Raw genomic sequence first — 72,089 nt, 5'->3', positions numbered from 1 at the left:
TAGGTGGGGTGAGACATGGCCAGGTGGGTTGAGACATGGCTAGGTGGGTTGAGACATGGCCAGGTGGGTTGAGACATGGCTAGGTGGGTTGGGACATAGCCAGGTGGGTTGGGACATGACCAGGTGGGTTGAGACATGGCCAGGTGGGTTGGGACATGGCCAGGTTGGTTGAAACATGGCTGGGTGGGTTGGGACATGCCCAGGTGGGTTGAGACATGGCTAGGTGGGTTGAGACATGGCCAGGTGGGTTGAGACATGGCTAGGTGGGTTGAGACATGGCCAGGTGGGTTGAGACATGGCTAGGTGGGTTGAAACATGGCTAGGTGGGTTGGGACATGGTAAGATGGGTAGGGACATGGCTAGGATATTCATATGTATTAGACTCTGGGTTGGGACATGGCTAGGAGATTCATATGTATTAGACTCTGGGTTGGGACATGGCTAGGAGATTCATATGTATTAAACTCTGGGTTGGGACATGGCTAGGTGATTCATATGTATTAGACTCAGGGTTGGGACATGGCTATGTGATTCATATGTATTAGACTCTGGTTTGGGACATGGCTAGGTGATTCATATATATTAGACTCAGGGTTGGGACATGGCTAGGAGATTCATATGTATTAGACTCTGGGTTGGGACATGGATAGGATATTCATATGTATTAGATTCTGGTTTGGGACATGGCTAGGAGATTCATATATATATATTGGACTCTGGGTTGGAACATGGCTAGGAGATTCATAAGTATTAAACTCTGGGTTGGGACATGGCTAGGTGATTCATATATAATAGACTCAGGGTTGGGACATGGCTAGGTGATTCATATGCAATAGACTCAGGGTTGGGACATGGCTAGGTGAATCATATGTAATAGACTCAGGGTTGGGACATGGCTAGGTGATTCATATGTAATAGACTCAGGGTTGGGACATGGCTAGGTGAATCATATGGATCTGGCTTCAGATTCAATGTCTTGGTAGATCCTTTGAGATCCCCCAAGGACAAAACATTCCTCCGCTCGAATAAAACACTCTTGTTGTTTGGACCAGTACATCACTGGGGCCGAGCTCCCTGTCACTCAGGACCTTTATACCAAGCGGTGTCAGGGGAAAGCCCAAAATATTGTCAAAGACTCCAGCCACCCAAGCCATACACCATTCTCTCTGCTACCGCATGGCAAGCAGTACCAGTACACCAAGTCTGGATCCAAGAGTACCCTGAACAGCTTCCACTCCCTAGCCACAAGACTGCTAAACAAGAGCGCTGAATAGCTGATCAAATGGCTACCCAGACAATCTGCATTGAGCCTTTTTTGGCACCAATTATCTTCCACTGACTCTATGCGTACACACTGGACTCTACCCACACGCTGGACTCTACCCACCCACACGCTGGACTCTACCCACACACCTGCTGGACTCTACCCACCCACACGCTGGACTCTACCCACCCACACGCTGGACTCTACCCACACACCTGCTGGACTCTACCCACCCACATGCTGGACTCTACCCACCCACACGCTGGACTCTACCCACCCACATGCTGGACTCTACCCACACACCTGCTGGACTCTACCCACCCACACACTGGACTCTACCCACACACCTGCTGGACTCTACCCACCCACACGCTGGACTCTACCCACCCACACGCTGGACTCCACCCACACACCTGCTGGACTCTACCCACCCACATGCTGGACTCTACCCACCCACACGCTGGACTCTACCCACACACCTGCTGGACTCTACCCACACACCTGCTGGACTCTACCCACACACCTGCTGGACTCTCCCCTCCCACACGCTGGACTCTCCCCTCCCACACGCTGGACTCTACCCACACACTGGACTCTACCCACCCACACGCTGGACTCTACCCACCCACACGCTGGACTCTACCCACACACCTGCTGGACTCTACCCACCCACATGCTGGACTCTACCCACCCACATGCTGGACTCTACCCACACACCTGCTGGACTCTACCCACCCACACACTGGACTCTACCCACCCACACGCTGGACTCTACCCACACACCTGCTGGACTCTACCCACACACCTGCTGGACTCTCCCCTCCCACACGCTGGACTCTCCCCTCCCACACGCTGGACTCTACCCACACACTGGACTCTACCCACCCACCTGCTGGACTCTACCCACACACTGGACTCTACCCACCTGCTGGACTCTACCCACACACTGGACTCTACCCACACACCTGCTGGACTCTACCCACACACTGGACTCTACCCATCTGCTGGACTCTACCCACACACTGGACTCTACCCACACACCTGCTGGACTCTACCCACCCACAGGCTGGACTCTACCCACCCACACACTGGACTCTACCCACACACCTACTGGACTCTACCCACCCACCTGCTGGACTCTACCCACCCACAGGCTGGACTCTACCCACCCAGACACTGGACTCTACCCACAGACTGGACTCTACCCACCCACACACCTGCTGGACTCTATCCACACACCTGCTGGACTCTACCCACCCACCTGCTGGACTCTACCCACCCACACGCTGGACTCTACCCACCCACACGCTGGACTCTACCCACATGCTGGACCCACACACTGACCCCCAAACACACACACACACACACACGCACACACACACACACACACACACACACAACACACACATACACACTCAGTCACACATACTGTCTATTATCTATCCTGTTGCTTAGTTACTTAGTTACCCCCCCCCCCACCCCCTCATTCACGGCTATTTGCATGCCCATGCAGCTGATAATGGCCCATCAAAACTAATAGTTCAAACACAATAGCTGTATCCAGAAGAGGCCATTACATTGACAATAGTCTGATGGGTGACAATATTATCAATTGTCAAGACTGATAAACAGCGTGAAATTGACACAACGGCAGAGTAACTGAGCATTTCATTTTGACTGATTTCCTTATATGAACTGTGGCTCAGGAAAATCTTTGAAATTGTTGCATTTTGTGTTAAATATTTTTTGTTTAGTTTAAACATACAAATAACATTTCTACAATAATTGCAATAGTTACATTTTCAATAATTCATATAGTCTTTCTAACAATGTACATTTACTCATTTCACAGGAGACAGTTGCCAACCTCTGCACCCTTGATTGCTGACCCACATCAGGTACCCAACAACATCAGCAGAGGAACACTGATGCCTTGTGCCAAATCCGCAGACTTGTCGAGAGAACATTTGGGCTTCTGAAGTTGAGGTTCAGATGTCTGGACCACTCAGGAGGTGCCCTACAGTACTCGTCCACTCAGGAGGTGCCCTACAGTACTCGTCCACTCAGGAGGTGCCCTACAGTACTCGTCCACTCAGGAGGTGCCCTACAGTACTCGTCCACTCAGGAGGTGCCCTACAGTACTCGTCCACTCATGAGGTGCCCTACAGTACTCGTCCACTCAGGAGGTGCCCTACAGTACTCGCCTGACCAGTGTTCATGCATCATCCAAGCATGTGGTGTTCTTAGTAACATTGCCATTAACCATGGTGTTGTGCTGCCATCAGTACTGGGCTATTTTCCTCAAGCCCTGGGCAGGATAGGGATCGACAGAGTGGGGACTAGGGAACAGGCAATGAGGGAGGTGATAGCGACCAGCCACCTGAGTGGCGCAGTAGTCTAAGGCACTGTATCTCGTTGCTTCACCGCAGTCCCTGGTTCGAATCCAGGCTGTGTCACATCTGGTTGTGATTGGGAGTCCCATAGGGCTGCACGCAATTGGCCCAGCGTTGTCCTGTTTGGCTGGGGTAGGCCATCATTGTAAAATAAAAATAAGAATTGTTCTTAACTGACTTGCCTAGTTAAATAAAGGTTAAAAAATGTATTAATAAAACCTGACTGGGGATAACAGACAAGATGTCAGAAGGAACTGTCAAAAGCAGAAAAACATTTGACCTGAGGGGTATTGTTTGAGATTGATGAAATTATGTGGATTTTACAGGTGATTTGACTCTAATACAATCAGAAGTTCCAAAAATAGTATAGAATTGCTGTGTTACCTTCTCATGATCCTCACATTTTGGAGATTTAACAAACTGCAACTAAACCGTGAGGAGTGCATCTGTTACTTGAGTGTGACAGCTGTGTTCACGGTTGCTTGGCTCACTTCAACAATGTCGCCCACTGTAGTTTGAAAGAAGACGCTTTGCATAAAACGCTAAGGCTACACATACCTTCGTCTCTACAGATGGGTAATGAATGTGTGAATACAATGTGTTGGGCAAATTCTTTCAGAAGGTCACAAGCATTGTAAACTGTTAAAATATCACATCGCTAACGTGACGCCAAGAGATTATCAGGAAGATGCAAATAACGTAAATATAGCCAGGGGACTCTTGTTGGCTATATTTTTTGTTTAGTGCTTTTAGATTGGGCAGGACGATTTGAAAAGAGAATTACGCTCTTACGACCTGGCTCAAGGTTCCAGCATGAAGTATTACTGAAGGCCCGCACAGACTGGACGATTTTAACAGTCTTATGGCACGATTTTGAAGTCCCAGACAATATTTCCACATCGTAAACAATTGTCGGACATCTTGGCTTGTTCAGTGTGAAAGGGCCTACTGACCAAGTACCCATAGATTCCCACAAAGTTCTGCCAGTGTCAGAAATGTTGAGCCTTTATCGTGCACTGTGGCCGGTGTTACGAGCCGATCCCGGTGACTGACCAATTATCATGGTCAAGTTATATTGATATATTGACCAAGTTGTTCTAAAGATTGGTAGGGGTACGTCTGGTTCTAAAAATATGTTATGCATTTGACACAAAGCAACTGTACTAGTTGTTCAGGCTCTGGTCTTCTCTCATCTTAATTACTATCTGGTGATATGGTCAAGTGCAGCAAAGAAAGACCTAGCAAAGCTGCAGCTGGCTAAAAACAGAGCAATATGCTTTGCCTTTAACTGCACTTACAGAACTAACATCAACAATATGCATGCCAGTCTTTCCTGGTTGAGGGTTGACAGGAGATTAAATGTTTCTCTTCAGTTTTTATGATAAATATTACTGTGATGAAAATTCCAGATTGTCTGCATAATCAAATAATATTCAGCTCAGACATTCATACATACACCACAAGACCTGTCACCAGGGGTCTCTTCAGACATTCATACATACCCCACAAGACCTGTCACCAGGGGTCTCTTCACATTCCCCAAGTCCTAAACAAATTCACGGCAACGCAAAGTATTATACAGAGCCATGATCGCATGGAACTCCCTTCCTTATCCAATTACTCAAGCAAACAGCAAAATTACCTTAAAAAAATAAATTAACATTAAACAACTTCTCACGGAACGGTGGAGACTTGTGAGGGGGCACACAAACACACGCACACCGACAAACTATTTTGTTGTTGTATTGTTTGTAAATTGTTGTATTTTATATTTGTGCCACTGTCCTGTGTATCACTGAGTACAGTTACATACACACAATAATGTGATTATTGTGGACAGTCAGATTAATGTAATAGTTTGATTAAAATGTTTACATGCTTTGCACGAAGATTTCCCTAACACGCTACCCAAAATAGATTTACACATACATGTTATTCAATCATTGCACCCACACTGCTCGCACGCGCCAACGAGCGTCTGCGTTGCCATGCTCTAAAATAGAAGTTGTTTCTATTTGTGACCCCCGAATGCGATGCAAGTCCTGCCTCTCCCATCTACTCATTGGCTTTTAGAAGCATATACTCACGTGCCATCTCCTCATTGGTCATACCCACGTGGGTGTTTGAAAGAGGTAGGTCGGTCGGTTGTGGTAATACCTCTTATTATGAAAGTTAGATGCCAATCGCCATATAAAGTCCAAAGAAGAAAAAGCCTTGAAGGAAAAGAGATAACTAGAAACGATTCGGTTGATCGTTTTATGTGTATTAACTGTTGGAGTAGAGGACCTTGTGTATTTCAGGTAAAATAGCAACTCAACGTTTATATCACAGGACAAATGAGCTAGCAACATCAAGCAGCTAGGTAGTTAAATTGCCATACATGTTTAATGCTTTTCGACCTGTCCCCAAAGGAATATAATTGGTTCAGATTATATTTCAACCTGCGTGTCGTGATCGCGTTTGGTGTGGGGGGACAAAATCAATTTGTGAACGATGGCACACATGGACGCACACTTGCGTTTGGTTTGGGTGTAATAATCCTGTTTACATGGACACATGTAAAAGATACCTATTGGAACAGAAAATCTCCAATCAAAATAAACATTCTACCACAGGAAACAATGTTATTTTTTTGAGAAGCATGAAGTTTGCATGTGAAAACTACTTCTAGACCCATGCTTACAGTTGTTCAGAACTCACTTCACTCTCACTAAAGAGGGAGGCTCGCTCGGCTGCTGCTATCACCTACACAGATTCGCTAGGCTGGTGCTAGCACCTACACAGATTCGCTAGGCTGGTGTATTAGATCTGTGTATGTGCTAGCACCAGCCGAGCGAATCTGTGTATGTGCTAGCACCAGCCTAGCGAATCTGTATATTAAGTGCTAGCACATACACAGATTCACTCAGCTGGTGCTATCACTTAATATACAGATTCGCTAGGCTGGCGCTAGCACTTAATATACAGATTCGCTAGGCTGGTGCTAGCACTTAATATACAGATTCGCTAGGCTGGCGCTAGTACTTAATATACAGATTCGCTAGGCTGGCGCTAGCACTTGATATACAGATTCGCTAGGCTGGCGCTATCACATACACAGATCTAATACACCACTGGAACACTGAATAAGGTGTTTACATGTCCTAATCATTTGAAAGATTGCTCAGAAAACCAGGTGTTTTAATCAGCGTATGTTTACTTAGATTTACGCTGATTTAGATAAGCAGAGTAAGGTGTTAACATAACTATTGCATAATCTGCCAACTGCCATGATCAGTTTAATATTGAATTATTAGTGTGCATGTAATCATACTCATTGTTTTGTTACTTGTTTTTTTGTGGACCCCAGGAAGTGTAGCTGCTGCTTCTGCAAAAGCTAATGGGGATCCTAATAAACAAATGAATAATGAACAACCAGGTCTCTAACACCAGGATGACCACATGGCACTTCTCTCATAACGACTTGATCATCACCGTGATGGACGACCAGGTCACATCTCTCAGAATGACATGATAATCACCGTGATGGACGACCAGGTCGCATCTCTCAGAATGACTTGATAATCACCATGATGGACGATCAGGTCCCTTCTCTTAGAACGACTTGATAATCACCGTGATGGACGACCAGGTCACATCTCTCAGAACGACATGATAATCACCGTGATGGACGATCAGGTCCCTTCTCTCAGAATGACTTGATAATCACCATGATGGACGATCAGGTCCCTTCTCTTAGAACGACTTGATAATCACCGTGATGGACGACCAGGTCACATCTCTCAGAATGACTTGATAATCACCATGATGGACGATCAGGTCCCTTCTCTTAGAACGACTTGATAATCACCGTGATGGACGACCAGGTCACATCTCTCAGAACGACATGATAATCACCGTGATGGACGACCAGGTCACATCTCTCAGAACGACATGATAATCACCGTGATGGACGATCAGGTCCCTTCTCTCAGAACGACTTGATCATCACCGTGATCTCTCAGAATGACATGATAATCACCGTGATGGACGACCAGGTCACATCTCTCAGAACGACATGATAATCACCGTGATGGACGATCAGGTCCCTTCTCTTAGAACGACTTGATAATCACCGTGATGGACGACCAGGTCACATCTCTCAGAACGACATGATAATCACCGTGATGGACGACCAGCTCACATCTCTCAGAACGACATGATAATCACTGTAATGGACGACCAGGTCACATCTCTCTGAACGACTTGATCATCACCGTGATGGACGACCAGGTCTACAAAACCAGGCTGACCAAACGGCACTTCTTTCAGAACGACTTGAGATTCACCATGATGGACGAACAGGTCTTCAACACCAGGCTGACCATACGGCACTTCTTTCAGAACGACTTGAGATTCACCATGATGGACGACCAGGTCTTCAACACCAGGCTGACCAAATGACACTTCTTTCAGAACGACTTGATAATCACCATGATGGACGACCAGGTCTCCAACACCAGGCTGACCAAACGACACTTCTTTCAGAATGACTTGAGATTCACCATGATGGACGACCAGGTCACATCTTTCAGAACGACTTGATAATCACCATGATGGACGACCAGGTCTTCAACACCAGGCTGACCAAACGGCACTTCTTTCAGAAAGACTTGAGATTCACCATGATGGACGACCAGGTCTTCAACACCAGGCTGACCAAACGGCACTTCTCTCAGAACGACTTGATTATCACCAGAGCCTCGGACAGCTAAATTGGAGGTGATCCTGGCTAATGTTTACTTTCGACACTCGCTGGTGCTTGAGGTGGAACATCAAAATGATGCAGGTATTCTTATTGTACTGAATTGTATCAGATGTCAAATTGAATTGTTCTAATTATTCAGTTTGTGTTATCAGTGGGATTTTTTACTGCCAGTAATAATACTTTTAAGATTTCATTGTCATTTCTATCGTTAATAGAGCATAACCTTCCTAGCCAACGTGGATAATAGGAATGGGAGTGGTTTGTGACTATGTTCAAAAGAGCAGCCGCTCACCTATTTGTCAGCTCATACCGTAGTTACGCCTCCAACACCACCTAAACAAGAGTTTTGCGCTTGTCGGCTAACGCCGGTTACCGCTGATCTGATTGAATACTAAAATGAACCGAACCACACCAAGTAATATGGAACAAACACCTACTACCCCGGCGAGGGCTCTATAACGATGAGATTTTGGGGACTCTACATTCAACAGTGTCAATCTGTTTCTGGCACAAACCAGGCGTCTTATTGTAGGTGTGACAGTCTTTGTCTTGGGGCAGAGGTTCGTTTGATTTATTACACTGTGCCACAGTCATATAATCTTAGTGTTTTCTTCACTCGGTTTGATCCCAGTTCCACTGTCTCGGCCCCTCATCCATATTTCGGGCCCATCTCTCATCTTGCGCCCAGTAACCCAGAGAAGATCCATCATCATTACATCTGCGACAGGTCTATTACCTCCAATGACTAAGAGAGAAAGAGGAGGGGGGGGGAGAAATACACTTTTTCAAAGGAGGCAAAAACAGGTAAGGTCCATGGTTTTATTTAACCTTTATTTAACCTTTATTTAACTAGGCAAGTCAGTTTAAGAACAAATTATTATTTATAATGATGGCCTACCAAAAGACAAAATGCCTCCTGTGGGGACGGGGACTGGGATTAAAAATGTAAAATAAATATAGGGCAAAACACACATCACGACAAGAGAGACAACACAACACTGCATAAAGAGAGACCTAAGACAACAACACAGCAAGGCAGCAACACATGACAACACAGCATGGTAGCAACACAACATGACAACAACATGGTAGCAACACAACATGGTAGCAGCACAAAACACTGTGCAAACATGATTGTGCACAGACAACAGCACAAAGGGCAAGAAGGTAGAAGCAACAATTCATCATGCAAAGCAGCCATAACTGTCAGAAAGAGTGTCCCTGATTGAGTCTTTGAATGAAGCGATTAAACTGTTCAGTTTGAGTGTTTTTTTTGCAGCTCGTTCCAGTCGTTAGCTGCAGCGAACTGAAAAGAGGAGCGACCCAGGGATGTGTGTGCTTTCAGGACATTTAACAGAAAGTGTCTGGCAGAACAGGTGTTGTATGTGAAGGATGAGGGCTGCAGTAGATATCTCAGATAAGGGGGAATGAGGCCACATTACCATTTGGAAGACTGTTTATGTTTGGGTTGACTTAAATGGACCGATTCCTTAAGCCCAAATCAGAGTCCGCAGCCACGATAGTCAGGCCCATTATTACATATTTACTAACCGCCGAGACTTGACATATACAAGAAGCAGCCAACGATGTACTGTGGTCAAGCTGTGAAACAGCTTGCAAGAAATGCCACTATTTACTGTCACCTGTGCTTACTTGTGAACTCTGTCCAGATTCTGATTAATTTTTATTTTTAAAGGCAGAGCCGAGTGTACAAGCAGCTGTTTACGGGGGAGTTATTGCATTGAGAGTTCATTGTCGTGAAATTCTGCTGCAACTAGTGTGGAATGTGGGTGGAGTTTTTTTGATAAATTAATTTGGAAGACGTTACCATGACTACACGACTGATGAACCCCGAAGCTCAGCCAGGTGCATCTAGATCTGAATCCACCTCAGCAGGTCAGTTGGCTGAATGTTAGTTAGTTATAGTATGTTCTTATCTGCAACTGTGGAGTTCGTCTAACAATCATGAGCCTAAGCCAACTTCACCCTCATGCCTCTTCATCCAGTCCCACTAATATTATGTAATCCCACACATTCATTTTCTCTCTAAATCCCTCGTTCTTTTTCTCAGACACTGCAGGTGATGAACGAATGTAAAAGCTAGCCCTCTGGCAAGAGCAGAAGGCGCTTCGGAAAAGAGAAGAAAAAGAGGGCGATTGAGTCAAGGTTGGGGGTGAACAGGCCCTAGCTGAGAATCCTCAACTAAATCACATCTCAAAAGGAGTTGAGTGGGGACGAGAGTGTGTGGACTGTATCTCCACCTACATCAAGTCAGTTGATAATATTTTTTAAAAAGTACATTACTAAAACCTTACTGGGTACCTACCTCTGTTGCTGTTACCGCTGTTTTCTTTGCTGAAATCCATATGTTTAAATGAAATGTTCATCAACTACAAGCACCGACTGTTTCCTCATTGTTCTTAGATGCCAATTGAATCTTCGGTTACATAGGCCTTCACCTCCAAATACTCATTGTCCAATCAAATCACATAATCTGAAGAGGGTGTGTCAACCAATCAAATTTAGCATATCATTACAGGTGTGAATAAACAATTAATTTTTACAAATTAAACATTTTATAGCGTAACATTATCTGATTAATAAGATGAACAAAATATATATCCAGTGCTTAGTTTTGTTTGAATCTCAACAACAGTAGCTGGATAGTTTGTAAAGCTTAACCTAGCATCTGGGTGTAGCTACACCTACACTACCCTAGCTTAGATTTGTTCTAAGCAAACAGCTGGAGGCAGGGCTTTCTCCTATAGAGCTCAATTTTTATGGAATGGTCTGCCTATCCATATGAGAGACGCAAACTCGGTCTCGACCTTTGAGTCTTTATTGAAGACACATCTCTTCAGTAGATCCTATGATTGAGTGTAGTCTGGCCCAGGTCTGTGTAGGTGAACGGAAAGGCACTGGAGCTACGAACCACCCTTGCTTTCTCTGCCTGGACGGTTCCCCTCTGATCAAATGTGAGAGGTACTCCAATGTTGAAATAGTGTTCAGAAAGCCTTATTTGGATAATTACAATGCAAACTTTAATTCCTTAGATTCTAAGACGTTGGGGGTAGGGGGGGGGGGGGAGTTGGTAAGGAGTTGGTTTCAAATGGTCATACTATGGATCATTTAGCTATTTGATTTGGAGTTTTAAGACCCCTTAAGGTATCCCCCCAAAAATAAAACAATTATTTGATAAAATATTAATGTTGTCTTTTACTACTTAGGCACATAGAACTACATTGAATAACATATACAGTGGGGCAAAAAAGTATTTAGTCAGCCACCAATTGTGCAAGTTCTCCCACTTAAAAAGATGAGAGAGGCCTGTAATTTTCATCATAGGTGCACTTCAACTATGACAGACAAAATGATAAAAAAAATCCAGAAAATCACATTGTAGGATTTTTTCATGAATTTATTTGCAAATTATGGTGGAAAATAAGTATTTTAAGTATATGATAAGTATATATATGATAATAAGTATATGAGGTTAATTAGTTGACTGTATATAGATGTGATAGGTAAAGACGTTTAGAGTTTAATCCGGGAGATGGTAACTCTTTAAAGAACCGCTCTCGTGGTGCCCCAAATCCTAATGAGTTCATTATTACATGATTAATTTAATTGGGTAACAATTAAACATATTTAGGTAATTAGATAAATAACAGTCTTCAGATTTGATGTTAAAGTCAAGTCCCGACATATGTAACTTAGATTGACGCACCGGTGCGTAAATCAACTCTATTGCCTCTAACAATGTCGCAAGTGTAAATTTGAATTCCTCTGACTCTAGATCAACATTGGAGTCATGTCCCGTAAAAAGGCAGGTTCCTTGATAACACATGACCGTGGAACCTGTCTTGCACAGTGATTGAAATGCTTGAGAAGAGGGAATGACAAATTCTCAACTTCAACAAAGCCTACCAGGGGACTCTCTCTTCTGCAGTACCTTGATGGGACAGGGGTGGTCAGAATTCCAAGGACTGAGGAACCATTCACAATGTTGTCATACAAGGATGCAATCATTAAGCCGTACTAAAAAATGGTTAAGATGGTCACACCATGGATCGTTTAGCTATTTGATTTTGAATAGCAGGACCCCTTTAGGTATCAAACAAATATTTTGAATTTGATAACATTTTGAATTTGACCTAAACTACTATAGCCCATAGAAACATTGAATAACACATTCATAAATGGCAAAAAATACAACAGATTTTGCCTAAGCAATCTATATAGATATTAGAATCCTCAGGAAATATTTTCGTTTTTTTGGACACATACTGTATGTTGAGAGATGTGAGCTACGTCATTGCTCCCTCTCTCACTCTGTGTGCATCAAACTCATCTTACTAGCTGCAACTCAAATGGCTCTGAATTTCATTGGTTGAACTCGAATTGCTAGGGGGCTGAAAGGTTTGGTGAAAATGGTTCAACATATCTTCCAGAAAAAGAGTCCAGTTGAAACTAGGGATTTCGTGGCTAATTGAGTTAAAACAGTAATTCTACTCATAGATTATGCATGTATGAACTACACATTGACACATCCAGCCCAAAGTGGGTGGTTTAAAAAATATTTTAAGTATTTTAAGCATGTATTTAACCCTTTACACTCGTGGGATTTGGCCTATGGATAGGGCTACATTTTATGTTTCTTACAGAAGAAATATGGAATGCATAACCATTGTAGTAATTAAAAGAAACAGTTGAGATTATGGGAAAATTATTAGACTAAAAGGTGAGGACACAACAGTTCACCTGACACAAAACTGAATCCAAATGACAGGAACTGACTTGTTGGAAAGGTGGGTGAAAGTCACTGAGCTCTTCAGTATGGGCCATTCTACTGCCAATGTTTGTCTATGGATGTTTAATGTCTGTGTGCTCGATTCTATATACCTGTCAGCAACGGGTGTGGCTGAAATAGCCAAATCCACTAATTTGAAGGAGTAAATTTGAACTATGGGCTTTCAGCATAGTTTGTTTGTCGCTTTTTTTTGCCTGCAACTCTCCACCCTGCAAAAGAAGAAGAACACTTATTCATATTAAAATAACCCCAGGGTATCTCTTAAGAAGAACTAACCTATCTTTCAGTTAAATAAACACATGGAAGCAAAACTCCACTTCAGTTGGTTAATGAACTGTTTATTGTAACTTCCAGCTCAGTGGCTGGAAGCTACCACAACGTAGACAATGTTGCAACTTTTAGTAAAAGCTTCACATTTCAATGACACACATGCAGGTATCAATCGGACAACACGCCTGCCGTCAAAATCAATTAAGAGACGTTTAAAAAAGAAATGGAAAAGCCACGCTCTCGGGTGTATTTTTCACCAATGTTTCAACAGCGAAGCAGTCTTTATCAGGGTATAAACCAGCATTGGGACCAACATAGACACTAGACACTAAGACAACATTTAAATTGGGTCCTCTTCAAATAATCTGGTCCTCCATAACAACCTTGCTCATCCTCGCCATCTCAGTGTGCCATCATGTCCTTATCTCTGTGAACAGTGTGGTGGAGGCTAGCGTCCATATACCATCCTGATGTATTCTTACCTCTGCACAGCCAACATCAGATAAAATCCGCTATTGCAAAGGATTGCTTCTCTCTCCTCTATAATCAGATAGAGAAACAGGCTTTACATACCATTTCATTCTCTGATTAGTTTTGTACAAACTGTAAGGTTGACACTTTAGATAAATGCAACATTCGTTATTTCTCTGTTTTCCTGTACGTGTTGTGTATTTCAAGTATAGAAATAGACAACAGTGGTCCAAGGTTACAGGAACACAAGGTCCCCTATTTCGATAAGCCCAGTGGTTCAACAAGTTTGGAAATTGAGAAAATAAACTTTAAAATGGAGTGTCTGAGAAAACTGGTCTGGACTTTGCTTTCGTAGAAGTATCAGTTCTCAGATATTTGCCAGTGTTGAAATGCTACTGAGTTACTGTACCGCAGTATCAGCATAAGAAATGCTACTGAGTTACTGTACCGCGGTATCAGCATAAGAAATGTGACTTGTTTCAGGAAACGTATGTCATGCGTCACTACTTCACCGGAACGTACACATCAACATGCTTTTTTTGTTGTTGGCAGAAATGCCTTCTGGAACTTTCCTCAATAACAAACTTGTATGCCATCTGTAAATACAAATACAAATGTAAAATTACGAGCCTAGTTGGTTTAGCCACGAAAAAAAGACAGGAACTTATAATGATAATGGATGGGCTGGACATGCCGAGAGATGAGATCGGATTGGTCTTCCATGTAGCACGCTACTGTCTATAACATGAGCTGCTCAGTATGAGTAGGCAATCCTTTCTAATGCGGCTTTTGTAAAGATATCACAGAGAACTGCAAAAGTGTTGCTAAAGCTTTCCACTTTCTGGAGGACTGAGATTTGAAATCAGTGGAAGAACACAGAAGGCTGTTCTACAAAACACCTGTCTCTGGATAACATCTTCAAACTAAGGGCAACCATGGCATCCGTGACAGAAAGGGAGAAGTGTTCATCCATATATATGGGTAAGAGAGTCTAGCTAGCTACATATTCAGATATTATTTGTTTCAAACTTTGTCAGAAAGATATTTTAATTGCAAGTTAAAGCATACTGCTGGCTAGCTAGTGAGCCAACCAGCTAACGTTACCTGTATGATTGGTGTAGTGATATTATTTGTATCTCAGAGACATGTGCATTGCTAGTTATAGCGTAATGTTAGCTAGCTAGCTAAAGTTGAACCTATTTGGTTAGCTTTAACTACCTGTAGATTCATGCAGGGGAGTAACATTATGAGTTGGGATTACGGTTCATTGTTTAGCTAGCCAGCTAGCTATCTACATGTCCAAACAAAAGACTTCACTTTGCAAGTAACCGTTTTACTGTAAAGTTTACACCTTCTGTATCCTGTGCATCTGACAAATAAACTTTATTTGATTTAGTGGGTGTTTACCATTTTTTGAAGAACAACATGACCTGCACCAAAGTCAAATTAGGATTTAACATTAGGCCAATGAGACAGTGTCCAAGTTCTAAAATTATCCGGTAGAATGCCCTGCTTTAGCTCACCATTGACTTGTAAATAATGACATTGCTTTGAATTTATTTACCTGCAATAATGATTACAAATTAGCTTTAAGTTAAGACGTTGTAAGCTATAGTACCAGTCGAAGGTTTGGACACAGCTACTCATTCCAGGGTGTTTCTTTAATTGTACTATTTTCTACATTGTAGAATAAGAGTGTGGACATCACAACTATGAAATAAGACATATAGAATCATGAAGGTCAACAGCTGGTCAACAGCCCTGCACCCCGCACAGCAACTTTACCAAGCCTCCCCCATTTCTCCTCCACCTAAATCCAGATCGCTGATGTTCTGAAAGAGCTGCAAAATCTGGACCCCTACAAATCAGCCGGGCTAGACAATCTGGACCCTCTCTTTCTAAAATGATCCGCCGAAATTGTTGCAACCCCTATTACTAGACTGTTCAACCTCTCTGAGATCCCCATAGATTGGAAAGCTGCCGCAGTCATCCCCCTCTTCAAAGGGGGAGACACTCTAGACCCAAACTGCTCCAGACCTATATCTATCCTACCCTGCCTTTCTAAGGTCTTCGAAAGCCAAGTTAACAAATAGATCACCGACCATTTAGAATCCCACCACAACTTCTCCGCTATGCAATTTGGTTTCCGTGCTGGTCTTGGGTGCACCTCAGCCACGCTCAAGGTCCTAAACAATATCATAACTGACATCAATAAGAGACAATACTGTGCAGCTGTATTCATCGACCTGGCCAAGGCTTTCGACTCTGTCAATCACCACATTCTTATCAGCAGACTCAACAGCCTTGGTTTCTCAAATGACTGCCTCGCCTGGTTTACTAACTACTTCTCAGACACAGTGTTTCAAATCGAAGGACCTGTTGTCCGGACCTCGGGTAGTCTCTCTGGGGGTGCCACAGGGTTCAATCCTCGGGCCGACTCTTTTCTCTGTATACATCAATGATGTCGCTCTCGCTGCTGGTGATTCTCTGATCCACCTCTACGCAGACGACACCATTCTGTATACCTCTGGCCCTTCTTTGGACACTGTGTTAACTAACGTCCTGTCAAGCGTCAATGCCATATAACACTGCTTCCGTGGCATCCAACTGCTCTTAAATGCAAGTAAAACTAAATGCATGTTTTTCAACCAATCGCTGCCCACACCTGCCCACCCGTCCAGCATCACTACTCTGGACTGTTCTGACTTTGAATATGTGGACAACTACAAATACCTAGGTGTCTGGTTAGACTGTAAACTCTCCTTCCAGACTCACATTTAGCATCTCCAATCCAAAATTAAATCTAGAATCGGCTTCCTATTTCGCAACAAAGCATCCTTCACTCATGCTGCCAAATATACCCTTGTGAAACTGACTATCCTAACAATCCTTGACTTCGGCGATGTCATTTACAAAATAGCCCCAACACTCTACTCAGCAAATTGGATGCAGTCTACCACAGTGCCATCGGCTTTGTCACCAAAGCCTCATATACCACCCACCACTGCGACCTGTATGCTCTCTTTGGCTGGCCCTCGCTTCATATTCATTACCAAACCAACTGGCTCCAGGTGGCTCCAGGTCATCTATAAGTCTATAAGCCCCGCCCTACCTCAGCTCACTGGTCACCATAGCAGCACCCACCTGTAGCACGCGCTCTAGCAGGTATATTTCACTGGTCACCCCCAAAGCCAACTCCTACTTTGGCCGCCTTTCCCTCCAGTTCTCTGCAGCCAATGACTGGAAGGAACTGCAAAAATCACTGAAGCTGGAGACTCATATCTCCCTCACTAACTTTAAACACCAGCTGTCAGAGCAGCTCACAGATCACTGCACCTGTACATAGCCCATCTGTAAATAGCCCATCCAACTACCTCATCCCCATACTGTTATTTATTTGACTTATTTTAGTCCTTTACATACCTGTATCTCTACTTGCACATCATCATCTTCTGCACATCTATCACTCCAGTGTTTAATTGCTAATTTGTAATTACTTCGCCACCATGACCTATTTATTAGCTTACCTCACTTATCCTACCTAATTTGCACACACTGTATATAGACTTTTTTCTATTGTGTTATTGACTATATGTTTGTTTACTCCATGTGCAACTCTGTGTTGTTGTTTGCGTCACACTGCTTTGCTTGATCTTGGCAAGGTCGCAGTTGGTACTTATACCAGCCTTTCCCCCCTGCTCCTGTCTTTCTCTAGTTCCTGTTTTCTAGCTTTCCCGGTTTTTGACCATTCTACCTGCCCTGACCCTGACCCTGAGCCTGCCTCCATTTATTTATCTTATAACACCACGCTGGATTACTGACCTCTGCCTGTCCTGACCCTAAGCCTGCCTGTCGTTCTGTACCTTTCAGACTCTAGTCTGGACTACTGACCTCTGCCTGCCCTTGACCCGTCGTTTGCCTGCCCGACCGGTTTCTGTAATAAAATGTTGTTACTTCGAAATTGTCTGCATCTGGGTCTCTCCTGTGCCTTGATACGGCGGTTGGAACCAAAAATCTCAAATTTGGAGTCATTGGACTTCCACTGGTCTAATGTTGCTCCTGTTTCTTGGCCCAAGCAAGTAGTGGTTTCTTTGCAGCAATTAGACCATGAAGGCCTGATTCAAACAGTCTCCTCTTAACATTATTTTGGCTGCAAATTCTGAGGCTGGTAACTCTAATGAACTTATCCTCTGCAGCAAAGGTACATTCTGGGTTTTCCTTTCCTGTGGCGGTCCTCATGAGAGACAGTTTCATCATAGCGCTTGATGGTTTTTGCGACTGCACTTAAAGAAACTTTCAAAGTTTTCCAGATTGACGGACCTTCATGTCTTAAAGTAATAATGAACTGTTGTTTCTCTTTGTTTATTTAAGCTGTTCGTGCCATAAAATGGACTAGGTCTTTTGCCAAATAGGGCTATCTTATGTATACCAACCCTACCTTGTCATAACACAACTGATTGGCTCAAACGCGTTAAGGAAAGAAATTCCACTAATTCACTTTTAACAATTATATTGTTATACTTTTACCATGGCACAACTTTTAATTGGAATACATGCAAGACTGTTGGAAAAGCATTCCAGGTGAAGCTGGTTAAGAGAATGCAAGGGTGTGCAAAACTGTCATCAAGGTAAAGGGTGGCTATTTTGAAGAAAATTTTATTTGTTTAACACTTTTTTGGTTAATAGATAATTCCATATGTGTTATTTCATAGTTTTGATATCTTCATTATTATTATTTTTGTGTTAATACTTTTTTTTCATACTTTTTCATAACAACAACGACAAGTTTGATGTCGGACGACAATAGAATGCTCATGATATTCACTGTGACAACTGTCTACAGACATGTCGATAGATGTAGTATAAACCAGCTTTTAGTCTTGAAATCTTTGGTTGTTTAGTACACTACAGAACTCACTCTGTTTAGCACATGGCCTCACATGTGAATCCTTAAAGAGATGGGTGGGGCTAAGGCTTAAGAGGGTGTGAATGTGTGTAGACAAAGAGGAGCACTTCAGTAGGTACCAAAACATTCAAGGGCTATTCTCTCAAAAGTCGGGTTACACATTTATCAACTTTCAAAGCAGAATTACGTACCCATTGTTTCTCAACTGTAGTGTATGATACACCATTTTTTTCGAGATCTGAGTCTCTACTTTTATCCAATGTAAAAAACACAATTTCAAAATTTAGCTACATAGGACCGAATCGAGCCAGTTGTTCACAAACGCTACTGAGTTACTGTACCGTGGTATCAGCATAAGTCATAACAGAAGGGGTTTGCTATATTGCACTTCATTGAACAAACAAGATTCGGTGAGGCACCACTGGAATCGGATTGGACAGCATGTTTGGCCATGGGATGTAACACCTGTACGCTAAGATAGCCGTCAGCGTAAACCATCCGTGTATAGATCTTGAGCGAATGGGTGAATCTGTAATGTCCTATCCTCAGTAGGGCTATGGAGGTGTGACAAAAAACCAGTACAGGATGACAAAGGCTTTGAGGAGGGAGGGTGCTTGTGTGTTGCAGATAAGCTGAGGAGAGGAAGAGAGGAAGCAAACATTCATATGGTGCTGATGATTACACAGGTACCTCTTTCCTGCCGTCAGTGACCAACATCACCCTATTTGGCCTCATGGGTGAGCTGTTATTAATATTTTTCATAATTTATTAAAGATTCTAAAATAAAAGACAAATCTGCTGTTTCTTTGTCAAACAGTTGTGTTATATTTCAGTCTACTGTGACGTATATAAAGGGTAATATTGAGATCGAAACTCAAAAATGTAATACATTTCAACACTTTCTGACTGTAACCATGTGTGTGAGGTGTATACTTTTGTTACAAAGTGAGACTACCAAAAATCACTCTGTGTGTCCCTGATTTAGCCCACTGCAGCAAAAGGTTAAGACAGGATGACTGTGTCAGTTAAGACAGGATGACTGTGTCAGTTAAGACAGGATGACTGTGTCAGTTAAGACAGGATGACTGTGTCAGTTAAGACAGGATGACTGTGTCAGTTAAGACAAGATGACTGTGTCAGCTAAGACAGGATGACTGTGTCAGTTAAGACAGGATAGGTGTGTCAGTTAAGACAGGATGACTGTGTCAGTTAAGACAGGATAGGTGTGTCAGTTAAGACAGGATGACTGTGTCAGCTAAGACAGGATGACTGTGTCAGTTAAGACAGGATGACTGTGTCAGTTAAGACAGGATGACTGTGTCTGTTAAGACATGATGACTGTGTCAGTTAAGACAGGATGACTGTGTCAGTTAAGACAGGATGGCTGTGTCAGTTAAGACAGGATAGGTGTGTCAGTTAAGACAGGATAGGTGTGTCAGTTAAGACAGGATGACTGTGTCAGTTAAGACAGGATGACTGTGTCAGTTAAGACTTAACTCCTGAACATCTAATCAAATGGCTACCCAGACTATTTGCACTACCCCCCCCCCACACTCTTTTACACTGCTGCTACTCTCTGTTATTAGTCACTTTAACAACTTTAATAACTCTACCTACCTATGTACATATTACCTCAATTATCTCGACTAACCGGTGCCCCCTCCACATTGACTCTGTACCAGTGACCCCTGTATGTAGCCTCGCTGTTGTTATTTTTCTGCTTCTCTTGATTTATTTTTTACTTTTATTTTTATATTTTTTTAATGTTTTTTTCTTAAAACTGCATAGTTGGTTAAGGGCTTGTCAGTAAGCATTTCACTGTACGGTCTACACCTGTTGGATTCAGCATTTCACTGTACGGTCTACACCTGTTAGATTCAGCATTTCACTGTAAGGAATGCTGCAGTTGCATCTGTTTCTACTACTACTTTGTCCTTTTCCACATATGAACGGAGACATCCCTCAGTTATACGAGATGGTTGTCTTATGCTGTGGTTTGGTCAATCTGAATGATTCTGCTGTGCTATTTGAGTAGAGAGCACCTTCACCTTGTCGTCATGACTAAAGTATCCCCATAAACTGTACGAATAAATAAAATATAATCTGGAACTTGTAAAATACTATTGTTTATGATATTGTAAACATACCGTACTTTAATAATAAACTCAGCAAAAAAAAATAAACATCATTTTTTCAGGATCCTGTCTTTCAAAGATCATTTGTAAAAATCCAAATTACTTCACAGATCTTCATTGTAAAGGGTTTAAACACCGTTTCCCATGCTTGTTCAATGAACCATAAACAATTAATGAACATGCACCTGTGGAACGGTCGTTAAGACACTAACAGCTTACAAACAGTAGGGAATTAAGGTCACAGTTATGAAACCTTAGGACACTAAAGAGGCCTATCTACTGACTGAAAAACACCCAAAGAAAGATGCCCAGGGTCCCTGCTCATCTGCGTGAAAGTGCCTTAGGCATGCTGCAAGGAGGCATGAGGACTGCAGATGTGGCCAGGGCAATAAATAACAATGTCCGTACTGTGAGACGCCTAAGACAGCGCTACAGGGATACAGGACGGAAAGCTGATCATCCTCGCAGTGGCAGACCACGTGTGACAACACCTGCACAGGATCGGTACATCCGGACATCACACCAGCAGGACAGGTACAGGATGGCAACAACAACTTCCCCAGTTACACCAGGAAAGCACAATCCCTCCATCAGTGATCAGACTTTCCGCAATAGGCTGAGAGAGGCTGGACTGAGGGCTTGTAGGCCTGTTGTAAGGCAGGTCCTCACCAGACATTACCGGCAACAACGTTGCCTATGGGCACAAACCCACCGTCGCTGGACCAGACAGGACTGGCAAAAAGTGCTCTTCACTGACGAGTTACGGTTTCATCTCACCAGGGGTGATGGTCAGATTCACGTTTATTGTCGAAGGAATGCGCGTTACACCGAGGTCTGTACTCTGGAGCGGGATCAATTTGGAGGTGGAGGGTCCGTCATGGTCTGGGGCGGTGTGGCACAGCATCATCGGACTGAGCTTGTTGTCATTGCAGACAATCTCAACGCTGTGCGTTACAGGGAAGACATCCTCTTCCCTCATGTGGTACCCTTCCTGCAGGCTCATCCTGACATGACCCTCCAGCATGACAATGCCACCAGCCATACTGCTCGTTCTGTGTGTGATTTCCTGTAAAACAGGAATGTCAGTGTTCTGCCATGGCCAGTGAAGAGCATGGATCTCAATCCCATTGAGCACGTCTGAGACCTGTTGGATCGGAGGGTGAGGGCTAGGGACATTCCCCCCAGAGATGTCCGGGAACTTGCAGGTGCCTTGGTGGAAGAGTGGGGTAATATCTCACAGCAAGAACTGGCAAATCTGGTGCAGTCCATGAGGAGGAGATGCACTGCAGTACTTAATGCAGCTGGTGGCCAGATACTGACTGTTACTTTTGATTTTGACCCCCCCTTTGTTCAGGGACACATTATTCAATTTCTGTTCGCTACAGAGAAGACATCCTCCTCCTCCTAAATGTCTGTGGAACTTGTTCAGTTTTATGTCTCAGATGTTGAATCTTATGTTCATACAAATATTTACACACTGTAAGTTTGCTGAAAATTAACACAAGTTTATTTTTTGTTGTTGCTGAGTTGAGTTATTAGGTTGTATGGGTGAAATAAAAACTATTTTGTATTTCTCTGCTTTGCCTAGCACCACCACAATAAGTATTTCTTATAACCCAACTATTTTATTTCTTTACAATTTAAACACCTTTTGCATAGACAATGTAATTGTTGTGGTAGTCTTAGGCCAACCATCTTCATTATCACAGTGGCACCTCCATGTCCCAATCAGACCTTCTGGGAGACAAGTATCTGGCATTGAGCTTGGTGGTAGTAGTTATACTATTTGTGTGTTTTAAGCTAAGAATCTCATCATATCCTGCTTCCGGACATTTCAACACCTAGATTACAAAGTTCGGATTTGGACTAAACAATTTAATGTCAGAACAAGGCATGTATAAAATCCTGTCTATTTGATTATCCTCATATACATTGTCTACTGGTATGGTTTTTAAATTGAGAACTTATAACTGAACAATATCTAAACAATGTGTGAGTTAAGCCATCATACTGAAGGACAGTGGTTCCTATCTCAGGTCCTGGACTACCCCCAACAGTACAGTTTATTGTAGCCCCGGATAAACACACCTGATTCAACAAAAAAATGTGTGCTGTTGTGGATACTGAAGGACTGGAGTTGTGATCCACTGCTGTAGGCATTTGTCTGCATTGGCATTGCATGCCATTATCAGCTGCAAAATGGGTTCACATGGTTGATATCCTGAACCAAAAAATTTGACAATCAAATAAAACTAGTTGGAGAGTTTACAGCTGAACAACAAGGTCATGTTCATTTGAGAATACAACACAGAAACAGATAAATTAGAGACAGATTCCCTTCCCCTCTTCATTGCAGGATTGTGATCTGTGATTTATCAACATCGACACTAGATAATCTTGAATAATAGTTCATTTTAAAGTTTAAACACTGAACTTCATATAAATCAACACTATTTCATATCATTTTGTACAAGTAAGTTAACTCGTGTATATAAAAGGTTAGACGTCTTAGTAACAAGTAGGCTATTACTTGTTACTAAGAGATAATACCAGAGGTGGCCAACCTCACTCCCATTGATCCCTGATCTACTGGGGGGAGCAGACTTCTGTTCCAGTCCAGTAATAGCACATTTAATGATCAACTAATTAGGTTTGATACATTGAGTCAGGTGTCTTAGCGCTGGGTTGGAACAGAAGCCTGCACAACCAGCAAGGTTTAGACATTGTGCGCTACTTTTAAACTGTATTTTAGTTCACAAAAATATGCTAACATAGCTACACATACGGTATAATCCATGGTATACAAGGATATGCTCTTATTCTCTTGGGACATTATTTGGGATCTCTTCATCTGCGGACAGGGTTTCACAGCTCTCTGTACCTGAAAACAGAAAACTGGCATTATTATACTCAGATCTCTGAATGTTGTGTTGCTATATCTCTCTGTACCTGAAAACAGAAAACTGGCATTATTATACTCAGATCTCTGAATGTTGTGTTGCTATATCTCTCTGTACCTGAAAACAGAAAACTGGCTTTATTATACTCAGATCTCTGAATGTTGTGTTGCTATATCTCTCTGTACCTGAAAACAGAAAACTGGCATTATTATACTCAGATCTCTGAATGTTGTGTTGCTATATCTCTCTGTACCTGAAAACAGAAAACTGGCTTTATTATACTCAGATCTCTGAATGTTGTGTTGCTATATCTCTCTGTCCTCATAGTTTGTCTCTCTATTGACTGGAACTGAAGAATATAATCACAATGTCCTCCTAGAAAGGTGCCGATTCATACATAGGGGCGGCAGGTAGCCGAGTGTTTAGTGCGTCCGAAATACAAATAACCCTTGACCCTCACGTCCTGTACAGCACACTTACTGTGGAGAAAACAAACATAGCTATGTTTAATTGCATCCATGATTCCGCTGAACAAACTAGAAAATGATACCACTGATTATCACCTGTCCTATCCAGAGTAACCTAGTCTCCCTTTTCTGACACCTGGAACTACTAGCTAATCATTTCTCCCTCTTCCATGGCTGTTAATTAGGTACCTAGATACATACTATGCATTTAGAGTTACAATGACAAAATACATCAAGACCTACCTACCTAACTGGCTAATATGAAGCTAGCAAGCTGGTGATATTTAATTCACGTAGCTAATCAAAACAAATCAAATTTTATTGGTCACATACACATGGTTAGCAGATGTTAATGCGAATGTAGCGAAATGCTTGTGCTTCTAGTTCCCGACAGTGTAGCAATATCTAACAAGTAATCTAACAATTCTACAACAACGACCTAATACACACAATCTAAGTAAAGGAAGGGAACAAGAATATATACATATAAATATATGGATGAGCAATGACATAGCGGCACAGGCAAGATGCAATAGATGGTAAAAAATTCAGTATATAAACATGAGATGGGTAATGCAAGATATGTAAACATTATTGAATTGGCATTATTAAAGTGACTATTGTTTCATTTATTAAAGTGGCCAATGATTTCAAGTCTGTACGTAGGCAGCAGCATCTCTGTGTTAGTGATGGCGGTTTAAAATAGTCTGATGGCCTTGAGATTAGAAGCTGTTTTTCAGTCTCTCGGTCCCAGCTTTGATGCACCTGTACTGACCTCGCCTTCTGGATGGTAACGGGGTGAACAGGTAGTGGCTCGGGTAGTTGTTGTCCTTGATGACATTTTTGGCCTTCCTGTGCCATCGGGTGCTGTAGGTGTCCTGGAGGACAGGTGGTTTGCCCCTGGTGAAGCGTTGTGCAGACCCCACCCTCTGGAGAGCCTTGCGGATGTGGGCAGTGCAGTTGCCATACCAGGCAGTGATACAGCCCGACAGAATGCTCTCTAAGCTATCTTAACATACTGTATAGCTAGCTGACTAGTGAACATTATGTTAGCAGCTCATTTGAGTTAGTCTACACACTAAGTTTCTGTAGCAAGCTAGCTAGTTCTTTATAATTTTCCAAATATATTTACCTACTGTAATAGGTTCTCCTACTGCCTCTGTTTTCTGGGTCCTTATAAAAACCAAATAATGGGCAATCTTTCCAGTAGCTAAATGCAGCCAGCCATGTGGACAATTGGAGGATGACCAACAGACTGACTAGGTGATTTGTGACATAACTGCAAGTCCTCTATAGAGAAGTAATTTTTTATAAATATTAACAATTGTATAAAAGAACGCGAGAAGGAAAGTATCTAAGTTTACTGGAAGTTTTATAAGCTATTTGGGAGGTCTGGAAATCAAAGCAGCTTTTCTCTTCCCTTTACAGGGGAAGCTATTCCATCACACCTTGTGACACAGCGAAAATTCCCCAAACTTCTGAATTAATGGCGGACTGAAATCCCTGCTTGGGAAAAAGTTTTCCAGAGAAATGAGGATTAACTTTGTAAAATTTAAGTATTAGGTTTATCAGTTTGTTTGAATAATGTTAAAATGTTAAACAAATTACTTTCATATGAATTTCGAATTAAAATGTTGAGTCACTACTGTTTATCAGTGTAACGTGTGCTCCCTCTCTGGCCTCTAGGTCACCAGGCTGCTCGTTATGGCGCACACCTGTCACCATCGTTACTCGCACCTGCGTGTCATAAGACTCACCTGGACTCCATCATTTCCCTAATTACCTTCCCTATATATGTCACTCCTTTTGGTTCCTTCCCTATATATGTCCCTCCCATTGGTTTCTTCCCTATATATGTCCCTCCCATTGGTTCCTTCCCTATATATGTCCCTCCCATTGGTTCCTTCCCTATATATGTCACTCCTTTTGGTTCCTTCCCCACGCGTCATTGTTTCTGTTCCCATGTCATGTCTGTGTGTTGTTTGTGTTTCTTGTTTTGTATTTAGTTGTGTTTATTTATTAAAACACTCACTCCCTGAACTTGCTTCCTGACTTACAATCAGCCTGCTAGCCAAGCGAAGTTAGCTTGATCTCGTCCTGGTATTCAGCTGTTTAACAACTAAGCAAACTAATCGGAAAATAAGCCGTGTCAATTGTAAAGACTGTCAGTTTCTACATCCTGAATTGATGGACTTGCTAGCCAGATAATGACAAATATGTCAAATCATTTTTTTTCATTTTGTTTCATTTTGTTTTTAAGGGACAGATTTCACTCTATCACTGGCTTGTCAGGACAAAACAGTCGAGCCCAACTGGTTTAGAAGTAAGATATTTTAACATCTGATTAAAAACCTAGGCAATGCAGCTGTGTTCTCTCCAATCTAAGCTTGTTAGCCAGCCAAGTCATTTGTGCATTCTGACATCATCAGGTAATACATGCATACAGTGTCTGTTAACCTAATGTTAGCTAACTTTCTTCTTGTCAATTCCCCCCCCCCCCCCCCCCCCTCTTGTTTCACCATTGCATATCAAGACAATGTTGTAAATAAATCAATTATCAATTAAAAGTAAGAACTTGATCAAGGCTATGAATATGCAAAACTGTTGACAAAACCATTGCACTTTGACAAAGGTAGTTGTGGTTCTCAGCAACTGAAATTCTGAGCAGCGGTTAATTTCTCCACCCATGTCCTTATGTTTCCGCTCTGTTCTCCTCAGGTCCAAGCACATCCCAGCCCAACACCCAGGTCCAAGCACATCCCAGCCCAACACCCAGGTCCAAGCACATCCCAGCCCAACACTCAGGTCCAAGCCCATCCCAGCCCAACACTCAGGTCAAGCACATCCCAGCCCAACACTCAGGTCTAAGCAGATCCCAGCCCAACACCCAGGTCCAAGCACATCCCAGCCCAACACCCAGGTCCAAGCACATCCCAGCCCAACACCCAGGTCCAAGCACATCCCAGCCCAACACCCAGGTCCAAGCACATCCCAGCCCAACACTCAGGTCCAAGCACATCCCAGCCCAACACCCAGGTCCAAGCACATCCCAGCCCAACACCCAGGTCCAAGCACACCCCAGCCTTCCACTTAGACAGATAGAAAGAACTTGGGAACCTCCCGTCCAGCAGGAAAATCACCCTATCCCAGGAGTTTATTTAGGAGTTTAGTCAGCAGTGTGCAACATCACTATGTTAGAATTAGATCCACATGTTATTCTCTATCAGTATACTGGGGCAGAATTGTCAGCTCATTGTAACTTGTGAAGCTCATTCTAAAATACAGACATGGGTGATTTATGCCCCAGGGTACTGCTGTGTAAGTCTTTATTCCTGACCAGCACAAACTCAACTATTAATGGTCTACAATTTAGGCCACAAACACAGCTCGGTGTATTCAACATGTTTTCAACACCTCTCACACATACAAGTAGTGATCTCTCCTCCACTTTCAGCCAGGAGAGATTGACATGCATATTATTGTTAGCTCTCTGTACATCCAAGGGCCACCAATGTTGCCCTGTTATTAAAAATGTAAAGTTTCCTAAGTCCATCTTTGTGGCACCAGACCACCCAACTGAACAGTGGTACAGGTGCTACAAAATTAGAGCCTGTAGGACCTGCCTTGTTGATAGTGCTGTTAAGAAGGTAGAGCTGCACTTTATTATGGACAGACTTCTCCCCATCTTAGCTACTGCTGTATCAATATGTTTTGACCATGACAGTTTACAATCCAGGGATACTCCAAGCAATTTATTCTTCTCAACTTGCTCAACTTGCTCATTATTCATTTCAAGATGTATTTGAGGTTTAGGGTTTGGTGAATGATTTTTCCCAAATACAATGCTTTTAGTTTTTGAAATATTGAGTGTTAACTTATTCCTTATTCCACCTATTCTGAAACTAACTGGAGCTCTTTGTTAAGTGTTGCAGTCATTTCAGTCGCTGTGGTAGCTGACGTATATAGTGTTGAGTCATCCTCACACATAGACACACTGGCTTTACTCAAACCCAGTGGTATGTCGTTAGTAAAGATTGAAAAAAGTAAGGGGCCTAGACAGCTGCCCTGGGGAATTCCTGATTCTTCCTGGATTTTGTTGGATTTTCTTAAAGAACACCCTCTGTGTTCTGTTTGACAGGTAACTCTTTATCCACAATATAGCAGGGGGGTGTAAAGCCATAACAAGTTTTTCCAGCAACAGACTATGATCGATAATGTCAAAAGCCACACTGAAATATACCAAAACAATGCCTCCACAATCTTTTTATTATCAATCATAATTTTGCTAAAATGTTCATTCTATTCTACTTTATGTTTGTATTATCTTTTATTTCTTGTTGTTGCATTGTTGAGAAGGAACCTGCAATTAAGCATTTCGTTGGACCAAGTGTATCCTGTACATACGACAAATACAACTTCAAACTTGCCTTATTTTGTACAATGGTTCATGAAAAAGTGTTGAAGTCTCCCCATGGTTCTGGTTTTGAGGCTTGGGCATCTGGGGACTGTAGTTCATCTGTATAATTCCCTGCAAGGAGAGAGAAAGGCAATAACAACATTACAATGGTGTATTCATTTCATGTAATATATATGCATGAATATAATTAAATCGGACATGTTCTCCTTTACAATATGCCAGTGTTTGTTTTGTATCAAATGCACAGTGAAACACTACTCTGACTCTTTATCATTCTCAAACAGTAAGCAAATAGTTTATTTCGCTATCTTTTATTTTTTATTTTGCTTCAACCTTCGTACGTATGTCATACGTCCTCAACAATGTAAAAGCAGACCAGACCAATTTGGGAGAGGAGAACCCCACATAAAATTATTCTGGTCGGTGTCAGCTTAATTCACTAGCACAGCGTGTCTCAAACTCGATCCTGGGAACCCCAAAGGGTGCACGTTTTGGTTGTTGCAATTGCAGTATATAGCTGATTTAAAAAAAATCAATGATTGATGAGGATTTCATGATTTGAATCAGCTGGCAAAAAAAACGTGCACCCCTTTGGCATCCCCATGAACTGAGTTTGGGAATCGCTGCTCTAACAGGAAATGGGATTATGTTGCTTGTTTATGTAACAGGAAATAGCTGTTTTTGTCTGGAAGGTAACAAGCAGAGCTGTGTCTCTGTTACACATTTAACCTCATCACAGTACTTAGTAGTAGTGGCACCTTTCCTAATAGCATAGGGTGAAACGTTACAAATAACTCACTGTATGCAGCTCCTCAGATTATGTGGTTAATAGCATGCAGCATCCACCTGCAATACACCCCCCCCAATACCTAAGACAGGTTAGGCCCCCTACTCCTCGGCAGTAGTAATGAAAAGACAGTTCTGCTTTAAAATAATGAAAATACATTGACAGTTTTAGGAAATTCACAGAATAGCCTACTGTAATTTACCTCACGTGCGCGTGTAGCCTAAACTTGAAGACAACCAATAAAAACATAGCAATGCAACCTAGCAGTCTTACAGCATTTATATCTGATCTCCCAATAACAAATAAACAAACTAGCTTCATTATTAATAGTGTCCCTTCTTATCCTTGCACCAGTATGCAATGTCAAGCAACTGAAAAGTCCACAACTTTAGATGTCCTCTTCTGTCAGGACATAAACAGAACGTTCAATTACCTCTACGGGAATCTTTTATAATTAAATCACATCAACTGACTGCTCTCTTCTGGTGTTGGTAACAATTATTTAATGTCCATCACTCAGGTGGGTAGCTAAATCCATCGATGGAATTCGTGTTAATCCCGAAGGCGAAAATGTCATTCGGTGGCATGGAACGATCCTCTTCCAGAACTAGTACATCCTCTTCTCCGACGATAGTCCGACGACGTAAGTGTCTTTATGAATTCGGCTCCTCTCTACTTGTTATCGCATTCTCTCTCTCTCGCTCTTCTTCTTTTGCAACACACTTGTCTGCGCACTTCTTTGCGCCCCCTCTCCCCAGGACCTTTTTAGAGCCGGCCCGTGACGTCACCTGGCTCATAGTAGTCTTGGAAATTCACTGAATAGAACAGCGAAAGCCACATTTACATTTTAAATATTTCTTATATATTTCCATTCTGGGATAGTTGTTCACTGTATTGCTAGCATTAGTCCCTCATACTGCTACATTGGCTACAATGTAAACAGATGTAGCTAGCTAGCATAGAAGCTAGCTTTGTTGACGCCGGCTGCGTGATGCACTTTCCTGTTCACGTCGAAGTACATTTAAAATGTTATGGATTTTAAGCGCTCTGCATACTCCCATACGAGACAATATCTCTCTCAGGTGTTCATGGAAGATCACTCATCAAAGAACGGGAGAACTCAGAATGCAGCAATGCATTTCGGAACACAGCATCAGTCATCAGACTTGGTGCTGGGGCATCCATGCTGTACTAAGGCTTACTGCCATTCAGTGACCTGAATCTGGGGCAGTGGACCTAGATACTGAGAGAGAGCAGTGCCATATGCAAGTGGACGGGTCGTATAGGCCCAGCTCTCCTATCTCTGCTGCCCTGCCACGCTTTGCCACACACAGTCAACTCTTGCTCCTCTTCTAGAACTCAGAGTCCATGCACAACCAAGGCTGTGGCCCGAGGCGGGTGACCTGACAACCTAGGCTGTGGCCCGAGGCGGGTGACCTGACAACCAAGGCTGTGGCCCGAGCCGGGTGACCTGACAACCAAGGCTGTGGCCCGAGCCGGGTGACCTGACAACCAAGGCTGTAGCCCGAGCCGGGTGACCTGACAACCAAGGCTGTGGCCCGAGCTGGGTGACCTGACAACCAAGGCTGTGGCCCGAGCTGGGTGACCTGACAACCTAGGCTGTGGCCCGAGGCGGGTGACCTGACAACCAAGGCTGTGGGAATCATGGAGTCTTGGCCTGAGTTTCCCTGTGCTGTCCATGTCTACCTAACACCTGTCGTCGTGATCGTAACCTGGCAGCAACCCTCGTAGCTCATTAGGTCTACATGTTATTTAAGAAACAATGACCTTTTATGATAAAATCTCGCAATGAGCTCATCTGGCCTGTGTAGGAATCCTAATTAACTAGGCAGGGCATGAGTGGCTTAGAAGAAAGGGGATAGGAAAAAAACAAGCGCACTAGCAACATTTACCCACTACATTGGTCTCCTCTCCCACACATCCCAATTCCACATCAAATAAAACATAGCCTCTAAGGCAACAAGTACATTTAAAAAGCACCGGGGGAAAAAAATATGTAAATGTTTTCTAAGTACAGTATAGACTTCTACACACAATACTCAAACTGTTGCTCAATTCCAGTGGGAACTAAGCTAACAAGCAATTCAGGCGACAAGATTTGATCTAGAAAGATATGAGCTCCAATTAGCCAAAATCTGCTGTCGGCGAACGTGTCTGAAGTCCGGATGACGCCGGCGAAGTCTGACATGACACCGGATCAAAGGTGTGCTCCATGGCCACTAGCTGTATCGACACGCCCTAGGCGGTAGCAGGTATGCTGAGAATGTGTTTGTGTCCGCTAGAGCGTGACCTGCAGGGCTTTGTGATAGGATCACCACGTTCTGGTGAGGAATGAAGCTCTAGAATAGAGAAGGAGGGGAATGGAGAACATTAGAATAGAGAACAGAAACCGCAGTGAAGCTTGTAAAGATTCTAGTCCAGGAGAGGAATGAGCTACAGTAGGTGTTGTGTGTTGTGACTTGTGTGTTGTGTGTTTTGTGTTTTGCTAGCTACAGTATGTAAGTGTAATAGTCAGTGAGTGTGTGTGTGTTTGTGTGCGTAGCGTTTCAGTATTCATGTATAGATGTATTGGCCTTAATATCAATTTCAACTGTTCTGCATCTCAAAGGCAGACATGTGGGACTTGAATTGATGAGTTAGGATCGTGTAAACACACACACACACACACAGCATCCTGCTCCTGCCTGCAGCTAACCAGAATGGTGTAATTATTAATCAGGCAACAGCCAAAGCTTCAACCTCATGGCTCAGGAGCCTACCGCTACAGGAACACATCAGGCATTCACTCCAGCCTCACTTTCTCACCCACTCTCCCTGTCTCCCAGCAGTACCTGTTCCTGTTCTGTCTCTCTGGGCCAGGATCAGCATTCAGACCAGGCTGCTGTTCTCAAAGTCTGCTGTGAAAGCAAGAGAAAGGGGGGGGCGGGGGAGGAGGAAAAAAAGTGAGCTGTTTTACAGCTCTCCTCTGGGCTCGGTTAAAAGGGAATTTGCCTCCAATATAATCCCCATCTAATTTGGCCTGGGTGGCCGTATCACCTAAATAATGTTGCGTAGCTCCATTGCCCATATGACAGCTCATTGTTTTATTACAGATAAAGCAACCCCCCCTGCCCTCACTGGCCCTGGCTCTTGTATTGGCCCTGTCCTCTGTTTTCTTATTGGAGGCTCTCATTAATCCTCCTCCAATCAGAACAGGACTGAACTCTACTTCCTGCTACGGGAAAGAGAGGAAAAGATGGAGGATGCTTGTTGGTCATTTCTGGCTTCGATGTACAAAGAGGTGTGTATTCCAAGTGGTCATTCAGAACGGATTGACCGAAATTGTGAAACATGCCTAGATGTTTGGTTGAAATTGTGCGACGGAGGTCAGAGGAACCCCATTAATTTATTGATAATGTCTTAATAATGTCAAGCAATACACAAGGTCAAGATGTTATGGAACTCACCTACAGTATCATCACCTCGTAATACCTCAACTACAGTATCATCACCTGGTAATACCTCACCTACAGTATCATCACCTGGTAATACCTCACCTACAGTATCATCACCTCGTAATACCTCACCTACAGTATCATCACCTCGTAATACCTCACCTACAGTACATAATACCTCACCTACAGTATCATCACCTCGTAATACCTCACCTACAGTAGCATCACCTGGTAATACCTCACCTACAGTAGCATCACCTCGTATTACCTCACCTACAGTAGCATCACCTCGTAATACCTCACCTACAGTAGCATCACCTCGTAATACCTCACCTACAGTATCATCACCTCGTATTACCTCACCTACAGTAGCATCACCCGGTATTACCTCACCTACAGTAGCATCACCTGGTAATACCTCACCTACAGTAGAATCACCTGGTAATACCTCACCTACAGTAGCATCACCTGGTAATACCTCACCTACAGTAGCATCACCTCGTAATACCTCACCTACAGAAACATCACCTCAAACATCACCTCAAGGCCGATCCCACACCACCCAATCTCCTATTGGTTACTTTGTCATTAGGAGGTGTGGCCCTGCAGTCCCATTTTTCCCATTAATTTACCTTCCAGTGCTAAGGTTTGGGATTTATTTACACATCTCCACCAGACAGCCAGGGCTTATTCACTTCTCCTTGCTCTCGTCCTGGGACTCAGAAGACACCTCATCTTCGGGGTGACTGAGTGTCTGGGCTATCCGGCGGGAAAGCTAACCAAAATAAGGGGATGGAATGGTTTCAGCGTTACTGGGGGAGGACGAGGGTGACGGTTGCTGCAGCACTGGGGGAATCACGAGGGTGATGGACGATGGTTGTTAGATACAGTAATTGTGTTCAGGTAATTGACCCCCCCAACTTCTCCCTCGCTATAATACCCTCTCCCTGTCTCAGGAGAAAACACCAGCTAAGGAGTCTTGAAGGCTGAGCCCCATAGCCCTGGCATTTGTTCCGGATTATCAAGCTTCGACTTTAGTGGCCTGATGGTTGACACTCGTTTACGACTACGTACGTGAATGCAATGCTTGATTCTCAAGTCTACTAAACAAACCAAAAATGTGGATATGATTGTTTGTTATTTTTTATTTTTTGTACATTCAGTTATACACGTGTAGCAGTAATACTAATTACTGTAGTCAATTCATGACACAAAAAAAATGTCACTGTGTCTACATTGTAAATATATTCAACAAGAGGATGACATTATGAGTTTCTATTTTATAGGAAATAAATTTATAATATTATATTTTATAAACCCTTAGGAGATACGGGAGAAAGACGAAGAGAGAAAAGGATTTGCAAAGCCACAAAATGTAACCTTTATTTAACTAGGCCAGAATTCTTCTTTGCAAATGAAAGTCTACCACGGCCAAACACGGACGACGCTGGGCCAATTATGCGCAGCCCTATGGGACTCCCAATCACGACTGGATGTAATTCAGCCTGGATCCGAACCAGGGACTGTAGTGGCTCCTCTTGCATAGAGATGCAGTGCCTTAGACCACTGCGCCACAGCATTGCTGTGCTGCCCTTTCTCCTTTCCTGCATCGGCAAATTCATCTCTGGGCGCAGATTATCTTTTAATAAAGGGGGGAATATATCTCAATTTATGAGCCACTGATTCATGTCAAGTGCTGCAGTCAGATGACAAGGCTTTACCTGGATTTAGGATGTAAGTAGATCTCCAGCCCCGATCAGCGTGTTTATGTCCTGAAGTGATGTGCACGTCACTGTCAATATGAGAGCAAACACCCACAATGTAAAGCAAGACAAGTTCAAATGCTTCTCTCTGTAGTCTAGGGATTCCTCCCGCTCTCTCTGGTTCTTCTCACATGTTCACTAGTGTTGGTAATTCCATTACCTTAGAAGCTGAGCTATGAAAAGCAATGCATATGGTGCTTCAAATTCCTACATCTTCTACGTCTCTCTCTCCCTCTCCCTCTGGCTTTATTTCTCATGTTTTGACAGCAATTGTTGCTAATTACCATGTCTTAGACTGAATGAGCTGTGCACTTGAACACAATAGCATAGTCATTGTCAATCCTAAACTACTCCCTGAGACAACCATTTCTCATTCACAGGGGTATCGCATTGCATATAATTAAACCTTTTGCTTTGTTTGATAGTCAGTCTAGAACCAGTGAACTTTTTTAGCCCTAGTTTTATGTCCTTCGACCGACTTCAAGAGCGCTGTGATGTCATGCTGTTGACGGTAAACACTCGATCGTCAGCGTTTACGATCCATTTACGGTCTTTTACACTACCGCTCAAACTCACCTTTTAGGACTGCACTGTAAAGCCAATGTCACCCCCTTACCACGGACTATAAAACAACCTATTCCCAACTCGTCGTGCCAATGAAGGTTCTCTGCTTTTGGCTTCCAATGACATTGGAATGACCAATCAGATGTCTTAATACTGAGTGAGTCATGGTTGGTTGACCTATCAGAGGCAATGACACAGCAATTGGCTCTCTCCTTGAACCCAAGGGCATGTCTTGGGTGGCACTTTGAGGTATGAGCTTTTAAACAATAATTTTCCACTTGATGCCAGGAGTAGTGGTCAATTCCTCTTCAGTTCAATCCAGCGATCGGATTGTATGTGGAATTACAAAATGAAAATGGCCCATTTACAGAATTCCTGAATGCTCTGGACTCTAAATGGAATTGACCCCCCAGTCCTGGATTGGATTAGAGTTGGAATTAAGCCAGATTATCTAGTGCATTTCTCCACACGTCAGAATGGATTTAATAGATACTCAAATACTGATTATAAACTGGGTGGTTTGAGCCCTGAATGCTGATTGGCTGAAAGCCGAGGTATATCAGACCGTATACCACGGGTATGACAAAACGTTCAGTTTTACTGCTCTAATTACGTTGGTGACCAGTTTATAATAGCAATAAGGCTCCTCGGGGGTTTGTGATACATGGCCTAAGGGCTGTATCCAGGCACTCCGCCTTGCGTTATGCATAAGAATATCCCTTAGTCATGGTATACTGGCCATATACCACACCTCCTCGACCTAATTTCTTAATTATACACTGATTGTGTCCAAATGACCATACTTGCGTCCTAAACTCGAGGCCGTTTGATTGTGACAAAAATCTATTTTTATAGTATGTGACATTTTGATAATCAAGAAAACTTTAAATTCCCGGATGTCATACTCATTTTGGCTTTGACAACAGTGGATCATCAGGCATGGGGGTGTGCTACTGAAAATGAAACAATTATTGTGAAACCACACGATTGCGCATTCTAGAATGTTTTTATAGTATCTGAATATTCTAGTGTAATTTGATGCACACTTTTCCACAACTGTGCTGTGATAGGCCCTCTTCAAGTTGCCAAAACACAAACATTAGGAAAGATTACCAAAGAGAGAAACCTCTGCAGTTCAAATGTAGGCTATCTAGTTTTTTGTTCTCCTTAAAATGATCACACGTATTGCATCGTTGGCTATATCTTTGAAAACAGATTTTTTTAAATATTTTTTTTTTAACCAAAGTGGATTTCTGTTTTCTGATTGAAAATGGTTTCTTATTCTGATGGTCTTTGTCAGAGCCTTTAAACTAAATACTGAACCATCTTTAGATTTCTGAGTCGGGCACCAAGGATTCTGGGTGTGGCTGCGTTATTGATATCATGTTTAATCACACCTTTAGATTTGAACGTTTTGGTTCTGTAGAGTAGGCTACCTATTGAATTGATGGATCAGGCCTTAGCAGTCATTCTGATCTCGTTCCCAACGATCAGTGCTTTTGTTTATTATGTTCCAGCAGTTGTGAATTATTTTGATACAGCCGACTGTCCACGTTTATTTTCTGTGCAATTGCCTTTTGATTTGACCATTATCTTTGCGTTTTTGGTTTGTGTACTAGGCTGTTTGATTGAATGTATATATGTTACAGTACTTTGGTTTCACTGATAACTATTTGGAAATGGAACTAAATGATCTGGTTCTGCTTTCAGTCAATTTTTTAAATAGGATAGATGGATTACATAGGCACAGTGTGACAGTCATCCTATAACCAGTTTGGAGAAATGAATCAATCTGAACATTTGCTTTTATCAGACTGGTTAATGCGATGGTTGTCTGTTAAATTTGGAAAAATCCACCCTGTACTCGACCCCTGCCCCAGCTACTCAGCCAGTCAGGAGCCAATATTGTGTTGCGGGCGTGGCATCTTGGATATTTTTTACCAAACGTTACGTGCTAAATATTATGTGACGATGAGTACATAGTATGCAGTTTAAATATGTTATTTAAAAATATATATTTTATTTCACCTTTATTTAACCAGGTAGGCTAGTTGAGAACAAGTTCTCATTTACAAATGCGACCTGGCACGCTAGTATGGGTTTTTGGACACGGCCACTGTCCTAAACACTCAAGGTGAAAGTCCATATTCTCTGACCTCACGTAAGTCCTAAGTAAGTCCATTAGAGAAATGGTGTGGCACATGACTCCAACCATCCACATGTACGGTGTCTGTATTAGGACAATCCCAGTCTTAAGGACTTGGTAACTCTGAGACAGTCCTGTACATTATCTGTACAAAATTGCTTTGCTTTATCTTGGCCAGGTCACAGTTGTAAATGAGAACTTGTTCTCAACTAGTCAACCTGGTTAAATAAAGGTGAAATAAAATAAAAATACAAATCAAATCAAATCAAATCTCAACCCTTTCCTTATTATCCTCAAGACTTGATTCAAAACGGACTTTCTCTGACCTACCTGCCTTCACACATGAAACCTCACTGTAATCTCATATTCTCTCTCTCAAAAAAAAAAAGAGATAAAATCTGATTAAAACATCTAACAAGCTCTTTATTTAAGCTCTCGTCTAAGGATTCCTGCGTTCCCGCCAACACATCTAACAATATTACAGACGAAATAGAAATCAAATGTCCGGGTAGTGTGTGTAGCATGTTCATCTTTCTGCATGAATAACTCAATTTATCTAGGTGTCCGTTACCGTATCCTTTCCATTTGACATCAGTGTGACTCCATTAGGGTGAAGCCCAGGGGGAGTACATGATGGTAGTCAGTAGTGGGCGGCGCTCGGATTCACAGACGTCTATTGATTCAATCACAGTATAAAGGATTGCCTCTGGAACAGGCGCCCTGGGTGCATTTCTTAAAACCAAGATCCACTTTGTCTTTTAAACAGCAACACATCACGACTCCCTGAGTCATCGATTCTATCACACACAAACCCCAATCGGCTTGCAGGAGCGCTGGGGATCGTGCTTGATGAGGAGCAGGTACCTGGGAGGGGGTGGGGGTGGGGATAAGGCCTGATGAGGAGCAGGAGCGCTGGGAATCATGCTTGATGAGGAGCAGGTACCTGGGAGGGGTGGGGGGGTGGGGGGGGATCAGGCCTGATGAGGAGCAGGTACGTGGGAGGGGTGGGGGTGGGGATCAGGCCTGATGAGGAGCAGGAGCATTGGGGATCATGCTTGATGAGGAGCAGGTATGTGGGAGGGGGGGTGGGGGGAAATCAGGCCTGATGAGGAGCAGGAGCATTGGGGATCATGCTTGATGAGGAGCAGGTACGTGGGAGGGGTGGGGGGTGGGGGCGGGGGAATCAGGCCTGATGAGGAGCAGGTACGTGGGATGGGTGGGGGATCAGGCCTGATGAGGAGCAGGTACGTGGGAGGGGTGGGGGGGTGGGGGCGGGGGAATCAGGCCTGATGAGGAGCAGGTACGTGGGGGGGGGGGGGGGGGGGGGGGGAATCAGGCCTGATGAGGAGCAGGTACGTGGGATGGGTGGGGGGGGGGATCAGGCCTGATGAGGAGCAGGAGCATTGGGGAATCAGGCCTGATGAGGAGCAGGAGCATTGGGGATCATGCTTGATGAGGAGCAGGTACGTGGGGGAATCGGGCCAGCGCTTCTGAGCTTACGATCCATAACGGCAGAGAAGTTGAACACAAGCTACCAGTCTGACTCGACCTGCCTTTTCTTGAGAACACACAGTGAATTCACCAAGCTCTCTTATATTCTCCCTTACAGCCTTATCGGTGCGTTGTTTGGCGCACCATTTCTCCCTCTCTTCGGTCTTTGGCGTTCAACTCTACGATCACCTCATATCGCGTCTTTTTGATGCTCTGCCACCTGGAGTGAACAAGAAAGGAGGTCAATGAGGTCAATGTCAGCCAAATCACATACTGTAGTGATGGTGGCCATGTTCAAGCAACCCTACAGATATCTCAATGTTGATTTCTTTCTTTTGGTGACGCTGCTCCAACCTCACTAGACTCACTGATCGTTTCACCAAACGGAGATCCCCAAGCTTTATCTGACGCACTGGATCAGGTCCATGCGTACTCATTTCGCTACGGTGTTATCGATACAGATATGCACAAACAGCGATCTAAATGCGAAGGGGATTTTCTCTCGGACAACCATCTGTATATACAGTAAACGGTACCTTAAAAAGCGTCCTTTGACCTCTGAATCTACACCTCTCACGTGACCACAATATATATCGGCTGATACATTTTTCTTTTTACACTGAAATGCTCAGTGAGGGGTGACTCTCGCAAATGCGGTCACTGGAGGTGGCAGCTTTCCACTACAGTAATATGCTAATCCGCAGGTAATTTTTAATAACTTGTGAAATTCACTCAGAGAGATATCACTTAGCCAGTCAGCCAGTCAATGTGAAAATTATTGTTCTTGGGACTTTTGAAAAGGACATCCCATTGATGCTTATACCATCTAAAATATGATTTCCACCTACAGAAAATGGGCACAATAACGTATTGGTAAAAATGATGTGCAAATTATTTTAATCAGAATTGGACCATGCATATAGCCTGTGAATGGTGTATATTATCACCTGTATCCCAACTGATGCAGCGTTGTGACTATAAAACGGTACACTGAACAAAATAAAATATACAAGTGTTAGTAACCAGGTTCCATGAGCTGAAATAAAAGATCCCAGAAATGTTCCATATTTACAAAATGCTCGGTAACACTTTATTTGACACCCAGCATCATAACACCATTATGACACGTGTCATAACCATGTCATAATATGTCCCAACGGCTGACATAACGTGTCATAATATGTTCCAACGGCTGACATAACGGGTCATAAACTGTTATAATACGGTCATAACACTGTCTTGACCTATATATTTACACCGGTTGTGACATATATTGCGTGATTTTATGGCTGGATATGACACCTACATAAGAGTGTCAAAACACATATTTACTCAAATATGTTTTTTCTTCCGTGCCAAGAAGATTCCTTTTCCTTATGAAAGATTGTTTCTTAAGTGCTTAACTATTGTTGCATTGAATTCTTTACAGATCTGTTTTTTAAAATCATATTTTAACCCCTTGTAAGTCCAGAAAAATGCATTGAACAACACAAAAATATCTATCTACCGTGGTAGGTTTTGTGTGGTTTTGACACTCTTATGACGTAAAATATCTACTGTGGTAGGTTTTGTGTGGCTTTGACACTCTTATGACGTAAAATATCTACAGTGGTAGGTTTTGTGTGGTTTTGACACTCTTTGTCATAACCAGCCGTAAAATAACGTAGTATATGTCACAAGAGGTCTAAATCTGTGTCATGACAGTGTTATGACCAAGTTACGTCAGCTGTTATGACCACGTTACGTCAGCTGTTATGACCACGTTACGTCAGCTGTTATGACACATTACGACATGGTTATGAACACGTCATAACATGTTTTGATGTTGGGTGTCGTGTAAAGTGTTACCAGTGACTTATTTCTCTAAAATGTTGGGTTTGTCCATCTGCATTTACCTTATTGTACACCGCATTCTGATTGTTATTATTATTAATTATTATTTTATGAATATTAATGTATAAATAATAAATTATTATTATTATTAAAGTTGATTCACTACATTTTTGGGGGCTTCTATTACAAAGTATGTCATTGCCCTTCTAAGACTATATTTCCCCTTTAAGAGCTCTGTTCCACAGCTGCACCTAAACTGCGGTTGTAAAATTATGCCACCTGCACAATTGGAGGAGATAAGTACATGTGGTAGCAATGGAAAACTGAGATCCCCTTTTGTGTTAAGAAAGGCCAAATCTACTTTCAAAATACATTTGCCAAAAGTGTTTTCCTGTGATTGCATTTAGTATGGCTGTGCATTGACTCCTTTTCAGAATACACTTTTCCATCCTGTGGCTCTCACAACTTGAATGCACCTCGAGAATAATATCTATCTCGCGTAAAACACCCAACAACAAGCCAACTAGGTAAAACAGGTAAACTATTCACTAAGGGGATTGTCTGGTTTAGTTTAATAATACCATTACATGACTAGGTAAATAGATCAACTATTGTCTGGTTTACTATAATACCACCATTACATGACAGAAATAGGAGCACTGAAAGTTCCATCCTGAGTGATAAAGTTAGAGGCTTTGAATGACTTTCCCAGCAGCTACAGAAGGCTTTATATACAGCTGTCTGAGTTGGGCGCCGCAGTGGTGTGCATTACAGACTCTTTAATTCCCTTCATCTGAACATGGGAATGTCAGCAATAATCAGGCATGTCAGTTCAGTGCACACAGCGTCGCAGAGAAAATGTAACATTTTCAGATATATATTTATTTGGGAATGTATTTCGTTGAACAGACATGTATTAGGATCTACACCGATCTCAAAAACAACTTTTCCAGAATCCCCTCGTAGAAGACGGAGAACGTTGACCCCTTGAATACATGTAGTGGGTGATTTCAAGCGGTTTGGAACAGAGGCGTACATTATTGGCACATTTAGGGAAGTAATGATAGATGTTTGGAAAAAAGGTTTGTCCACTGTACAGGTCTGTTTGAAACGGTTGCTTACTTTGTCTTTTGTAACAGTGATGAAATACAGTTGAAATACAAAAACAACATGTCAGTAGGTGCTGATCCTCTGGCAAAGTGGCTGTGAAGAATGGCTTCTTGTCCTGCCCTGGTCCTTACTGGGGACACATGATGGAGGTATCCTGTAACCTCTACATGTCAGTAGTGCTGATCCTCTGGCAAAGTGGCTGTGAAGAATGGCTTCTTGTCCTGCCCTGGTCCTTACTGGGGACACATGATGGAGGTATCCTGTAACCTCTACATGTCAGTAGGTGCTGATCCTCTGGCAAAGTGGCTGTGAAGAATGGCTTCTTGTCCTGCCCTGGTCCTTACTGGGGACACATGATGGAGGTATCCTGTAACCTCTACATGTCAGTAGGTGCTGATCCTCTGGCAAAGTGGCTGTGAAGAATGGCTTCTTGTCCTGCCCTGGTCCTTACTGGGGACACATGATGGAGGTATCCTGTAACCTCTACATGTCAGTAGGTGCTGATCCTCTGGCAAAGTGGCTGTGAAGAATGGCTTCTTGTCTTGCCCTGGTCCTTACTGGGGACACATGATGGAGGTATCCTGTAACCTCTACATGTCAGTAGGTGCTGATCCTCTGGCAAAGTGGCTGTGAAGAATGGCTTCTTGTCCTGCCCTGGTCCTTACTGGGGACACATGATGGAGGTATCCTGTAACCTCTACATGTCAGTAGGTGCTGATCCTCTGGCAAAGTGGCTGTGAAGAATGGCTTCTTGTCTTGCCCTGGTCCTTACTGGGGACACATGATGGAGGTATCCTGTAACCTCTACATGTCAGTAGGTGCTGATCCTCTGGCAAAGTGGCTGTGAAGAATGGCTTCTTGTCTTGCCCTGGTCCTTACTGGGGACACATGATGGAGGTATCCTGTAACCTCTACATGTCAGTAGGTGCTGATCCTCTGGCAAAGTGGCTGTGAAGAATGGCTTCTTGTCCTGCCCTGGTCCTTACTGGGGACACATGATGGAGGTATCCTGTAACCTCTACATGTCAGTAGGTGCTGATCCTCTGGCAAAGTGGCTGTGAAGAATGGCTTCTTGTCTTGCCCTGGTCCTTACTGGGGACACATGATGGAGGTATCCTGTAACCTCTACATGTCAGTAGGTGCTGATCCTCTGGCAAAGTGGCTGTGAAGAATGGCTTCTTGTCCTGCCCTGGTCCTTACTGGGGACACATGATGGAGGTATCCTGTAACCTCTAGCGGGGTCTTTTTTTTTTTAGAAGGGGATGCCATCGGTTGATGTTGACAAGAACAAAAAAATGTTGAAGTTAAGCAGTGTTCAAAGTAAATGCATTGTGAACACGTGAATTCGTCTGTGTGGTTTCATTCTATTGCCAACAGTTAAATGTATTAGCTATAGAGAAAAGGATGAGTGAAATTATTTAAATCTGGGTAGCAGTTCACAAGAAGGTCCAAGTGTGCCTTTTCAATTGCTTGTCATAGCGCCACCATGTGGCCAGTTGGCATGGGCCGCACCCCACAAGAGAGGGTGTGGCCCATGGTCCTTTACCATCATACAAGTGTAACAGTTCAACTTTCGTCCGTCCCCTCGCCCCTAACCCGGGCTCAAACCAGGGACCCTCTGCACACCAACAACTGACACCCACAAAGCATCGTTACCCATCGCGCCACAAAAGCCGCGGCCCTTGCAGAGCAAAGGGGAACCACTACTTCAAGGTCTCAGAGCGAGTGACGTCACCGATTGAAACGCTATTAGCGGCGCACCACCGCTAACTAGCTAGCCATTTCACATCGGTTACACAAGGTTGCACCCTCCTAGGCCTAATCATCTCACACAAATGTACATTCTAATTTGGCCTTACAGAGTAATAGAAACAATAATAATAATAATAAACAATAACAATGACAACGATAATAATAATTATAATAAGAAGAATGAATGCCAATAAATACAATAGGGTTTCTCGCAGCATCGCAAAATAAATCCCTAAAAACATATTAGAAAAGTAACCTAAATCAATCAGGCCAATGTAATGAATGTACCCCCTTTTGCCATCAGAACAGCCTCAATTCGTCAGAGCACGGGACTCTGCAAGCTGTTGAAGCTTTTCAAAGGGATACTGGCCCATCTTGACTCCAATGCTTCCCACAAAATATTGTTGTCTATCAACAATAACAGAGCACCAGGGTCTGAAAACGTGGATAGAAAATGACTGAGAATAATAGCAGACAATATTGCCGTTCCTACGAGGCCATATCTTCAATTTAAGCCTACTAGGAAGTGTGTGCCCTTAGGCCTGGAGGGAAGCTTAACTCCTTCCGCTACCTAAGACAAGTAAAACCATATTTCCTGGTTTAAATAGCCGACCAATCAGCCTGCTACCAACTCTTAGTAAAGTTTTGGGAAATAATGGTGTTTGAACAGAAACAATGCAATTTTACAGTAAACAAATTGACAACAGACATTAAACAAGCACAAATCACTTACAGTGATAATTTTCAGAGAGAAACAGATGACCCCCTGCTATTTTGTGGATAAAGAGTTACCTGTCTAACAGAACACAGAGGGTGTTAATGGAAGCTCCTCCAACATAATCGAGGAATTCCTGTTTAGGCCCCTTACTTTTTTCAATCTTTACTAATGACATGCTACTGGCTTTGAGTAAAGCATGTGTCTATGTATGTGGATGACTCAAAACTATACACATCAGCTACTACAGCGACTAAAATGACTGCAACACTTAGTTTCAGAATGGGCGGCAAGGAATAAGTTAGGACTAAATATTTCCAAAACTAAAAGCATTGTATTTGGGACAAATCATTCACCAAAACTAAAATTGAGCAAGTTGAGGTGACTAAACTGCTTGGAGTTACCCAGGATTATAAACTGTCATGGTCAAAACATATTGATACAGTAGCTAACATGGGGAGAAGTCTGTCCATAATAAAGCACTGCTCTGCCTTCTTAACAGCACTATCAACAAGGCAGGTCCTACAGGCCCTAATTTGGTTGCACCTCTGTTTAGTCATCTTGACAGGTGCCACAAAGATGGACTTGCAATTGGTTCAGAACTGGGCAGCACGGCTGGCCCTTGGATGTACACAGAGAGCAAACATTAATAACATGCATGTCAATCTCTCTTGGCTCAAAGTGGAAGACAGATCGACTATATCATTACTTGTATTTGTAAGAGGTATATATGAATTAGCATTTCTACACTGTTGTTGAACCTTTAAGCTATGAGTCAGCGTTTCTACACTGCTGTTGAACCTTTAAGCTATGAGTTAGCATTTATACACTGTTGTTGTACCTTTAAGCTATGAATTAGCATTTCTACACTGCTGTTGTACCTTTAAGCTATGAGTCAGCGTTTCAATGATGTTCTACTTGTATGCTGTTGACATGTACAGTTGAAGTCAGAAGTTTACATACACCTTAGCCAAAAACATTTTAACTCAGTTTTCACAATTCCTGATATTTAATCAGAGTAAAAATTCCCTGTCGTAGGTCAGTTAGGATCACCACTTTATTTTAAGAATGTGAAATGTCAGAATTATAGTAGAGAGAATGATTTATTTATTTCATCACATTCCCAGTGGGTCAGAATTTTACATACACTCAATTAGAACTTGGTAGCATTGCCATTAAATTGTTTATTTTGGGTCAAACATTTCGGGAAGCCTTCCAGAAGCTTCCAACAATAAGTTGGATGAATTCTGGCCCGTTCCTCCTGACAGAGCTGGTGTAACTGAGTCAGGTTGCTTTGTAGGCCTCCTTGCTCGCACACACTTTTTCAGTTCTGCCCACAAATTTACTATGGGATTGAGTCGCTGGACCAGACAGGACTGGCAAAAAGTGCTCTTCTCTGACGAGTCGTGGTTTTGTCTCACCAGTGGGGATGGTCGTATTCCCGTTTATCGTTGAAGGAATGAGCGTTACACCGAGGCCTGTACTCTGGATCGATTTGGAGGTGGAGGATACGTCATGGTCTGGGTCGGTGTGTCACAGCATCATCGGACTGAGCTTGTTGTCATTGTAGACAATCTCAACGCTGTGCGTTACAGGGAAGACATCCTCCTCCCTCAGGTGGTACACTTCCTGCAGGCTCATCCTGACATGACCCTCCAGCATGACATTGTCACCAGCCATACTGCTAGTTCTGTGCCTGATTTCCTGCAAGACAGAAATGTCAGTGTCCTGCCATGGCCAGCGAAGAGCCCGGACTCAATCCTATTGAGCACGTCTGGGACCTGTTGGATCGGAGGGTGAGGGCTAAGGCCATTCAGCCCAGAAATGTCCGGGAATTTGCAGGTTCCTTGGCGTAAGAGTGGGGTAACATCTCACAGCAAGAACTGGCAAATCTGGTGCCAGTCCATGAGGAGGAGATGCACTGCAGTACTAAATGCAGCTGGTGGCCACACCAGATACTGACTGTTACTTTTGATTTTGACCCCTCCCGTTTGTTCAGGGACACATTATTTCATTTCTGTTGGTCACATGTCTGTGGAACTGGTTCAGTTTATGTCTCAGTTGTTGATTCTTCTTATGTTCCTACAAATATTTACACATGTTAAGTTAGCTGAAAATAAACAGTTGACAGTGGAGAGGACATTTCTTTTTTTGCTGAGTTTATACATACACATACACACAGTGTATAGCAGTCAAAGAAAGAGAGGAATAATAAAATGAAAATATAATGAAGATATTTGGGAGCTGGTGAAGACATGAATTGAGGTTCATGAGCTCATGAAAGAAGGAAGGAGTCTGATTTTGCTACATGGCAGTCGTTTAGAATGGCAGTTGCAGTTTCATTAAAATCATACTGTGTATGCTACTCATTATTTTGTATAGGAAGACCTGTAACGGACATACTTTTACACCATTAACGTCCGTTTGGTAATGTGCTGACCAGATTGTCTTATTGGACATAAACACGCAAAATAACAGGAGGCTACAACTAGTCAGCGGTGTATATGTTATGTTGTTGAATGCTGTGTATACTGTACGTGTGGCAACAATGCCTTTTGTGTGTGTGTGTGTGTGTGTGTGCGCGCGTGTGTGTGTGGGGCTTTATGGGTAGTCGCAGTTGATGAAGTGATGCCTTTTAGCCAGCTGTGGAGAGTCTTGCCTGGGTTCTAAAAAGCAGCTGGAGAGCCAGAGGAGGTCAATTGGAACAAATAAGCGCTTGGTGTGCTTAGTTTCTGATTAACAGGCCTTTTAACTGCCCATTAGCCACCGCTAAAGTGCTCCCATCGCCACGCAATTACTCTGATGTCAATCTGCAATTACTCCCCTCCCATAGCCCATGGGAACACTGCACTGTCCTGGTTTCGTCAGCTCGTCAACACACACACAAACACACACATACGCACACATATGCTTCCATATACACACTCATGCATGCATGCAGACACACACACACACAGACACACAAATTAAATTTATGGGCGCTGTGTGTTAGATCTTTCATGTGCCTTCGTCGTGGGGATAAGTTGCGGGACATGTTCCTAAATGGTTTCTGTGTTTTTAATGAGCAAATGAAAAGGCCATTGGCATCACAGCAGGTATCCATGGTCTGTTTGAAGCCAAATTGTGCCCATTTGGGAGGCAGACAGACATACTGTATGATAAAGCTGTTTAGCCCCATCTCAAAAATCAAGTGTATCCCTCTTGGGATACTGTGGGGTCAAAGGTCATCGTTGGATGTTGACTCTTGAGGGCTTGACTTAAATCTTCTTTCCATGTGAGGGAGGTCATAGGTCAAATGTCCTCCAGAGCGATCAGTGTTGGGTGATATTTCCTCCAATTCTTTCCAGGAAATTCCTGTTTCTTTCAGCTCTGCTTCCGTTGATCCTCTCAAGCTGCCTTCCCTGAAACACTGTGTGGTTCTCAGGTTTCCCAGGTTAAGCTTGCCAGCTGACATCGGTGATTCCTATCTGTATGTGTGGACTTTGAAGGCCAGGGTATGATATAAATGACGTGTCCAGAAGTGTAACCTTGTTGTGCACCACATTATGTGGAGAGGAGAGAGGTTATCTTTCAACCTTCTCTGAGATACGAGATAAGGCTATGTCATTCAGGTGAAGAAACCTCCCCCACACACACACACCCTCACACCTTGCTAAGACTGATCGAGTGTGTCCATGTTCACAGCCTACGCTCTATCGCACTGCCTCTACTATACTGCGCTGCTCATAGGGTGTTAAATCAAAGTCTCCCATGAACATACATGAATGACTTATGCAATATTTTGAGTGTTTCATTCAACCTCTGTAGAGTACCATGGGTGGGGTTTGCACTTTTGGGACTAGTCCATTGTTTCCGTTGCACAAGACAAGCTTGTATCAATCGCAGCTAATGTTTTGAAAACGAATCAAAATGATTTGAACCCCAGTCAGTTAATTGGACACCAAACTGTTGTTTCACTCCCATGTAGTTTGATTCCCATGGGGGACGAGTATAAACATGTATGACTCACTACTGTAGAGGCTCTGGATAAGAGAGTCTGTTAAATGACTCACTACTGTAGTGGCTCTGGAAAAGAGAGTCTGCTAAATGACTCATTACTGTAGTGGCTCTGGATAAGAGAGTCTGCTAAATGACTCATTACTGTAGAGGATCTGGATGAGAGTCCAGAGCCTCTACAGTAGGGAGTAATGAGTAATGAGTCATTTAGCAGACTCTCTTATCCAGATCCTCTACAGTAGTGAGTCATTTAGCAGACTCTCTTATTCAGAGCCACTACAGTAATGAGTCATTTAGCAGACTCTCTTATCCAGAGCCTCTACAGTAATGAGTCATTTAGCAGACTCTCTTATCCAGATCCTCTACAGTAATGAGTAATTTAGCAGACTCTCTCATCCAGAGCCACTACAGTAGGGAGTCATTTAGCAGACTCTCTTATCCAAAGACACTACAGTAGGGAGTAAATTAGCAGACTCTCTTATTCAGAGCCTCTACAGTAATGAGTCATTTAGAAGACTCTCATCCAGAGCCTCTACAGTAATGAGTCATTTAGCAGACTCTCTTATCCAGAGCCTCTACAGTAGTGAGTCATACATGTTTATACTCGTCCCCCATGGGAATCAAACTACATGGGAGTGAAACAACAGTTTGGTGTCCAATTAACTGACTGGGGTTCAAATCATTTTGATTTGTTTTCAAAATATTAGCTGCGATTGATACAAGCTTGTCTTGCGCAACAGAAACAATGGAATAGTCCCAAAAGTGCAAACCCCACCCATGGCACTCTACACACACTGTTCTTTTGTCTTCACAGTGTGTGAAGTGTGTCCTCCTGCCCCTCGCTCTCTTTAGCACAAGTAAAACTCTGTGCCAAAACATGACAGAACGGTGTTAACCGGCAGTCCCTGCAACCAGGAGACAGGGAGGTACATAGATTTACCAGGGGGCATTGGCACCGCTAATCACCGCTTAATTCTGCCACGACACAGCCTTATCAGGACTGACACACACGGGTCGTGGCACCTGCTCCTCCCAGCTGTGCCAACCCCGGGTGCCACCTCTGCCAGGCAGCACCAAACACCTGGTAGACACATCACTGCCGTTCCCGGAGCAACTTCAGAATATCACACACTGGAATGGACGGCATCCATGTTGTATTGGCATGAGATACGCAGGGTAGGATTATACACTGTTAGAGAGGCAGGGTAGTAGGGGGTAGGGTTATACACTGTTAGAGAGGCAGGGTAGTAGGGGGTAGGGTTATACACTGTTAGAGAGGCAGGGTAGGATTATGCACTGTTAGAGAGGCAGGGTAGTAGGGGGTAGGGTTATACACTGTTAGAGAGGCAGGGTAGGATTATACACTGTTAGAGAGGCAGGGTAGGACTATACACTGTTAGAGAGGCAGGGTAGGACTATACACGGTTAGAGAGGCAGGGTAGTAGGGGGTAGGGTTATACACTGTTAGAGAGGCAGGGTAGGACTATACACTGTTAGAGAGGCAGGGTAGTAGGGGGTAGGGTTATACAATGTTAGAGAGGCAGGGTAGTAGGGGGTAGGGTTATACACTGTTAGAGAGGCAGGGTAGGATTATACACTGTTAGAGAGGCAGGGTAGGATTATACACTGTTAGAGAGGCAGGGTAGGATTATACACTGTTAGAGAGGCAGGTTAGGATTATACACTGTTAGAGAGGCAGGGTAGGATTATACACTGTTAGAGAGGCAGGGTAGGATTATACACTGTTAGAGAGGCAGGGTAGGACTATACACTGTTAGAGAGGCAGGGTAGTAGGGGGTAGGGTTATACACTGTTAGAGAGGCAGGGTAGGACTATGCACTGTTAGAGAGGCAGGGTAGTAGGGGGTAGGGTTATACACTGTTAGAGAGGCAGGGTAGTAGAGGGTAGGGTTATACACTGTTAGAGAGGCAGGGTAGGATTATACACAGTTAGAGAGGCAGGGTAGTACAGGGTAGGGTTATACACAGTTAGAGAGGCAGAGTAGTACAGGGTAGGGTTAAACACAGTTAGAGAGGCAAGGTAGAGATGTTTGGTTTGCTTGATATTTGTTTGTTTACAGACAAATGATTTCACTTATAATTCACTGTATCCCAGTTCCAGTGGGTCAAAAGTTTTCACGCACTAAATTGACTGTGCTTTTTAACAGCTTGGAAAATTCCAGAAAATGATGTCATAGCTTTAGAAGATTCTGATAGGCTAATTGACATCATTTGAGTCAATTGGAGGTGTACCTGTGGATGTATTACAAGGCCTAGCTTCAAACTCAGTGCCTCTTTACTTGGCATCATGGGAAAATCAAAAGAAATCAGCCAAGACCTCCAATTTGTAGACCTCCACAAGTCTGGTTCATCCTTGGGAGCAATTTCCAGACGCCTGAAGGTTCCACGTTCATCTGTACAAACAATAGTACGCAAGTATAAACACCATTGGACCACGCAGCCGTCATTTCGCATAGGAAGGTGTCCAATTAAGGTGTCCCATATCTATCTAGCCTGGTCCCCACATCTAGCCAGGTCCCCACATCTAGCCAGGTCCCCACATCTAGCCAGGTCCCCACATCTAGCCAGGTCCCCACATCTAGCCAGGTCCCCACATCTAGCCAGGTCCCCACATCTAGCCTGCTCCCCACATTCTGTACCTAGAATATATGGCTATTAACAAAAGATAACTGTGCTGGCTGAACACCATCTGTGGCTAAAAACTGCCCCCTTCACAATATATTTACTTTCCATTTCTATTCAAAACTTGTCCACTAATTCACCAAAAGTCTGATTTCAATGACATTATTATAACATATTTAGCTGACACACTTTCCATAATCAAATAACAGGTGGTACTTTAGTCAGTGTTAACAAGAATGACTATTACTAGAATGACTATTTTTAAATCCTTCAACTAACACTGCCTTCAATTTAAGTGTATGGCTCGTAGCCATGGACACTGAGATTCTGTTTTCCTAAAATTGTCAATTTCCTTCACCATTAAACTTTGAAACATGATCCATGTAAAGGATACTTAAAAGCCCTAGTTGGGTTACAATTTCTCCTCATACCATAGATGTTATGTAATATATAATTTGATTTTACACTGGGTAATTATCAATGATGTGCTCAATTAGTTGTGGAAAGTCACAATTACACCTAAAACATCAGTAAATCCTTGACGCTGTAATCTGTTCATTCATTTTAAATACTGTATAGTTTGCCACGACATTCAATACTCGTCTAAAGCACATTTTGCAGGATAGAGGAAAGACATTAGGAAGGATAGTAGGAGAGAGAGCCACAAAGGCAGTGGGTTGGATTCGAACCCACTCCAACACTGATTGGTGTGCTGTAGGCAGCAGCACTAACTGATAAACTACCCAGGCCACTGAAAGACACAACAATGAAACTCAATCTGTGCTTCCTGCAGGCTTCAATGCTTCCATTCCTTTCAGGTGAAAGCACTTGTTCCAACAGGTGCTAAATGACAGGGGGAGAGAGCATAGAGAAGGATAGAAAGCGGAGCCACTGTTAGCGGCTACCCTGCACACAAAGGGATTAGAGGGATTGATCCCGGCTTTGTGTGTTGATGTTTTGCTGAGATTATAGCGGTCATTTTGTTTGATGGAAATATTTTAGGGAAACTCACCCTGAGTGGTCTCCTTCTCAGGTTCACTGTGAGTGTGTGTTTGTGTGTGTGTGTGAGTCTGTGTGTCTGTGTGCTTGTGTGAGCGTGCGTGAGTGAGTGAGTGCATGGTTTTATATAAAGCCACTCTAACTTCAGAGGATTAACTAATAATTGTGTTACCAGTTGAAGTGGGAGTGGTACCACTTTGTGTGATTATATTCGGATGAATGGCAGATATCAGCTAACTCTATACAGGACAGGGCTTGGAGCAGGTATCATCGGGAGTCCACCGACAGCGTCGACGAAGCTAACCACCTCCATCACTGGCTTTGTCAGGAAATGCATCTCACGACTCCAACTCCATCATCAAGTTTTCTGACGTCATGATGGTGGTAGGCCTGATCACCGACGGCGATGAGACAGCCTATAGGGAGGAGGTCAGAGACCTGGCAGTGTGGTGCCAGGACAACAACCTCTACCTCAATGACTGCAAGACCAAGAAGCTGACCGTGGACTATAGGAACAGTGGCGGGTGCACACCCCCATCCACATCGACAGGCGTGCAGTGGACAGGGTCAAGAACTTCAAGTTCCTCTCTGTGTCCACATCACTGAGGACTTAACATGGTCTTCTCACACCATCACAGTCATAAAGAAGGTATGGCAACGTCTCTTCTCCCACAGGAGGCTGAAACAATACAGCTGCACCATCGAGAGCATCCTGACTGGTCGTATCACTGTCTGGTATGGCACCTGCATCGCCCTTGACCAAAAGTCCCAGCGCATCACTGGGGGTGAGCTCCCAGCCATCCAGGACGTGTCTGAGAAAGGCCCATAACATCGCCAAAGCTTCCAGCCACCCGAGACATGGACTGTTCTCCGTGCTCCTGTCTGGCAGGCGGTTCCGGTGGATCAAGGCTCAGACCAACAGAGTCCTGAACAGCTTCCATCCCCTGGCTAACAACTGATTTCCCTCATATATTGATCTGATTTATTACCACCACAATGCTGCTGTTCAGTGATTGACTGCCATTACCGTGACCAACAGATGCATACCGTATCTGCATTCTCAGACGTGAAATACATAGCTTAGTGCCAAATTAATTTATTTTAATTGAGCCTATATGAATTTTAACTCAGTGAAATCTTAGTAATTGTTGCATTTATACTTTTGTTCAGAATGTTTAGACATTCCTGCTACCAGTCACTTCACAGCCCTGTTTACATGCATATCCAACTATCACACTGACTGTACACTGAAACACTCACACTAACACCCAGACACTTGCTTCTACATCTGCATTGCTTGCTGTTTGTGGTTTTCAGGCTGAGTTTCTGCATAGCACTTGGTGGCATTGGCAGATGTAAAAAGGGATTTATAAATACATTTGATTGATTGATACTTGCACATACACTCCCACCCACCACTTATGCTGCTGCCTAACTGTTAACTATTATTATTAATTATGCTGTTACCAGTTACTTTCTCCTAAAGGTATTTATTTAATCTTTATTTAACGAGGCAAGTCAGTTAATAACCTCTGTGGGATAGGCGTCCCGCTAGCCGGACAACTTCCTGTGAAACTGGAGGGTGCGCAATTCAAATAAATAATCATAAACATTATGGATATTAAACATTTAGGTACATGCAAGTGTCTTATATCCTTTAAAAGCTTAAATTATTGTTAATCTAACAGCACTGTCAGATTTACAGTGGGCTTTATAGCGAAAACATGCCATGCGATTGTTTGAGGACTGAGCCCCGCATCAAAATATTTTTCCACCGGCACAGGTTTCATAAATTCACAAATAGCGATTAAATATTCACTTACTTTTTGAAAATCTTCTTCTGATTTGTCATCCAAAGGGTCCCAGCTATAACATGTAGTGTCGTTTTGTTAGATAAAATCCTTCTTTATATCCCAAAAAGTCAGTTTAATTGGCGCCATCGATTTGAGTAATCCACTCGTTCAACATGCCAAGATAGGAATCCGAAAATCTACCCCTAAATTTTGCTTCAACAAGTCAAAATAAACTCTATTCAATCCTCAGATACCCTAAAATTTAATCAAACTATAATATTTCAAACGGAAAGAAGTATTTTCAATAGCACATCAATATTAGGAGGTGCGTGTTGTCTTCATGGCGCGCACACACACGGATTTCCAAGCAGGTGTCCTTGTACTAAATCTCATATTTCTTACTAGTTTTCGAAGAAACAAGCCTGAAACCTTGAACAAAGACTACTGACACCCAGTGGAAGCAATAGGAATTGAATACTGGGAGCTAGATGTAATTATTTCCATATACTTTCCATTGTAAGAGCATGGGCACTCAAAACAAAAACAATCTGGTTGGTTTTTCTTTGGATTTTCTCCTACTATATCTATTGTGTTATAGTCTCCTACATTATTTAAACATTCCTACAAACTTCAGAGTGTTTTCTTTCCAATGGTACCAATTATATGCATATCCTGGCCTCCGGGCCTGAGCAACAGTTTACTTTGGGCACGTCAGTCAGGCGGAAACGGAGAAAAAAAGACCCTAAATTCGTATTTACAATGACTGTGGACTATGGGATCAAACCAGGGTCTGTAGTGACACCTCCACCACTGAAATTAGACTGCTGGGCCACTCGGGAGCCCAATCCCTGCCTACATGTACACATCTACCTCAGTACTGCAGTATCCCTGTATATTATGGTATATATATATATATATATATATATATATATATATATATATATACAGTATATATATTGTTTTTCTATTAGTTGTACTATGTTGATATTGAATACGGCTTGCGAAGCATTTCACATTTCACTGCAAATGAAACTTGAAACTAACACTATACAGAAAAAAACGAACTTTACTCTACTCAAACTGCAGTACATACATATATAAATACATATCAATTCACCCAAATACACTAATTTGCACTTGACACACTCAATTAGGCTACAAAAAGAATAGGAAGGTTTGTCACGCCCTCCAAAACAAAACAGCGGTTTGCTTTTCCCACCTCAAAGCACATTGAAAGGCAGCAGGGTATTACGGACAAAATATGTGCAAAACAATGTCTGCTCCAAATCCATTTTATACAAACTGGCCAAATTCCCTCCCACCTCAACAACCCCTCCCACCTCTGCTAAAACACGTATTTTATTAACCCCAAATCCCACCATGCTACAGATAGCATGCGCTAACTTTAATTATTCTGCAGTCAGGTGTCATCCCTCATATTAAAGCACATTTATCCTATTTTTTGCCTCCAATTTCTTATTGTTATTTGAATTCCATTGGCGTGCTGAGAGTGAATTCTAATGGGTAAAGGCGAGGCAGGACCGGCTCAGCCCCAGTATTTTAGGCACGGTTCTGCCTCAGTGAGACAGCCTGATTGGGATGCAGGAGGCTCTCACACTGCAGAGCTGAAACACACATTCTGATAAATACAGAGTTGGAAAAAAATATTCATGAACACAGCTAGTGCAGATACTCTACACACACATATACTGTACACACACACACACACACACACACACACACACACACACACACACACACACACACACACACACACACACACACACACACACACACACACACACACACACACACACACACTCTCTTTGTCTCTCTCTCTGGCTGAGCTATGGAAATGCAGTTGCATCATCCCTGTGTTGTCTGATACACACAGAGCAACTCCCTTCATCGCTGTGTCGTCTGATGCACACAGAGCAACTCCCTTCATCACTGTGTTGTCTGGTGCACACAGAGCAACTCCCTTCATCGCTGTGTTGTCTGATGCACACAGAGCAACTCCCTTCATCCCTGTGTTGTCTGATGCACACAGAGCAACTCCCTTCATCGCTGTGTTGTCTGATGCACACAGAGCATCTCCCTTCATCACTGTGTTGTCTGATGCACACAGAGCAACTCCCTTCATCGCTGTGTCACTCTTTTTTCTCTCTAATTGAAAGAGGCTGTCATCCAGCCCCTTTCATTCTGTCATTGTCTCGTGATACGACATTTCATGACCATGAAATCTATTTTATTTTCCGTGAAGTCTTGCATTGTCTATTCTCTGTGTGTGTGTGTGTCTATGCGTATCTGTCTGTCTGTCTGTCTGTCTGTCTGTCTGTCTGTCTGTCTGTCTGTCTGTTTGTCTGTGTGTCTGTGTGTCTGTGTGTGTGTCTATAGCAGTGGAATCCCATGTCAAGTGTGTAGATTACACTAACTTTTCATACTGTTTCTTTCCCTCAAAAGCAGCATTCGTGTTCCTGTTTGCCTGCACCCCCCTAAACTCAACCTTGCCCCCTAAACTCAACCTTGCCCCCTAAACTCAACCTTGCCCTCTAAACTCAACCTTGCCCCCTAAACTCAACGGCAGGGTAGCCTAGTGGTTAGAGCGTTAGATTAGTAACCGGAAGGTTGCAAGTTCAAACCCCTGAGCTGACAAGGTACAAATCTGTCGTTCTGCCCCTGAACAGGCAGTTAACCCACTGTTCCTAGGCCGCAATTGAAAATAAGAATTTGTTCCTAACTGACTTGCCTAGTAAAATAAAGGTTAATAAATAAATCCTTGCCCCTCTAAACTCAATCTTGCTGGTCTCTCTCTAAACTCAGCCTTGCCCCTCTAAACTCAACCTTGCCCTTCTAAACTCAACCTTCAAATCAAATCAGATGTATTTATAAAGCCCAAAGTGCTGTACAGAAACCCAGCCTAAAACCCCAAACAGCAAGCAATGCAGGTGGAGAGGCACGGTGGCTAGGAAAAACTCCCTAGAAAGGCCAGAACCTAGGAAGAAACCTAGAGAGTAACCAGGCTCTGAGGGGTGGCCAGTCCTCTTCTGACTGTGCCGGGTGGAGATTATAACAGAACATGGCCAAGATGTTCAAATGTTCACCCAGCAGGGTCAAATAATAATAATCACAGTGGTTGTCGAGGGTGCAGCAAGTCAGCACATCAGGAGTAAATGTCAGTTGGCTTTTCATAGCTGATCATTCAGAGTATCTCTACTGCTCCTGTTGTCTCTAGAGAGTTGAAAACAGCAGGTCTGGGACAGGTAGCATGTCCGGTTCCATAGTCGCAGGCAGAACAGTTGAAACTGGAGCAGCAGCACGGCCAGGTGGACTGGGGACAACAAGGAGTCATCAGACCAGGTATTCCTGAGGCATGGTCCTAGGGCTCATACTCCAGATATAACAGACTGATCCTAGCCCCCCGACACATAAACTACTGCAGCATAAATACTGGAGGCTGAGACAGGAGGGGTCGGGATACACTGTGACCCCGTCCTATGATACCCCCGGACACGGCCAAACAGGCAGGATATAACCCTAACCCTAACCCACACCACCCCACCCCTGACACATAACGTTGCACCTCTAAACTCAACCTTGCCCCTCTAAACTCAACATTGCCTCTCTAAACTCAACATTGCCTCTCTAAACTTAACCTTACCCCTTTGGCAGGAGGGAAGGAGACTAACCACGGTGGTCTGAAACATTCCAGAATCCTTTGGTAATTCCCTCGCTGCTATCTGCCACCTCTGCTATCTCTCTGTGTGGATAATCTTTGCGTTCGCCCCTTGCCTCTCTCGCACATTCATCTCCCGCTCCAAACTGAATTGTGAAATTGCAAAACGGTAATTAACAAGATGGACCGCAGAACTCTTCTATTGATCTGTGCTCGCGTGATTTGTAATATTGACCCTCCTGACCAATATTGCTTGCAACCGACGGCTTCGGAGTAGACAAGGTAAATTATGATGCGGCGAGAATCAATTTCTCCAAGATTAAGCGTCCCGTTCTTCCGATGGTTTAAATGACAGAGGGAATGTGCTCGGGAAGAGAGAATGGGCTATAGACATGTATGGATCCATTAAGCTCTTTTGTGTTGTTGATTTGGATGGTCAGGATGCAGAGCTTTGGACACAATTGTACTATTCTGGGTATCTCTGTCTTTTTCCCTTTGTTGTGTGTTGAAATCAGATATGTGCACTGGCATTAGACCTGAGTTTTGAAATACGTGGCGATTCCATTTTAAGTTGGTTAAACATGGGAGAGGAGTTGTCCATTGTTATTCACAGATAACCATGCATTTAGATGCTTAGCATAATAACTGGCAAACAGATAGAGTGGGTCATTGAGAGAGAAAGAGAGGAGAGGGAGAAAAAGTAATAAGGAAAGAGTGCAAGAGCAAGCACCCCTTCACTTTAATTTCGGATCAGATGCTTGTTGAAGATCAGATGCTTGTTGAAGATCAAGAGAGAACGAATTCTCCGGGAAAAAGAACCGTGGAGGTATGTGTTTCATGACTAACTACTCGCGGTGTGATTTAGTTAAAACGTACAGAAACTCACGTCCTTTTGTTTTCCACCTCACCATCAAATGCCAACGCCATTATTAACTTCCGAGATAATTATCTTCTGTCATCGTCACAGCAGCGTATATTCCCACCACAACGACTCTCAAGGTACTAGACTGAACTTTGTGCAAACTGAGAAACCACATATGCTGAGGCCATGGGACTTTAATAAAAGAAATCTGAGGAAAAGGAAATGTTTTTATCTCAACATCTCCTGTGCTACTCGCTCATCGAGCAGTCGTGAGGTAATGACGTATACACGTATACATTGACTCAGTCATTGAGTTCATCAAGAAGAGTCAGGGACTGGTTTAGACCTGGGACACCAGGTGGGTGATTCCCCTCTAATCTGGGACTGATTTAGACCTGGGACACCAGGCGGGTGATTCCCCTCTAATCAGGGACTGGTTTAGACCTGGGACACCAGGTGGATGATTCCCCTCTAATCTGGGGCTGATTTAGACCTGGGACACCAGGCGGGTGATTCCCCTCTAATCAGGGACTGATTTAGACCTGGGACACCAGGCGGATGATTCCCCTCTGATCAGGGACTGATTTAAACCTGGGACACCAGGTGGGTGATTCCCCTCTAATCAGGGACTGATTTAGACCTGGGACACCAGGCGGGTAATTCCCCTCTAATCAGGGACTGATTTAGACCTGGGACACCGGGTGGATGATTCCCCTCTAATCAGGGACTGATTTAGACCTGGGACACCAGGTGGGTGATTCCCCTCTAATCAGGGACTGATTTAGACCTGGGACACCAGGCGGATTATTCCCTTCTAATCAGGGACTGATTTAGACCTGGGACACCAGGTGGGTGATTCCCCTCAATCTGGGACTGATTTAGACCTGGGACACCAGGTGGGTGATTCCCCTCTAATCAGGGACTGATTTAGACCTGGGACACCAGGCGGGTGATTCCCCTCTAATCAGGGACTGATTTAGACCTTGGAAACAAAGTGTGTGATTCCCCTCTAATCAGGGACTGATTTAGACCTGGGACACCAGGCGGGTGATTCCCCTGTAATCAGGGAATGATTTATACCTGGGACACCAGGCGAGTGATTCCCCTCTAATCTGGGACTGATTTAGACCTGGGACACCAGGCGGGTGATTCCTCTCCAATCAGGGACTGATTTAGACCTGGGACACAAGGTGGGTGATTCACCTCTAATCAGGGACTGATTTAGACCTGGGAAACCATGTGGGTGTAAATCTTTATCAGGTAGAACAGAAAGTCAGCAGGCTCTGGACCTCGTAGGGTTAGAGTTGATTTCCCCTGGCAAATAGTATGTTGTTTCTACTGTGACAATTACAACTTATCCAAAGCAGAACTGCGGATAGATGGCAGGATTCACTCAAAATTGAAAGCGCAAACTACTGCATTTTGTCACGTCTGCTCCCGCTCTCCCCGCCCGTGGCGCTTGAGGGCGCCAGGCTGCCCTGCATCATGCACTCCTGCCATCTTTTACGCACACCTGCCTTCCCTCATCACGCGCATCAATGATATTGGACTTACCTGGACTCATTCATCAACTGTTTATTTCCTCCCCTATATTTGTCTGTTCCCCAGCTCTGTTCCCTGCTGCTGCATTAATAGTTTTTTTTGTCTGTCTTACCTGTTTGCTGATGCTGTTCCTGCCTGGCTGGCTCGAGAGGTTTCCTTGCCTCGGTAGGCTCGGCGGCTTCCCATCCCATGTCATACTCCACTGGATCATCGGGCTCCCTCTCTGCAGCGGGATCAACAGGCGTTTTGCCTCAGCCGGATCGTCGGGCTTCCATGCTTCAGCCGGCTCCCCAGGCTCTCATGCTCCTGCCGGTTCGTTGGGCTTCCACGCCCCAACCAGCTTGCCCTGCGCCCATGTCTCGGCCGGTTTGCTCAGGTAGGACTCCGGGTGGCACCCATAGAGGGGGGGAACTGTCACGTCTGCTCCCGCTCCCCCCCCCCCTGGCGCTTGAGGGTGTCAGGCTTCCCTGCATCATGCACTCCTGCCATCTGTTACACACACCTGCCTTCCCTTATCACGTGCATCAGTGATATTGGACTCACCTGGACTCATTCATCACCTGTTTATTTCCTCCCCTATATTTGTCTGTTCCCCAGCTCTTGTTCCCTGCTGCTGCATAATTTTTTTTTTGTCTGTGTTACCTGTTTGCTGATGCTGTTCCTGCCTCGTTCCATGTCCGTTCTATATTAAATGTTTTACTCCCCGTACCTGCTCCGTCTCTCCAGCGTCATGCCATGTGCCACATTTAACCACGCAAGGTGACTGGGAACATGAGACTGTACAAACAGACCAGCTATGACCTCCGAAAGGAAATCAAAGAGGCAAAAGGACAGTACACAGACAAAGTGGAGTCGCACTTCAATCCAGCCATGACTGGGAGACCCATGAGGCCCATGAGGCAGTGCACAATTGGCCCAGCGTCATCCGAGTTAGGGGAGGGTTTGTCCTTGTTCCGTCTCGCTCTAGCGACTCCTTGTGTCGAGCCGGGTGCCTGCAAGCTGACAGTTGTATGGTGTTTTCTCCCACACACTAAGTGAGCAGTGTCAAGAAGCAGTGGATGCATGGCTCTCGACTTTTGCCTCTCCCGAGTCCGTACGGCAGTTGCACCGATGGGACAAGACTGTGACTACCAATTGGATATCACGAATTTGGGTAGAAATAGAGGTAAAAGTACATTTAAAAAAAAAATTGTTAGACCTCACAAGGCTGTCTGACCAGATAGCATCCCAAGCTGCTCTGAGCATGTGCAGACCTGCTGGCTGGAATGTTTTACGGACATATTCAATCTCTCCCTATCCTAATCTGTACTCCCCACTTCAAGATGTCCACCATTGTTCCTGTACCCCAAAAACGCGAAGGTAGCACTCATTTCTGTCATCATGAAGTGCTTTAAGAGGTTGGTTAGTGATCATATCACCTCCATCTTACCCGACACCCTAGACCCACTCAAATCTGCATACTGCCCCAACAGATCCACGAATGATGAAATTGCAATCGCTCTGCACACTGCCCTATCCCATCTGGACAAGAGTAATACCCATGTAAGAATGCTGTTCATCGACTACAGCTCAGCCTTCAATGCCATAGTGCCCTCTAAACATATCATTAAGCACGGGGCCCTGGGTCTGAACCCTGTGCGACTTGGGTTCTGGAATTCCTAAAGGGTGGTAAAGGCCTTCCAGAGGGTGGTGAGGTAAGCCCAACGCATCACCGGGGGCACACTGCCTGCCCTCCAGGACCCTTGGAGGTCAGGTCCCCATCCCAGATAGCATATGAACATGCCATAAGCAATGGCAAAATGTGTAGAATTGCAGGAAATTTGTTAAAACCTCTTAGGGCGCACAAACCATTAGCAGGACAGCTACGACAACATCCGGTGAAATTGCAGAGCGCGAACTTCAAAATACAAAAAAATCACAATATTAAACATTCATGAAAATACAAGTGTGTTACATAATTTAAAAGCTTAACTTCTTGTTAACTTCTTGGTGACAGGGGGCAGTATTTTCACATCTGGGTAAAATGCATGCCCAAATTCAACTGCCTGCTACTCATCCCCAGAACATAAGATGTTATTATTAGTAGATTTGGATGGAAAACACTTTCAAGTTTCTAAAATTGTTTGAATCATGTCTGTGAGTTTAACAGAACAAACCATTCAGATTTTTCTTTAGGTCACTTTTCATTGGGAATCCAGATTTCTAAAGGACCTTCTTGCAGTTCCTATCGCTGCCACTTGATGTCAACAGTCTTTAGAAATTGGTTGATGTTATTCCTTTGTGTAATGAAGAAGTACGGCCATCTTGAACGAGGGTCACTTGAAGTGTACTGTTAGATAGAGGCACGTGACCAGAACGAATGCTTCAGTTTGTTTTCTTCCTGTATTAATCACAGATCATCCCGTCTTCAATTTGATTGATTATTTACGTTAAAAAATACCTAAAGCTGTATTACAAAAGTAGTTTGAAATGTTTTGGCAAAGTTTACAGGTAAACTTTGAGATATTTTGTAGTCACGTTGCCCAAGTTGGAACCGGTGTTTTTCTGGATCAAATGCGCCAAATAAATCGACATTTTGGATATATATGGACGGAATTAATCGAACAAAAGGACAATTTATGATGTTTATGGGACATATTGGAGTGCCAACAAAAGAAGCTCATCAAAGGTAAGGCATGAATTATAGTTTTATTTGTGCGTTTTGTGTCGCACCTGCAGGGTTGAAATATGCTTTCTCTCTTTTGTTTACGGAGGTGCTATCCTCAGATAATAGCATCGTTTGCTTTCGCCAAAAAGCCTTTTGGCCAGGTGGGACGCGTCCTACATATCCCAGAGAGGTTAATCGAACCGCGTTGTCAGATTTCAAAAAGGCTTTATGGCAGAAGCGTACCATGAGATTATCTGAGGCCAGTGCCCCACATCACAATACTTCTTCAACCAGCACAGGCATCACAAAATCACAAATGCGATTAAAAAAATCACTTACCGTTGACGATATTCCTCTGTTTGCAATCCCAAGGGTCCCAGCTACACAATGAATGGTTGTTTTGTTTGATAAAGTCCTTCTTTATATCCAAAAAAGTCTGTTTAGTTTGCGCCATTGATCTCAGTAACCCACTCTTTCAACATGCTTACAAACAAATCCAAAAAGTTACTGGTAAAGTTCGTCCAAACATGTCAAACGATATTTCTAATTAATCCTCAGGTACTCTAATATCTAAATAAACGCTAATATTTAAGACAGAGAATAGTATGTTCAATAGGGAAGCTAAATAACGAAGATCGCACACCTCATTCACGCGCACAACAAGACTACTTTTCTAATGAGGTACACCTTGGAAAAACTACAGCTACTTGTTCATAAAAAAAAGACAAGCCTGAAACCTTTTATAAAGACTGTTGACATCCAGTGGAAGACATAGGTACTGCAATCTGGGTCCTTTGTGGTTGGAAATTCAATAGGCCAACATAGGAATGAACTGGGAGCTAAAAAAAAAAAAAGAATTCCTGATGGATTCTCTTCGGGTTTTCACCTGCCATATCAGTTATGTTATACTCAAAGACATTATATTAACAGTTTTAGAAACTTCAGAGTGTTTTCCATCCAATGCTACCATATCTTAGCTTCTGAGTAACAGGCAGTTTACTTTCATCCAAACACTGCCCGCGGCCCCCAAGAAGAGGTGGATTTTGGCAAATAAAAATGCTCTAAATTATCTTCTTTCTCAATGTTCCAACAGAAAGCCTTTGGTGGTTCATGCATGTGTCATTCTGGTCATGCACGCTACGACCAACGTAGCTCTATGTTAGCTAAACTAGCCACTGTAGCTAGCCTGTAACTCCTCCAGTATGTGTTGATGTCATTTCCCCGTTCTTTTAAATTGGGACGAAATCATTAGAGATCAGCTGAAAAAATGCACTTCTGTAGGGAAATACCTTGTTCATCCATTTTGTTTTTAAGCATTAATTGTTATTTGTATTATTTAAGCATAGTTATGATTGTGCATTGATCAGTTATACAGTTTAAAGCCGTTGTTTTTGCATTTTTGCCCAAAGTCGATTTTTAAAGTTACTCTCCAGTGTTTCTAGATTTCTATGAAATATGACCTAGAACGAATTACAATATGAGTGAAATAGTTTTCCTTCCAATTTTTTTTATTCTAAGTAGGTTAAAAAGCAGCTTTTCTGTGTTTACACCAACAATGATATTGTGTGGGCGTACCCCAACAACAGAATGATGTGGACGTACCCCAACAACAGAATGGTGTGGACGTACCCCAACAACAGAATGGTGTGGACGTACCTCAACAACAGAATGGTGTGGACGTACCCCAACAACAGAATGATGTGGACGTACCCCAACAACAGAACGGTGTGGACCCACCCCAACAACAGAATGGTGTGTACCCATCCCAACAACATAATGGTGTGGACGTACCCCAACAACAGAACGGTGTGGACCCACCCCAACAACAGAACAGTGTGGACCCACCCCAACAACAGAACGGTATGGACCCACCCCAACAACAGAACGGTGTGGACGTACCCCAACAACAGAACGGTGTGGACGTACCCCAACAACAGTATGGTGTGGACGTACCCCAACAACAGTATGGTGTGGACGTACCCCAACAACAGAATGGAGTGGACGTACCCCAACAACAGAACGGTGTGGACGTACCCCAACAACAGAACGGTGTGGACGTACCCCAACAACAGAACGGTGTGGACGTACCCCAACAACAGAACGGTGTGGACGTACCCCAACAACAGAATGGTGTGGACGTACCCCAACAACAGAACGGTGTGGACGTACCCCAACAACAGAATGGTGTGGACGTACCCCAACAACAGAATGGTGTGGACGTACCCCAACAACAGAATGGTGTGGACGTACCCAAACAACAGAATGGTGTGGGAGTATACCGGTCACTAAAAATATTAATGTAGACCGTTGATTGGCCAGCTCATCCACCAACATTATTTGGGCATGCGTTAACAGAATATAAACTTTTAAAAGTGAGAATTTCACTGGACTGTTACTTTAGAAATGCACCATTTTCTCTCAGCCTCATGGCATATGTAGAGTAATGGGAAATTAGCCTTAAAACGGCCAAATTTTCTCTCATCGTCATGGCAAAATGTGAAGAATAGCATGAGATGAGCAATATAACAATTTTAAAAAATCTGCCCATGGCAAAATGTGTAGAATTGCAAGACATTGGCTTTAAAAAAATTAAAAAAATGGTCTGTCTCATGAAACAATTTGTAGAATAGTGTTATAAAACTGTACATTTTTCTCTCGCTCCACGGCGAAATGTGTTCAAACACAGGAAGTACATTTTTCTCTCGCTCCACGGCGAAATGTGTTCAAACACAGGAAGTACATTTTTCTCTCGCTCCACGGCGAAATGTGTTCAAACACAGGAAGTACATTTTTCTCTCGCTCCACAGCGAAATGTGTTCAAACACAGGAAGTACATTTTTCTCTCGCTCCACGGCGAAATGTGTTCAAACACAGGAAGTACATTTTTCTCTCGCTCCACAGCGAAATGTGTTCAAACACAGGAAGTACATTTTTCTCTCGCTCCACGGCGAAATGTGTTCAAACACAGGAAGTACATTTTTCTCTCGCTCCACGGCGAAATGTGTTCAAACACAGGAAGTACATTTTTCTCTCGCTCCACGGCGAAATGTGTTCAAACACAGAAAGTACATTTTTCTCTCGCTCCACGGCGAAATGTGTTCAAACACAGGAAGTACATTTTTCTCTCGCTCCACGGCGAAATGTGTTCAAACACAGGAAGTACATTTTTCTTTTTTTGTGGTGTTCCACTGATCCTTCCACTTAGACTGGGTTTTCAGAACACCCTTCCAGAGTGGCAAAATAACTCATGTCAAACTGTGTAGAATTGCAAGAAATATATTGTTTTATGTAAAAAAATATAAAATAAACAGGTTAAGGACTAAGGACTCAGAGTTTAATGTTTTTCCCTCCTTGAGCCACAGAATGAACTAATACATCTGTGCGTGTGTTTGACATTACAGAGAAAATCAGACTTGCCAATAAAACATTCCTGAGACATTGTGAAAGGGAAAGGGGGGTTAGGGGAGATGAGAGATTTGTTTTGTCCAGTAAATAAATGTGGATATAAATGTTATTTCCTGTACGGGGAAACATTGTAAACAATGAGTTGAAGGTATGCTTTGATCAATGCGGTTTAGCTCTCCCATCCATTCTTTTTTTAGAGAAAAAAACGAAGATGTATTCATTAGAGAGCCAAGGTAGATCAGATCAGAAACCCCATTGGGCCAATTTATGTTAAAAGCGAAACACAAAAATGCCTCTATCCTCTCTCCTGACAAACATACAATCCCCATGACACACGGCGGCCATTGCCCTCTGATCCCATCTGAAAAGAACATCTCCATCCCAAGCAGATTCACAGATGGAGCCAAACAGGAGAAAAAGCAAGGGAGTGGTTGAAAAATAGCAGTATGGGAGGAGGGGTTATTTTCTACTTGTTTGGTAGAGAATGAGACAAGTGTAGCCGGACAACAAAGTCCACATGACATTTCTGGTTTGAAAGGCCTTTGAGTTAAGAATGAACGATGTAGAAAATGTAAAAGTGTATGTGGGGGGTTAAGGTAGCTAATGGAGAAAGAGGCAATAATACCCCTTTAGTTGGCTCCAGAAATCAGACATTTTCTACAGAGGCCTTATAAATAAAACAAGTCTCCCTCCCATCACTCCCTCACCATTTTCTCATAGACTGATTAGACCCCTGTTGGCTGTGTCTTCTTGCCACTTCAATATTGGATTTTCAGAGCCCACTCACGGTTGTTATTATTATTATCATCGCTAACTCTGAGACTCCATCAAGCGCACGGCTACCTGTGGACATGCGTGAAAATCGCCCCAAAATCCTAGTCTAAATGTAAATGGAGTTGGGTAATTGTTGTCTTTGTGGGGGTAGAACTTTTCTCATTGACAACACTTTTTTTTTGTGTGTGGGGGAAAGGGGGGGGGGGGGGGGGGGTTATTTTTGAATTCTTTATTTGGGCTAATTTGGATTTAATGGCCTCGATGCATAGCGGAATTGTCACAGATAACTTGTCGAAATGCTTTTTTTGGGGGGCACTTCAGTGGGCTATTTCTGTGAGTGCTTGGAATGGAATGAGGCAATAACATGGTTTCACTTCTTTAGCAACCGAGGAACTGTGTTTTATGTCAATGTGTTCTACATTTGCGAGTGTAATAATATTTCTGCCATTATGTCTGAATCAACGTTATTTCTCACGGCACGTTATAAGGACGAGATAAAACAAACCCAGTTTTCATTATTCCTCATGGCTCTTTTTTTTTGTTTCTTTGGCAATACCTGTTCTTCTACATCTGCTTGTAAATGTAGAAGATCTTGGCTTTATCTGTATGGTTAGCTTTATCACCGAAATATAAACCACAATCCTCGTCAGTTATATTCCATGCCATGTATCTTGTAATATTAATTAAACCATGTTAATGGTCATTTTAACTGTAATATAAAAAAAAATACCAAAACCCAGTTAACGTAACATGAAGAGGGGACTTTTTTTGAGTTGTGGAGAAAAGCAATAAACCGCTCTACCCTGTTTGATACGGAAATGGAAAATCTGTAAAATGATTGTCACCGACACAGATACCGATTAATGCTATCTCGGGTTTCGTCGCTTCACAGCTAAGGTTAAGGATTTGGCCACTCCATTCTCAATCTCTTTCTTACTCACACACGCACGCTCACACGCTCACACACACACACACGCTCACACACACACACACACACACACACACACACACACACACACACACACACACACACACACAGGTCAATAGTCATGCTATACTGGGCCGCCATCTCCCCTAAAAACATGCTTCATGCGCTGGAGAGCCGCTGTTGATAAGACCCACCCAACATCATTTGAGTTCTGCAAAGCAGGACTGTCCAAGAAGGGCTATCTCCAGAAAGCTGCTATGCATCAGCTAGCCTGCTGTATCATTGATCTGCTTTCTCCTCCCAGCTCAAGCATTCTCTGTTTGCCATGGCTTGGCAGATGCACTTTTGAAAACATTGCACTTCAATGAGGAGATTTGAAAGTCTCTTTCTCTCTCTCTCTCTGATGAGAGAGTAGACTTTCTACTCCTTCTCTCCAAGAAGAAACTGGTTTGGCCGTTGGCTACATGTTTAGGTAATCTCATGCTGATAAGGCAAACTGTATCTCTGCTGATAAGGTAGGAACTGTATCTCTGCTGATAAGTTAAACTATATCTCATGATGATAAGTTAAACTGTATCTCTGCTGATAAGTTAAACTGTATATCATGCTGATAAGGTAAACTGTGTCTCATTTTGATAAGGTATAAACTGTATCTTTGCTGATAATAAGGCAGACTGTATCTTGCTTTTAACTTCACTCTTTATGTTTGATTACTTATACTGATAAGAGCTGAGGTTGGGAAGTTTTATATACACTGGACACAAATATAAACACAGCATGTAAAGTGAGTTAAAATAAAATATCCCAGAAATGTTCCATACGTACAAAATAATTATGTGCACAAATATCTTTACATCCCTATTAGTGAGCATTTCTCCTTTGCCAAGATATTACATCCACCTGACGGTTGTGGCATATCAAGAATCCGATTAAATAACATGATCATTACACAGGTGTACCTTGTGCTGGGGACAATAAAAGGCCACTCTAAAATGTGCAGTTTAGTCACACAACACTATGCCACAGATGTCTCAAGTTTTGAGTGAGCGCTCAATTGTCATGCAGACTGCAGGAATGTCCACAAGAGCTATTGCCAGAAAATGTTAATTTCTCCACCATAAGCCACCTCCAATGTTGTTTTAGAGAATTTGGCAGTACGTCCAACAGACCTCACTACCACAGACCACATGTATGGCGTCATGCGGGTGAGCGGTTTGCTGATGTCAACGTTGTGAACAGAGGTGCCCCATGGTGGCGGTGGTGTTATGGTATGAGCAGGCACAAGCTACAGCCAACAAATACAATTGTGTTTTATCATTGGCAATTTGAATGCACAGAGATACCGTGACGAGATCCTGAAGCCCATTGTCATGCCATTCATCTGCCGCAATCACCTCATGTTTCAGCCCCATGTTGCAAGGATCTGTACACAATTCCTGGAAGCTGAAAATGTCACAGTTCTCCCATGGCCTGCATACTCACCAGACATGTCAACCATCAAACATATTTGGAATGCTCTACGTCGACGTGTATGACAATGTGTTCCAGTTCCCACCAATATCCATCAACTTCACACAGTCATTGAAGAGAAGTGGGTACAACATTCCACAGGACACAATCAACAGCCTGATCAACTCTATGTGAAGGAGATGTGTCGCCCTGCATGAGGCAAATGGTGGTCAAACCAGATGGAAGCCTCTCTAACATAATCCAGGTAGAATCAGGAATTCCCCAAGGCAGCTGTCTAGGCCCATTATTTTTTTTAAAACTTTATTTGAGTAAAGCCAGTGTGTCTATATATGCGGTTGACTCAACACTATACATGTCAGCTACTACAGCGACTGAAATGACTGCAGTTAGTTTCAAAGTGGCTGGCAAGGAATTAAGTTAGTCCTAAATATTTGTAAAACTAAAAGCATTGTATTTGGGACAAAACATTCACAAAACCCTAAACCTCATCTAAATCTTGCAATGAATCATTTGGAAATTGAGCAAGTTGAGGTGACTAAACTGCTTGGAGTTACCCTGGATTGTAATCTGTCATGGTCAAAACATATTGATACAACAGTAGCTAAGATGGGGATACGTCTGTCCATAATAAAGCACTGCTCTGCCTTCTTAACAGCACTATCAACAAGGCAGGTCCTACAGGCCCTCATTTTGTCGCACCTGGACTACTGTTCAGTCGTGTGGTTAGGTGCCACAAAAAAGGGACTTAGGATTTTCAAATTGCAATTGGTTCAGAACAGGGCAGCACGGCTGGCCCTTGGATGTACACAGAGAGCTAATATTAATAACATGCACGTCAATCTCCCCTGGCTCAAAGTGGTGGATAGATTGACTTCATCACTGCTTGTATTCATGATAGGTATTGACATGTTGAATGCACCAAGCTGTCTGTTGTGAACTACAGGCACACAGCTCGGACACCCATGAATACATGTCACCAGAGGTCTCTTCACAGTCCCCAAGTCCAGAACAGACTATGGGAGGTGCACAGTACTAAATAGAGCCACTACTACATGGAACTATATTCCACATAAAGTTAATGATGCTATAACATAGCTGTAACATTAGATTTAAAAACAGATAAAAAAACACCTTATGGAACATCGGGGATGGTGAAGCAACACACACACACACACACACACACACACACACACACACACACACACACACACACACACACACACACACACACACACACACACACACACACACACACACACATATATATAGGCACAGACACATGTGCACACACACACACATTCACACACACACAAACATAGGCACAGACATGCATACACGCACGCGATAGCATACGCACTATACACACACGTACACATGGATTTTGGACTGTGGTAGTGGTGGAGTAGGGGCCTGTGGGCACGTGGTCTGTGAATGTATTGTAATGTTTTCAAAATTGTATTAACTGCCTTAATTTTGCTGTCGACAAGCGCCTTCCCGAACACAGCGCGCCTTCCCGAACACGGCAATACAACGTGAACGACACATCATACCGACGTTCGATGACCTCATCCATGACCTGCCTTGGCAGCAGCTAATGGGGGATCCATCATAAATAGAAACACAAATGTCTTTCTCTAAGAAAACAGAAAAAAGCCGAAGAACTCAAGTGTTGTTTTTGCTGTATTCACAAATGCTTTCACATTTTTCTCCCTCAATCTCTGAAGCACAGCTTTGTGAGGCTTGTTCATCTTGAGATCTCCTGTCGACTAGGACGTCATCTCTCCTGTTTCTCACATTGGGAACGCCTCACAGCACTTTCTTTATTGTGTATTGAAACACCTCGGGCAGCATCTAGAGGCCAGTATGTGTCGTGAAACTTGCGAACCCTTGAATCTGGATATATCTCGAGCTAATGGTATTCAGCGTTCGAATCCAGCTTGGAGAACAGCAATGCTCCGTTCAGGTCATGGATGAGGTCATCAAACGTTGGTATGATGTGTCGTTCACGTTGTATTGCCGTGTTCGGGAAGGCGCATGTCGACACATTCTAACTTCATCAGGCATTTGGGATACCCATGGCATCGGCCCACTGTTTTTTTTCCCGATAATATCTTGGCTTGTCAATTTGTCTAGTTCCCGTTCGACTTTTTCTCTCCTGTGAAAAGGAATTCTCCTGCGTGGCTGTACTGTTGGTTGGCCTTCACTGGAAAGTCTTTGGAAAAGGTCCTGGTATTCATTGGTGAGCTGGCTTATGAATGAACCATTGGACGGTTGGGCTTGGAATGGACAGAGAGTTGATTATTTTCAGTAATCCAAGGTCTGTTGCTGTCTGACAGCTGAGAAGTGAGACAGAATCACCTTTGAATACATAAAAAGTGGTAACCACCATCTCGGAGCTGACTGTTGCTGTGAATTTTGATGAGCCAAAAAGCAAAGATGTTTGCCATCCATTGGACATGTTCATAATGGTTAACTTGGACGTGTTGTTGTGTTGGTTTCTGTAGTTTACAACATGCAGTTCATCATCATCATCATCATCATCATCATCATCATCATCAGAGATTGGTGAGGTGTCTTGTTTATGTGACTTTTTGTCATCTTATGACTGCACTTTATGCACTTTGTGTTTTGGGTGTTGTTGGGCTTGTTTTTCAGCAGCTGAAGGGGTAAACTGTGATTTGGGATCTACAGCAGAGCAGTGAGGGCCAGAGCACACACAGAGAGGAGAGATAAACGGCAGGTAAAGAAGATAGGTGCAGTGGCAGCTGTACAGATAACTGATTCGAAGCACTTTGACCTCTCCAACACGGCAGAAAGCTAACACGGTATGATGCTCCGTCTCATCCTTAGTTAATTCAGACACTTACTGACACAACTAGCACAAGTTAAACCAAACACACCAAACACACACCACAGTGCTATTTACAAACACGTGACTGGCTCAACTGTTCTGGGGAAC

Source organism: Oncorhynchus clarkii, chromosome 1, assembly GCF_045791955.1.
Source record: "Oncorhynchus clarkii lewisi isolate Uvic-CL-2024 chromosome 1, UVic_Ocla_1.0, whole genome shotgun sequence".
NCBI lineage: Eukaryota > Metazoa > Chordata > Actinopteri > Salmoniformes > Salmonidae > Oncorhynchus > Oncorhynchus clarkii.
Note: the sequence above shows the minus strand (reverse complement) of the source record.